At 52.2% G+C, this 58,795-nt stretch overlaps 1 protein-coding gene across 2 annotated transcripts; it reads left to right on the top strand.

Moving 5' to 3' along the window:
* Window positions 1-7,614: 7,614 nt before the first annotated feature.
* Micall2 (MICAL-like 2) lies at window positions 7,615-37,256 on the top strand. Of its 2 annotated transcripts, none has more exons than NM_174850.3 (17): window positions 7,615-7,930; window positions 21,952-22,000; window positions 24,563-24,704; window positions 25,535-25,725; window positions 26,394-26,509; window positions 27,103-28,242; window positions 30,551-30,807; window positions 31,568-31,661; window positions 32,237-32,394; window positions 33,216-33,365; window positions 33,482-33,546; window positions 33,622-33,745; window positions 34,167-34,257; window positions 34,359-34,432; window positions 34,948-35,062; window positions 36,840-36,886; window positions 37,039-37,255. In NM_174850.3, the coding sequence occupies exons 1-17, from the start codon at window positions 7,788-7,790 to the stop codon at window positions 37,110-37,112; spliced, it is 3,030 nt and encodes a 1,009-aa protein (NP_777275.2). In that variant the 5' UTR covers window positions 7,615-7,787; the 3' UTR covers window positions 37,113-37,255. The 2 variants fall into 2 exon arrangements, with proteins under 2 accessions (NP_777275.2, XP_011239276.1); XM_011240974.3 differs by lacking the exon at window positions 7,615-7,930 and adding an exon at window positions 13,107-13,186 and having other exon boundaries at window positions 37,039-37,256.
* The last annotated feature ends 21,539 nt before the right edge of the window (window positions 37,257-58,795 follow it).

The raw sequence follows: 58,795 nt of genomic DNA, 5'->3' as shown, positions 1-58,795 counted from the left end.
GAAAGCACAATGAGGCTGTGTTCCAGAGATAGCCAAGGTTGTACTCCTGCTGCAGTGGGACTTGGTAATGTGTAAGGATCACCCAGGTGGTACTGGGTTTGAAGGCATGAAGGGGTCACGCAGAGCAGCTGAGGCTCAGCACTGTGAGAGGCCATGGAAGGCCATTGGTGAAGGTGCAGCCTCAGTTGCAATTGACGGCCCAGGACTGAAGGGGTCATGCCGTGTTTTGGAGATACCAGTACCATGAGATGACCACCAAGAGCAGCAGCAGTGGAGTACAGGCATCTGGAGCTAGAGGATGACGCGTGTGCTACAAAGGGCATGGCTGGAGAAGTGACCCAAGCCCTTGGAGGAGCCCAGAAGATCATGAGTTGGATCCCAGACATTAGATGGTTGGAGATTGATTTTTGTTTTTGATTGTGACTGTGCCCTGATATTTTCCCACTTGAAGGAAGAAACTATTTTAGTGGCTCCCACAGTTAAGAGACTTTTAATTGTAAAAAGACTTTGGATTTTAAAAGAGATGGATATTTTAAAGAGATTGAAAATTTAAGAATATGTAAAGACTGTGGGACATTTAAAGTTATTTAGACCTTTGGGATGAATAAGAATGTAAGGGTTGAGGCTTACTAGTGATGTGTTTGTGTGTCAAGTTGACAAGGGGTCAATTGTACTGGCTAGTTTTGTGTCAACTTGACACAGCTGGAGTTATCACAGAGAAAGGAGCTTCAGTTGAGGAAATGCCTCCATGAGATACAACTGTAAGGCATTTTCTCAATCAAGGGGGAAAGGCCCCTTGTGGGTGGGACCATCTCTGGGCTGGTAGTCTTGGTTCTATAAGAGAGCAGGCTGAGCAAGCCAGGGGAAGCAAGCCAGTAAAGAACATCCCTCCATGGCCTCTGCATCAGCTCCTGCTTCTTGACCTGTTTGAGTTCCAGTTCTGACTTCCTTGGTGATAAACAGCAACGTGGAAGTATAAGCTGAATAAACCCTTTCCTCCCCAACTTGCTTCTTGGTCATGATGTTTGTGCAGGAATAGAAACCCTGACTAAGACATATGGGTAGTGGGGGGCTGTGGGGGGGGAAGCTCTCAGTAAGAAGTTGATATTTGGGCATACAGCCAACAGGAAGTGAGGAGCAAACCGAGCAAACATCCCAGGGCACAAGTCCTGAGGCAGTAATGCATCTCACACACAGCTGCAGAGGGGCTGTGGGGATGACTGAGACTGGAACTGGGATGGGACCAGAGATGGTGTCCGAAGAGACAGAGGGAGACAGCCTGCTCTGCTTAGCAGTTTCCATAGAAACTGATATCCCAGATATGGACTCAGGGAGCCCTGGGAGTGGTTTGCAGGAGGTAGATTAGGCCAGTGCTGAGGACCAAACTCAAGGTGTAGAGAGGAGAAGGGGCCAAAAGTCAGCCTGCCTGTCATTCAAGCAGCTGCCTGGAGCAGTGGCCCCAACTATGTAGGGCTGGGATCGGTGTTTCTGGGCCAGAGAATCAGGCCTTCAGTTTGAGCAACACTAAACTTGAGGTTGCCTGGAGCCATCTAGGACGCTGGGCTCAGGCCAGAGGCCTAAACCTGAGATTCATCAGCAGGAACGTGAGTTTAGGGCTGGAGAGAATGCTTGGCGGCTAGGAACACGTGCTGCTCTCACAGAGAACTGGAGTTAGTGTCCCCAACACCAAGTCAGGTGGCTCACAACCACCGTTCATGACTCCAGCTCTGGGGCTTCAATGCCCTTAGCATCTGTGGGCTCTGCACCAACTGTACAAACTCACACACGGAAATACACATAATTTAAGCATAAATAATTTTTTGTTTTTATGTTTGTTTGTTTGTTTGGCTTTGAAACAGGGTCTAACTATATAAATCTGACTATCCTGGAACTCACCACATAGGCCAGGCTGGCCTCAAAACTCACAGAGATCTGCTGCCTCTGCCTCCTAAGTGCTGGAATTAAAGGTGTGTGCCACTATGCCCAGCTTTAAAAATTAGTGTTAAGGACTGGAGAGATGGCTCAGTGGTTAAGAGCACTAACTCCCAGAGGTCCTGAGTTCAATTCCCAGCAACCACATGGTGACTCACAAACATCTGTAATGGGATGCGATGCCCTCTTCTGGTGTGTGTATGAAGACAACTACAGTGTGCTCATATATATAAAATAAATAAATCTTTTTTAAAATAAGTGTTTAATTAATAATAAAAACAAACAAACAGCAGCAGCAACAACAACAACAACAAAACCAGAATGTTCACCTAGAGCTGGTGGTGGGTTTGCACCTGTCATTCCAGGACTCAGAAGGCTAAGCCTGGAGTTTGAGGCTAGCATGGGCTACACAGCAAGACCTTGACTCAAATATACAAAAAAGCAACAGAAGGACGCATCTGAATCCACAGAGGGCAGGCAACCAGAGTTGGGATAAAGAGGACTCACGGGTTGGGCCAACAGCCCCAGGATCTGGCTGTAGCCTGTCATCTCAGCAGCATGGCCACACCTGAGTGGCTGTGGAAGCCATAGGATGGCACCCTCCAGCAGCAGGTTTCTGGACACACGGAGAAGGGACAGACATAATATGGTCTGCTGCTCTGTCTTGCTATGGAGGGAGCAGGAAGGGGAGGGAACGTATCTACTCTGTGGAGCTGGGAGAAGCCACAGATCTGTGAGACTGAAGGGTGTAAGCTATTTGGAAGGGCCTCTTAGCCCAGGATGGTCCCAGGACACAAGTAGAGGTCATAGATTCATGCTGGGACAAGGGACAAAGGGGGCAAGGAGGACAAGGTAGGAGTCCCCTGAGTGTTCCTTCAGAGACTCCCAATTTCTGAGTACAATGGCACCTACAAATACAGTGGGATGAAAGCCTGTGTTCAGCCTTCCTGTGCACACACGTGCCCGTGCACACACAGTCTGGGCAGCTGTAGCACAGTGGACAGTGGTATAGGTTGTACACTGCACATTCCCAGAGGTAGCCATGTGGCTGATCCCATGTGCTCTCCAGGCTCAGCCTACATCCCTCACAGGTGTGCCTACCGCTTCTCCTAACCCTTTAGAACTCAGCCACCCGAGACATAAATCCTGCAAAAACAGTACAGTGATCACAGGGTCCACGAGTCCCTGATGGCGTGGTAAGATCACACTTTTATCTCTCTTTTTAATTTTTTATTTATTTAAATTTTTTTAAAAGCATTTTTAAAAAGATTTATATTTTATCTGAGTACACTGTTGCTGTCTTCAGACACCCCAGGAAAAGGGCATCAGATCCCATTGCAGATGGTTTATCAGCCACCATGTGGTTGCTGGGATTTGAACTCAGGACTTTTGGAAGAGCAGCCAGTGCTCTTAACCACTGAGCCATCTTACCAGTCCCTTTTATCTCTTTTTAAAAAGTGTCTGTGTGTTTTCCTGCATACACAGGTGTGTACCTTGTGTATACAGTGTTGTGTAGAGGTTTCCTCTAGACTGAAACATCCCATTCTGAAGGGATGCTCCTTAAGACAGAAGGTGAACAACTCCATGTAGCTTCCTGAAGTCCCTGAAACTGATCAGATTCACTAGGCCAGCCCCTCCCATCATTCGGAGACAAGCCAAACTTCGAAGAAGACTCCCAGACTGGACCAGCTGCCTCGGAAGTGGTGTAGACTGAGTCACTTGGAAAGGACACTCTTCAGCCTGTTGAGCTGCCTGCAGGCTGTGTGGCGACGTGCTGCAGGTCCTCAGCCCTCGTGGCCCATCCCCCATGCTTTGGTTCATTTGAGTCTTTGAGTCATTTCTGCTCCTGTAACCCCTCACCCATATTTCTGTAAGTAACCCCAATAAAGCTCATGGGGTCACCGAGTTGGACTTTGGTGGTGTTCATGCTTTGGTCTGTAGTGGGTTCCCTATCAGAGGTAAGTAGACACATGTGTCTCTCCAGGAAGTCATGTCAGATGACAAGTGCACACTGATGTCCAAAGAGGACATCGGCTCCCCTGGGTCTGGGATACAGTTAGACAATCGTGAGCCACCATGTGGGTGCTGAGAATCAAACCCAAGTCCTCTGGAAGAGTAGCTGGTGCTCTTAACCACTCACTGAGCCATTTCTCCAGCTCCTATTATTTTACATACTTAAAAAAATGTCGCTGGGCAGTGGTGGCACAGGCCTTTAGTTCCAGCACTTGGGAGGCAGAGGCAGATAGATTTCTGAGTTCAAGGCCAGCCTGGTCTACAGAGTGAGGTCCAGGACAGCCAGGGCTATGCAGAGAAACCCTGTCTCAAAAACAAAAACAAAAACAAAAACAAAACAAAAGTCTCCTGTAACTGGAGTTACAGACAGTTGGGAATCACCGCTTGGTTGCTGCACACATAACCTGGGGTCCTCTGCAGGAACGGAAGTTGATCACTCTTCTGCACATTGTCTCCCTAGTCTCTGTTTCTTTCTCTCCTGTGTGTCTGCTTCTCGGGCTCCCTGTGTCTTTGTCTCTCTGTCTTTGCCTTTCTCTCTGTGTGTCCCTCTCACGGTGTCTCTGCCACTCTTAGACTGTAATTAGCAAATGTCCTAAAGGGTCCAATACACTCTACCACCACCCAGGAGATCATTGTGAGGAATAAAGACTCAATTGTAAGCACATGAATTCATTGAGTGCCTACTGTGTGCACTCTCCCCTGTGAGAGACAGCTATGCTTTCCTTTGCAGCACAAGACACTAAGACTGAAGGTTTTTTCTTTTAAAGATTTATTTATTTTATGCATATGATTACACCACCATTGCTCTCTTCAGAAACACCAGAAGAGGGCATCAATCCTATTATAGATTGTTGTGAGCCACCACGTGGTTGCTGGGAATTGAACTCAGGACCTCTGGAAGAGCAGTCGGTGCTCTTAACCACTGAGCCATCTCTCCAGCCCAAGCAGTAGGTTTGATGCCCATTTTCCTGGCCTCCCGGGGCAGGTCTATGGTTTGTTACCCAGACAATGGCTGTCACTGAGAAAAGCTGACTTAGTGAAAGCTGGGGCTAGGTGCCACCAGGGCAGAGGTGACAGCATGAGAAAAGGTTTCTCAGACTGGGGCCAAAGGCTTCTGGTTGGATGGGGGAGCACCAGCTATATGAGGGCTGGAGGGGAGGTGGGAGGAGCCGAGAAGAGCGCCCAAATGACTTCAGTGGCCTGGTGGAGTTGCACAGTGGGCTCTTGGAGTCAGCTGGAGAACCAAGGCCCAGAGGGAACATGGTAGGGTGTGGCCTGCAGAGTCACGATAAGCGGGGCTGGCAGGTTCTGGTGGCTGATAAGGTTCCTGGACTTTATTCAGAGGAGAGTTGGCAAGAGGGGCTCTTGGAACATTTAAGGAGGTCTGCAAGGTGGACTATGGTGGACTAAGCCCCCGGGGGAGCATGTGGGAAGGCTCACAGTGGTGGGCAGATTGAGGTGTTCCCGTTTGGGGGACTCTAGAAAGGCAGGCTCTATGAGGTGCTGGTGGTGACATGATTAGTGGCCCCAGGGGACTGTCACGAATACTGTCCTCAAGCTCCCGAGGTGGCAGGAGCTAAGGGTGGGGAGTCTGAAGAGGCTGGTCACATGATGACCCTGGAGCTGACATTAGAACTCAGACCCTGGCATGGCCCTCCCTCCGTTTGCACACCCTTTCTCCCCACGTCTTGGCAGTTACCTTCCTTACCAGCTTTTCCGGTTCTTGTAATTGCTGCCCAGAGGGTCAGGAAAACCTGGTTCCGGGACCAGGCTCTAGCTGAATGGGGTGTGATACTGCACTTTGTCCTCCTGGCGAGAACCCTCGGGCAGGTCAGCTGCTTCCACTGGGCAAGGGTTGGGGCTATAATCCCAGGGGCAGTCTTGTGCCCTCCAGAGTTGGGATGAGGATCTTGCTGCCCACCTACCAGCCCCACACCTGCTGCCTGTACCCAGGTGCCTCCTTGATGCCAGCCCACAGCTTGGGCACGGAAAACCTGTTTTCACTCCTGGTAGAGACGGCACCTGGCTCCAAGCCAGATGCCATTTTGGGGAAAACACCTACCTTCCTAAAGATCCTGCCTAGACAAGCTCTGGGGCCCAGCTGGGAAGGGCCGGTTCACACTGTTGCTGTCATAGTCCGGTCCATCTGATGACATATAGATTCCTGAGGGTGCGGAGAAACAAAGCTGGGCAGAGGTGGCGCACACCTTTAATTCCAGCACTTGAGGAAGAAGCAGGTGGTTCTCTGTGAGTTCGAGGCCAGCCTGGTCTACAGAGTGAGTTCCAGGATAGCCAGGGCTACACAGAGAAATTCTGTCTCAGAAACAAAACAAAACAACAAAAGAACATTCAGGGCAGCCCCTGGCTCTAACTGAGGACCTGGGAGAGGTACTTTCCTTAATCACCCCTGGCATCCTCAGAGACTTGAAAGAGGCTAAGAGTCTCCTGTCTCAAGACCCCTGGAGCGTGCCCCCTCAGCCTTCCTTTCCTCCTCTGTGAATGTAGAGCGGTTATTCTGGCTGGCTTGGCACCCTTGAGGGTGAAGGGAAAGCAGACAGTATTTTAAAGTTTGAGACAGGGTCTCAGGTCGCCCATGTCAGCCTTGCACCCCATATGTATCCTGGGATAAGCTTGGATTTCTGATCTTCCAGCTTCTCCCCGCTGAGGGCTGGGATTCCAGGTGTGTGCCATCACGACCAGTATCTGTCTGATGGGAAAGCACACTACTCAGCAAGGTCCACCCCAGCTTCCAACCAGACAGCTTTGTAGACCCTGAAAAGGGACACTCCTCAGAGGTTGCATCTACCCTAGCCTCTGTTTTCCCATTTGTCAACAGGCTGCCAACTCTAGAGGCTGAGGCAGGAGGATGAGTTAGGCAGACTAGGCAGCTTGGCCTCAACTTTAAAAAATAAAATAAAATAAAAGAACGCTGTTGCGGGTTTGGACTGGAGAGATGGGTCAGTCGTTAAGAGCATTTGCTGCTCTTCCAGAAGTCCTGGGGTTTAGTTTCCAGCACCCACATGGCAGCACAACCCGCTCCAACTCCGATTCTAGAAGAGCAGGGGCCTTCTTCAGGTCTCCCGGGCTACCAGACACACAAGGGGTGCAGATACACTTTCAGACCAAAGCCCATATGCATAAGATAGAATTAAAAGTAAGAAAGAAAACCGTAGCTGGGAGTGTAGCTCAGCTGGTGGTATGCTTGCCTGGCATGCAGGAAGCCTCAGGGTCCATACCCAGCACTGCACAAACCAGGCATGGTGTGGGGCACAAGCCTGTAATCCGAGAGCAGTAAAGGAGGTGGAGGCTGGGGAATCTGAAACACAAGGTCATCTTTGCTTTTATAATAAGCTAGAGGCCAATGCGAGCTACATTGGTCCCGGTCTCAAGGAAAACAAAAAAAGAAAACCCCGACGCCTCTGCTGGGAGTTATGGCTAAAGGCCAAGGCGGGAGCCAACGCCCAGAGTACCGGGCCCCTATTCTTCAAGTCCCAGGAAAGAGGGGGCGTGGTCTTATGTGGGCGTGCCCTTTGTGGGGCGTGGGTGTGGCCTGACCAAACTGGGGCGGTGCGGCCGGAACAAGGAGCCTGTGTGGAGCTTGGAGCTGGTGAGCCAGGCCTTCAAGAGGCGTGATCTTGTGGGGGCGGGTCTGAAGAGGCGGGGCCTCTAGGGGGCGGGGCCGGCGGCCTCGCAGGCGTCAAGAGTGTGTGGGGCGCCGGTCTCCCGGTGTTCTCTTCTTCCAGCCCGGCTGGTGGTCGGCGGGTCCGGGCCTCCTGCGCGTCTCGGGCCCAAGAGGGGCCTGTAGCCAGCTCCTCGAGCCGCCAGCCCGTCCTGCCGCCCATATGGCCGCCATAAAGGCCCTGCAAGAATGGTGCCGGCAGCAGTGCGAGGGCTACCGGGACGTGAGCATCACCAACATGACCACCTCGTTCCGCGATGGCCTGGCCTTCTGCGCTATCTTGCACCGACACCGGCCTGACCTTATGTGAGTGCTCTTTAACCCCTCTGTCGGGCTCTGATGTGCCGCTGCAAACGGGAAACTGAGGCCACGCCTGCCTTGGGATCCGGGTCGGAGGTTTCAGACACACCCCTCTCAGATGGGCCACCCGGGGTAGAGCAGAGACCTGCAGGTACAGCCTATTTGGTGGTCTCCAAGGCTGTGGCAGTCAAGTAGCCTCTGTGCAGGCCACCAAGTGCAGCTGGGCCAGGGGCCAGGACATGGGCTGTCCAGCCGGCTTAGTCAGTGGTGACTCAGGGCAGCGTCCGCCTTCCCCGAGCTCCCTGAGAAAGGGCAAAGGAACAGCTCCTGGGGGTCTGAGGTCTGGCCCCAAGATCAGGGCCATTTGAGGCTTCTAGTGGGATTACTGCCCCTCCTCTAATTTGTCTAGGCATCTTTGGGAAAGCAATCAAAGAGGGAAGCGCAAGCCTTTTAGCACCTTAGAATGACAGGAGACAATGGAGTCTGGGCCATCATCCTTGGAAGTTGTAGGAGAGGACAGGGATTGGGTCTAAAGCCTTCTATAGAAGAAGAGTCTTGGCATAGGAAGTTGGGAAGCAAGCCAGCTCTGTCTTGTTGAAGGACCTTGGCCCACAACTCAAACTGTTCTATCAGTTATTCACTTAGCAAACACTTAGGCAGACTCTGTTACAGGGACCTAAGTTAGTCTGGTGACCAGAGTCCTGAAATGGGACAAGATCACCTACAGCCCATGCCCTTCAGAGGAAAGCATTCTCCTGTACATGGTACATAAATGCAGAGTTGGCTGGTCTGGGAGTGTTTCCCAGGGAGGTCTTAGGGCTGAGTGAGGCTCCAGGCAGCACCTGTGGAGCCCACCTCAGCCAGCCTTCTTGCTGTGCAGATGGGGAAACTGAGGCTCCGAAAAGGAAAAACAAACAAATATTGTTCGTGTTACACAATGTGTCAGGAAGAGCCAGGCCTGGTGCTATCAGACTCCCTTGTGCCAAGCTTTGCTCTGCTCAGGAAGCCGGAATCTTGAGCAAGAAGTAGGCTTCTGCCCTGTGGTTATGAATTCCCCACCCCAACCCCCGAGCTGCTTGGGAGGGCCCCATGGCATGAGCCTCAGTCACTCTCAGGGAGATGGATGGTGTGAGCTCAGTGGGGCATCAGTCATGTGGAAACCAGGAAGCTGAGCTTCGATGGATGCTGGGCCAAGGATGTAGACCTTGGAAAATGGACTTGGGATGAGAACGTGGGTAGTCAGGTTTCTTCCGGTGGTGCAGGGGGAGTCTGGATGATGATGCAGAGTGGGGAGCTCAGATGAGAACTATGTGACGAGTTCTCAAGTGGAGGAGACGATGATGTTGGATTTTGGCTGGATTAGCCTCAGCTGGTAATTGGACAGGGACAGGGCCTTTGCAGACATGGGGTTTCCTCTGCTCCGAAGCAGGGACTATGTGTGCTCATGGCCTGACATGTAGTCCCCACAGAGGAGGAGAGGTGTACACGAAGAGATATATGTTTATTTATACTTGTATGTTTACTTGTGTGTGCATGTATATGCTGGCACAGGCAAGTGTTAAAGATTTGCTCACTTATCTAATGAGTGCCTACTGTATACAGCATAAGGTCATCTAGTGCAGGGAGCAACTTCTGGTCTCAGAGACAGAAGTTCAAGGTAATGACAGGGAACAGGGAACCAAGAGTTGGTGACAGGAAGGAGGCTGGACGAAGAGGTGCCTGCTCAGTTCACTCTGGGAGGGTTATCTCACACTGCTGACTTCCTTGCGGTCTCCCCAGCTGGACTGATAGCTCAAGTCTCTTAGTTAACCCGGTATGGCAACCTGGAGGTGGTTACAATGTAGCTGGAGCCCTACAGATAAGGGCCTGCCTTGTGGGCTCAGTAGATGTAGAAGTTTGGTAGGAGCTTGTGTGCATTTGGAAGGAGTTTGAAGGTGACAGAAGTAGGAAGTCCAGAGGTGGAGACAAGGGACACCCTGGGGCTTTCAGAAGCTGGGAGGGATAAGACCCTCTGTCCTGTAGCAAGTATGTCACTGCTACACCTTCACACTGGATCCCTGGCCTTTGGGAATCTGAGGACAGGTAGCCCTGGGTGTGGATTGTGTAATAGCAGTGGTGGAAAGAGCGTAGGGATTTTGGCAAGAATCACACTGATGAGATTGTAAAGCAGTGGTTCTCACTCAGCCTGTGGGTTGCAATCTTCTTGGTGGGGGTTAGGGTGTGTGTCAAATGACCCTTTTACAGGGGTTGTCTGAGACCATTGGAAAACACAGATAAGATTCATTAACAGTAGCAAAACTATAGTTATGAAGTAGCAACAAAATAATTCTATGGTTGTGGGTCACCACAACAGCAGCAACTGTATTAAAGGGCCACTGTGTTAGGAAGGGTTAGAAGCACTGGTGTAAATCGTGCCTGAGTACAGGAGGATCAACTTAGACCATGTGAATCCAAGTATTAAAAGCCCCCAGCATGGACTGGTGAGATGGCTCAGTGGGTAAAGGGGCTTGCCTCCAAATCCGATGACCTGCTTTGGATCTGCAGGACTCACCCACATGATGGGAGGAGAGAGATTGACTCCCCAAAGCTGGGATTTTACCTGCACATGTGCACAGTGTTTTATGTGTCTCCTCCTCCAAATGTGTGTGAGTGTGTATGTGTGTGTGTGAGTGTGTGAGTGTGTGTGTGTGTGTGTGTGTTTAAAAGCTCCCAGCCTGTGTCCTGCCATGCTCTGGCCCAGGTTGGGTGTTGGGGTGGGGGAATGTCTCACCGCAAAGTTGTGTAACTACCAAGAGGAGTGGAAAAATGTGATGGACCACAGGTAGAGAGGGTAGAGAGGGGCTGTCCTCTCTGAGGAGCCCCTCGGTCAGATCTTGGCAGGGTTGGGGGGCACTCTAGCCCACTTCTTTCCCTGAAGACCCTCTGGCAGCAGGAAGGTGGACATCCTGTCTCCTTGTCCTTAGCTTTGCCACCAGGAAGTCCTTCCCTTTGCCTGACCTCAGAGGTTCCTCCTGCTGCTGAGTGTGCTTCCTGTGGCCCTCGGTGGAGCACAGCTGCGAGGGAGCAGGCCTGGGCATGGAGCCAGCCAGGTGGGGCCAGGCTGCAGGCTCTGAGCTCACGGGTGCTGTCTCTGTCCGTCCCACATCGATAGGCCCACGGGTCTGAGGAAATAGGTTTACCAGTGACGCCACCTGGGCCAGCTCCCTGCCTCATGCCACACGCTCCTGCTCCACCTCCGAGCCTGGGTTTTCCACAGAGTTTAAGTAGGTGCCTGCCCACAAGGACCATTTCCGCAATGAAGCCACCCTGCGGCTGCCAGGTGAGAGCTGGGGAGCCACCCAGTGCAGCCCAGCCCAGCCCAGCCCAGCCCAGCCTAGCCCTGCCCCAAGTGGAGAGACACAATGTGGCTGGTTGTCCTTTCGGCCCATGGAGGCTCTAGTTGGGCCATGGGGTCAGGGGCATAGGATCCTGTGGCTCTGAGCCAAGAGGTGGAGGAGGTCGCTTCAGGGAAGCCCCCACCTCTGGTAAGAGAGCCTTATGGGTCCCTGGGCTTGGACTTAGGCTGTCAGAGCCTTTGCCTGATGTTGTTCTCTCACTACATCTTTGTTGTTGTTGTTGTTGTTGTCGTCGTCGTCGTTGTTTCAGACAGGATTTCTCTGTGTTGCCCTAGCTGTCCTGGAACTCTCTCTGTAGACCAACTGGCCTCAAATTCAGAAATCTGCCTGCCTATCTGTGCCTCCCAAGTACTAAGATTAAAGGTATAGACCACACCATGCCTGTCCCTCCCCCACCCCCCCTCCCCCCCCAGACACAGTCTCAGGTGTTCCTGAGGGCCAGGAACTCACTATGCAGATCAGGCTGGCCTTAAACTTCTACTTTTGTCTCCCAATGCTGGGACTGAGGTGTGTATTACCTTCTTTTTCTTTTGTTGAACTGGTCTTACCTAGTCCAGGCTGGCCTTGAACTTACTCTGTTGCCAAAAATGACCTTGAACTCCTGATCATCCCGTCTCCATCTCCTAAGTGGTGGGGGGATGACCCGTGTGCACCACTATGCACAATTTATGTGGTGCTGGGGATGGACTGAACCCAGGCCTTCATGTATTCTGCACCACACCCTGAATCCCAAGGTTGGGGGTTGTTTATATGGAGACAGGGTATTCATATATATATATATATATATATATATATATATATATATATATATATATATATATATCCCAGGCTGCTCTAGAGCTCACTGCATAGCCTAGAGTAGCTCAAACTTGGGACAATCCTCCTGCCTTAGACAAAGGGTGTTTGGGATTGTAGGTATGTGCTACCATGCCTGCTGGAAAGCCAGAGTTCTGTGGACCCTTCTGGCTCTTGGCCATTGGTGGGGTGACCTGAAGGTTCCCAAGGTCCTTCAGGACCTAGAAGCAGCAGGTGGATGAAGTAGCCTTTGTAGGGATGCCTTGGTAGGTGCCTCTGACTCTGTGGAGACTATAGACTCTCCTGGTCAGGGCTTTCACAGGCTCTGCTCTATCCTGAAGCTTCCCTGGCCAGAGCTGAAGTGGACCAGGCAAGGCCTGCTGACCTTCCCTCCCACACAGGCTTTGGCCAGCAGGAAGCTGCTTGGGCACAGAGGCCTTCTGTTCTCCAGCCTGAGGCTGGCTGCCCATACCCCTGCCCCTGCCTTCCAGCTAAAACTGTCCAGGACGGTGGGAGGGGGCTGCTATCCCCGCTTCCAGGAGACAACCCAGTCTGGAGCTGTTCCCTGTGCCTGGTCCCCAGTTCTCCCTGCTGGTTTTCCGGCTAGTCTCCTGGCTGGTCTCCAGACCAGTCTCCCCATTATCACTGGGCTTGCTCCTCTTGGTCTCACACTTACCCTGAGCCTCTCTCTCCACTTTGGAGCTGCAGGCCTCTCTCTAAGCTGTCTCTTCTCTCTGCCTTCTTACCAGTGGGATTAACTCCAGATGTGCTGGTTTTGCCTAGAGATAGCATCGAGCTGGGAATTCCCCTCCTAGCCTGGTGCCTACCCCTGCATAGTTGAGTTTTCCTCCAGGAAATAAATGAACATGCAATCAGCTATTTAGGGAATTTAGAAAGAGCAGGGGGTGGGCGGGGACAATTCCCAATGGGTCCCCTAAGGTCCTTGGGGGGGGGGGGCTGGCTGGAGGCTGGCTTCCTCCACAGCCAAAGCTCACAGGGTTGGAAGTGATTGTGTTTGATGGGTGGCAGTCTGGTTGTTCATGCCTCGGGCTATGCGGCCATCTGTACACTGGTAAGTGGCTCTATACTCCACGGTTTAGTTTATTATGTTTATGATGAAATGGAATACAATAGGGGCTGGGGGAGGGGCATAGTCACTAAAATGCTTGCTTTGTAAACTCAGGGACCCAGTTCAGCCCCCAGCACCCATGTACAGAAGCCAGGGATAGCAGTGTCCACTTGTAATCCATTGCTGGGGAAGCAGAGACAAGAGGCTCCCAGGACTTGCTGGTTAGCCAGCCTGTTCTAATTGGCAAGCTCCAGGCCCCAGTGAGAGATCCTGTCTCCAAAAGTGGGATCGACAGCTCCTGAGAAATGACACCCAAGATTGACCTTTGGCCTCCACGTGTATGCACGAGCTCGCTTGTGTTCTCACACAAAGGAATCTAACAAACATGTTACTTTGTGCCTGTGGTCCCAGCACTAAGAGAGTCCCAGGTTGGTTTGGGTAGTGTAGTAAGTTCCAAGCCAGGCTGCCCTGTGTGTTCAGAGAGACCCAGTCTCAGTGGATGTGAGGCTGACAGCTGGGGGCTGTAACTCTGTGGAGGAGACTAGCGATGGGGGAGGCCCTAGGTTCAATCACCAGTACTGGAAAAACTTAGTGCAGTTGGAGGTTTAAGCTGGGCAAATGAGCCCAGAGGCTCTGGGAGAAGCTGCATTTATGTCTCTGCTGATTTGTGTACAGCCTGCTGTGGTCTCTCATGTTCTCACATCTTCCTGCCTCTGTGTGTGCCTCTATCCAAGTCCAACCCTCCTGCCTTGGTCTCTGTCTAAGTCCTTCAGTGTAGGGACACAGGCACCTACGCTGTCAGGCTACCCCAATGACCCCATGTTCACTTGATCACATCTGGAATGACCCTGTCTCCAAGTCCAGGTATACTGGAAGGTACTAGGGGACTGTGAGCGTGTGTGTGTGTGTGTGTGTGTGTGTGTGTGTGTGTATGTATGTATGTGTGCACGAGCGCGCACGCGTGCCTCCACACATGCTCCTACACATGCCCCTGCACATGCATGCGTGTGCATGTGTTATATGGTTGTATAAGCATCGCATGTACAGGGCATTGCTCCTTGGGCACTGTGCACTTTGTTTTTATTTTAAATTTTTTAAAAGATTGATTTTATGTGTATGAGTGTTTTGGATGCATGTATGTCTGTCCACCATGTTGCATGTCTGGTGTCTGTGGAGGTCAGAAAAACTCATTGGATCTTCTGGAGGTGGAGTTATGGATGGTTGTGAGTCACCATGTGGGTGCTGGGAACGGAATAGGTCCTTTGTGAGAGCAACAAGTACTCTCAACCACTGAAGTAATCTCTCTGGCCTCGACTTGTTCTTGAGACAGAGTCTCTCACTGGCCTGGCACTTACCAAGTAAGTTCGACTGGTTGACCAGAAAGCCCTAGAAATCCTTCTGTCCCCACTGCCTGGCACTGGAGTTACAAGTTCACACCGCCACACCTGGCTTTTTTTTTTTTTTTTTTTTTTTCTGTGACAGGGTTTCTCTGTGTAGCCCTGGCTGTTCTGGAACTCACTTTGTAGACCAGGCTGGCCTCGAATTAAAAAATCTGCCTGTCTCTGCCTCCTAAGTGCTGGGATTAAAGGCGTGCGCCACCACTGCCACCCGGCCCACGCCTGGCTTTTTTACAGGGTTTCTGCGGCTTGAACTTAGGTCCTTGTGTTTTTTCAGCTGAGCCGTCTTCAGAGCCCCCCCAGGGTAACTTTTCAGAGAGTGACATTGGCGTTTTAGAGCCCTGCTTCAGGAGCCCTGCTGCACAAGGCTTCACTGCCTGTCTCAGTAGGTAGAGATCGATGACAGTGACCAGCAGAGAAAGGATTTGATCAGTTTGTCTTCCATATGCTGATGAGAGCTTGGGGTTTAAATAGAGGAAAGAAGCGGGGTAGGGGTGAGAGGTCTGTAGCTAAGCAGACCTGGCTGAGGTGGGGTCTGGTTAGTCATCTCAGCTCCGGCTCTGCAGGACGGTCTGTAGAAGTCCTCATGGCTCTGGGGCTGCACTGGTTCTCAGGACGTGTGTGTGTGTGTGTGTGTGTGTGTGCACTGCAGGGCGCAGCTTAGCCATAATCATCATGGGTACTATCCTCATGAGGGATGTGTCTGTCCTATGACACTCTCTGTTCTCACAATGCAAGAGAACTGCAGGTTTCGGGCAGTGACTGTATGCTGTCCTGTGTCCTCCTTTCTTCTTCAGGGTAGCCAGGCTCTGGATGGGAGGGAAGGAAGCTTAACCATTAAGGGTGGGTGCAGGGAGGATCCTGATTGGCAGTGAGTGTGCAGGTAATGAACACACATACCCGGGAACAGCTTCAGAGAACTGGTTCGTTTATTGAGGGGAACAAAAGGCTAGTTAAACCTTTGGGGGATGAGCAGGGGCTATTGGGGTGAGTGTACATCATTGGCCAGGGCCAGGGTGCTAGGGTTGCCTCATTTGCATGAGAAGGAATTCTAGGTGCTGCTGGATGTGACCTTACAGAGGATATGTGACCGCCTCTAGTAAGACATGGGGGGGGGGGAATACATGGCTACGTGCACCAGGTCACACACGCCCGGGCAAGGGTGAGCAATCCTACTCCTGCCGATCTCAGGATGAGATTTCTGGGGGTTTGGACATGCCTTGACCCTAATCTTGCTCCAGGCCTACTGCTTGCAGTCCCAGGACTCTCTCGCTCCACAACGGTAGCGGAGCGATTCCCAACCTTCCTAATGCTGCGACCCTTTAATACAGTTCCTCATGTTGTGGTGACCCTCCAAATGTAAAATTATTTTTGTTGCTACTTCATTAGCTGTCATTTTGTTACTGTTATAATGTAAAGATCTGATATGCAGGATATCTGACACTTGATCCCCCAAAGGAGTCATGACCCACAGGTTGAGGACCACTGATGTAGAACCTCAGGTGACTTTGGGGTCTAGAACATGACTGTAAGAGTCAGCAGCAGATGCATTGGTTTTCTGTCTTCAGATGCCGTATATGGAGAGGAGAGAGTCAGCCTCAGATTTTAGACAGACCCTTCGTGGGTGGAGGTCAGCAGATGATTGGACCAAAGTAAAGGAGACGGTAATGACAAGGAGGGAAGGCAGAGGTGCCGGGCCTCCTGCTTGTAGTCACTGCACGGGCCTGTGTGAGGAAGCGGTGCTTTTTTAGCAAGGGCGGCTTCCAGAATGTAGCACAGTGGCACCTGCTGGTAATCCCAGCACTCAGGAGGTAGGGGGAGGAGGATCAGAAGTTCAAGGCCATCCTTGGCTACTGTCTTAACTCGGGTTTCCGTTGTTGTGATAAAACACCGTGACCACAAGCAATCTGGGGGAGCTATCTCAGTCAGTGTTCTATTGCTATGAAGAGACACCATAACGATGCATCGCTTTTAAAGGAAAGCATTGAATTGGGGCTGGTTTACAGTTCAGGGGTTTAGTCCATTGTCAGCATGGGGAAAGGACATGCAGGCAGACGTGGTGCTAGAGGAGCTGAGAGATCGACATCTGAAGCCGTAGCAGCAGGAAGAGAGCCAGAGCTGAGATGATTAAGCAACACTGGGCGTTTGAAAGCCCAAAGCCCAGTGACACACCTATTCCAACAAGGCCACACCTCCTAATCCCCGTCAAGTAAGCCCACTCCGCAAGGACCAAGCGTTCAAATATATGGGCCGATTGGAGGCATTCCTATTTAAACCATTACAGGAGGAAAGGGCTTATTTTTGGCTTATTCTCTCAGTTTACACGGTCACTGAGGGAAGTCAACGCAGGAACCTGGAGGCAGGAACCGAAGGAGAAGCCATGGAGGAATGCAGCTGACTGGCTTGTTCAGATGACTTTCATTTTTAGTCTGCTTTCTTGTAGCACCTAGGACAACCTACTCAGGGTGTGTGTGTGTGTGTGTGTGTGTGTGTGTGTGTGTGTATGTGGTATGGGGGACACAGTCCACAATGGGCTATGACCTACCACATAGTCATTAATCAAGGAGATGTCCCATAGGCCTGCCTCTAGGCAATCTGATGGAGGCATTTTGTCAACTGAGTTCCTCTTCCCAGATGACTCTTGCCTCTGTCATCAAAACTATCTAGCACAGTTAGGGAACCTAGCCTGGGCTAGCTAAGTCCTGTCTCAAACAAGAGCTTTGAAGTAACTGCTGTAGGTACTCAGTTTGGAGTTGGGTGCTGTACCCATACCGGACCCTTGATGCTTACCAGGAAGCTGGCCATGAAGGACTTCCTGCAGGGGTGGTCAGCCCCAACTTGTAGTCTCAGTCAGGGAGGTAGACGCAGCAGGATCAGGAGCTCAGGGTCATTCTTGTCCACTCAGGGAGTTTGAGGTCATTCCTGGCTGTGTGAAATCCCATGTCAAAATGAATGAACAGGAACTAGAGATGACTCATCGGTTAAAACATCATTGACTGCTCAACTGGAGGTTCAATGCCCAGCACCCACATGGTGGCTAACAACTGTCTGTATTTCCGGTTCTAGAGGATCCAATGCCCTCTTCTGACCTCTGAGAACACTGCACACATGTGGTACAAAGACATAGGTGCAGCTGAAGTACCCATACACAGAAAATAAAAATAAGGCCAGAGGGCTGGAGAGATGGCTCAGCGGTTGAGCACTGACTGCTCTTCTGGAGGTCCTGAGTTCAATTCCCAGCAACCACATGGTGGCTCACAACCATCAGTAATAAGATCTGATGTCCTCTTCTGGTGTGTATGAAGACAGCTACAGTGTACTTGTATAAAATAAATAAATCTTAAAAAAAAAATAAGGCCAGACCCCTTTAATCCCAGTGCAGAAGCAGGAGGATCTCAGAGCTTGAGGCTAGCCTGGTCTAGCCTCCCAGAGTGAGTTCCAGGACAGCCAGGACTACACAGAGAAGCCATGTCTTGAGAAAACAAAACAAGCGAGCAAGATAAATAAGTCTTTAAATCATAAATAAATAAAGCCACACAGGAACTCCAGGGCCAGAGAGCTGGTTTAGTGGGTAAAGGTGGTTTCTGCACAGACCTGGTGACCTGGGTTTGATCCTCAGAATCCATATACAAGTGGAAGAAGGGAACCAGTTCCACAAAGCTGGCCTCTGATGTCTACACCAGGGCTGAAACAGGCATGCCACTCTCCACGTCATGTGTAATAATAATAATAATGATAATAATAATAATAATAATAATAATAACAACGAGAAAGTAATTCTGATGAACGACTGTATTGGGACACTTAGACCTCAGCAATCAGGGACAGAAATGGTGTGGTCCGTAGCCCATGCCAAGGGAGACATGAGCTCAGGGCACGAGAAAGCAAAGGCATACACATGTCCACTTGGAAACCTGGGTGTCCTCAGGGGACCCTGGCAAGTGTGTTAGGCGGAGACAGGGAACAACTTGGTTTGAGGCTGGGCTTGATGTTAGTGGTCACTGGGGGGACTGGCCAGGGTGGTTCCGTGTAGTCATGGAAACCTCTCAAGCCCAGGGAAGCAGTTTACACTTGGTCCTGAGAGTTAGCTGGAAACATATGCATGCACTGTCTTAATCTGGGTACCATGCCCCTTCTTCAAGGGTGGCCGCACTGTCAGGGCCTGCAAGGCTCTGGTGTGCCTGAAACTGTGGGCTTGAGGACAAAATGGAGCCACAGGGAGGTGCGGACTGCCTGGGTGGACAGGGGTGGAAGCAGGAGGCCGGCAGCTGCCTCTTCCTCCTCTGTTTGGAAACAAAACACAGCTTGTTGTCCAGCCTCCTAGCAGTAGCCATTTAGGTCAGTGACCCTGGGCTCCGGGGAAGGGCTCATGCTTTCCAAGTGGGTGGGGGATGGGAGGGACCAGTGTGGCTGGAGGACTCTTGGGTGCAGGCTGGACAGTCAGATGCCTGTCCTTGGACAGTCTAGGGACACCCGGCATCTGGGGACAGACTCAGGTGGATGGAGCCCATGTAGGTGCACGGTGTGGCTGCCTTGTCATTCGTCGGCTCACCTTTCACTGTGCGGGTGGTCTTGGCATCTGGGATGCGTTATTGGAGGTGGTCCTGGCCGGAAGTGCAGAGAGTTTCCTGAAGGGCTGGGCAGCTGGCTGGCTGGCTGGGCTGAGAGCTGAAGGGAAGGTTTTTGTAAGGAGGGAGGGGCCCACTATAACCCTCCACCCCACCATGTGGCAGGATTAACCAGTCTCATTTTAGTTGGTCTATAAAATGGGCTTACAGCCCGGGCTTCTGAGAGTCCTCATGACAGAGAACTGGGCAAGGCCTGACTTGTGCTGGCAGACTGGCTTTGGAGCCAGGCCATCCCAAGTCAGGTGGCCATAGGCACCCAGAGCCTTCCCTCTTTGTTGTTTAAGGCATGCCTGTGTACTGGGAACATGGCTGTCCCATCTGGCCAAGCAGTGTCCTGAACAAGACTTAAATGTGGGGCTGGGATGGAGCCCACTGGTAAGAGGTGTTTTTAGTGTGAGTGAGGACCTAAGCTCTGTCCCCAGAACCTCAGGGAAGGAGGGAGGGGGAGAAGGAAGGGAAGAAGGGAGGGGGGACCGAAGAGAGAGCTTAGTTGGTAAAGCATTTGCTACGTATGCGTGAGGACCTGAGTTCAGGGCCCAGAACCCGTGGACAAGGGCAGGTGTAGAGGCGTGCCTCTGTCATCTCCGTGCTGGGGTGGTGGTGGTTGGAGACGGGGTTCTCTGGGGTTCCCTGGAGAAAGGTTGAAAAAGACACTGGAATCCCGGGCGTGGTGGCGCACGCCTTTAATCCCAGCACTTGGGAGGCAGTGGCAGGCAGATTTCTGAGTTCGAGGCCAGCCTGGTCTACAGAGTGAGTTCCAGGACAGCCAGGGCTACACAGAGAAACCCTGTCTCAAAAAACCAAAAAAAAAAAAAAAAAAAAAAAGAAAAACCAAAAAACAAACAAACAAACAATGGAAAAAGACACTGGATACTTATTGACCTCTGACCTCCACACAAATAAACTTTGCACACACACATACAGAAGGCAGAGAATATAGCACAGTAATAACATGTGTAGCCACCAAAAAAGGGGAGGGGTGGGCTGGCTCAATGGGCACAGGAGCTTGCTGCCAAGCCTGGTGGCCTTTAGGACCCACATGGTGGTAGATGAGAACCTACACCTCCCCTAACCTCCACACACATGCATGGTACACCAATGCCTGTTCACTCACAAGCACACCGGCTAAGTACACACAACGCGACAAACATTAAAAATAGAAAGATAAAACCAAGGAAAAGAAAAAGAATTCAGTCTTAGAAGCAGTGCTGTCCTCACCGCCAGGGAAACTCGGGTCCCAAGGGAAGTGGCCTGCCAGAGGCAGATGCTAAGAAACAGGTCACAGTGTCCGGTCAGAGACCCTTCCTCTGTGCCAGGAAGCTTCCCCATCAATTTAGGTCACTCAAGTGGCGGCAGCTGTCTCCTGGGACCCGCAGACCGCAAGTGGATGGACAGACAGTCACTCTTTAACCAGCTTCCCCTGGGATGCCAGCAGGCTCTGGCTGACCTCTCTTGTCAACACGGGGCTAGGCAAAGCAGCTTTCAGGTGGGCCGTGTTGTGTCATGTTGGGGCATGTCAGGGCTTGTTATGGCATGATCGTGGAGTCTGGAGCCCATTGGGTACCGGGTGGGTGCCTTCTACTGTCCAGGCTGCTTGGGGCCCTACCTTGGGTACTTCCTAGGACCTTGTGGTCGCATGTGGACTCGTTTCTGAAGCCCTCCAGAGGACTAGTGAGGGCTTCTGGTGAGCACCAAGTCATACCTTTCCACGAATGAAAGATGGAATGGTTGGCCCTGCCTCCTTGCTGAGTGTCCTTCCTGTGACCTGAAGCCTCTCTGCAGTCACAGTGTCTAGCCCACAGTGCCTGTGAGCATCTAGGAAGTATGTGTTTATCAGCTGCTCAGAACAGCTCCCTCTGAAGGAGGTGCTGTGAAAACATAAGCGCTGAGCAGTTGAAATATGGGCGGAGTCACTGTGGCACTCCATCCCTCTGCGGGTCAGCTTTAGTCCCTGCATCAGGGCCTCATGCTCACCCCACATTGTCCTCTCTCCATTGAAAGGGGTCTATTCTGAGCTGTGTCTTGGCTGGACCACCCTTGCCCGGTGGCTGGACCTCTCTGGATTTGTCTCCTTCTACTTCTGTTGGGAGTAGGGATGGCAATCAAGGGATCAGCCTTCTAAGGAGCTGGAGGTGAGGGCTGAGCCGGGGACCCACTGTGAGTCACCAGTGTCCAGGGGACCCACTGTGGGTCACCAGTGCCCAGGCGGTGGTATCATTATGGTCGTAGTCGGCCATGGGCTGATACCTGCCCACCTTATATTTGCTCAAGACCTGTTGAATTCACAGCCACACTCCTAGCCTCAGTTTCCCCATTTGGGCAACATGACCCTGAGGCCCCACTTCCTTCTTAGAGTTGAGTGGCTTTGGATATAAGTGTTTTGTTTTGTTGAGACTAGGTCTTCCTATATAGACTTGCCTGTACTGATACTTGGTAGACCAGGTTGACCTTGGACTCACAGAGAACCTCCTGCCTCTGCCTTCTGAGTGCTGGGATTAATGGCATGCACCAGCATACCTGGCTTGACGCTAGGGTTTTTTTGTTTTTGTTTTTGTTTTTTGGTATGATTGTTTGTTTGTTGTTTATTTGTTTGATTTGAGACAGGGCTTCTCCTGGAAGTCACTCTGTAGAGCAGGCTGGTTTCAAACTCAGAGATCTGCCTGCTTCTGCCTCCTGAGTGCCACCACCACCAGGCTTTTTATTGTTGTTGTTGTGGTTGTGACACAGTGTTTTCATCTTCCAGAAACTTCAGTGCCCTCCGGAAGGAAAACATTTACGAGAACAACAAGTTGGTGAGTTGGGCGGCTGGTGCTCACTGCCCCGTCCTCTAAGCCCTCTGCCTCCAACCCTCTTCATGTCTGAAGGACCACCGCACCTCAGTGGAGTGTGCCTCCACTGGGCTATCCAGGGGTCCCATTCTGGGGATTTGGCCTCCCCCCATAGCTCCTCAGCCAGTCCCAAGCTGGGCAACCTAAGTTCTGAGAGCATCTTCCGACCTTGATCCTACTAGACTCCATGGACCTCTCCCTCTCTTCCTCGCTGGGGTGGCAGCTGACCTCCTCGCCTGTGGGTGGCCTAGCTGATCCATCCAGGAGCAAGGCCCCAGGAGGCTGTGGGAGAGTGGGTCTTGGTGGTCATGGGGGTGGACAAGAGCATTCCCTGGTCCCCTGGGAGACCACCTTCTTTGGCCCCTTGGTTTCAGACCTAGTCTGTACTTCCATGGCCAGTACCTTCTCTGTGCCAACCCAACTCTCCCTACTACCAAATATGCACCACTGTCCCTTGAACTGACGTATATATGTCCTTACTCTACTCCAAGCGGGGTCTGCGTGGGCCCCTGACACAGGCATCTCTGAGGAGAACTGAATCAGTAGACATGAGATGGTTCAGTCCAGGCAGGGTAGCCTCTGCTACTTAATTATCGTGAAATACAGTTAAAGACTCAGTTCTGGGCCAAGCATGGTAGCTTTAGTCCTGGCACCGAGGACTGGGGGTATACGCTGCTGATGGAGCAAGCATGAAGACCTACGTTTCAATCTCCAGCACCCGTGTAGCTCCCAGATGAGTGGGGCAGCTGTCCCGTAATGCCAGTGCATGGCAGTTGGAGACAGGGGACCTCAAGAGCAAGCTGGCTAGCCAGACTAGCTGGTTGGCTAACTTTGAATTCAAGCTAGAGATCCGAATCAATGCATAAGGTGGAAAATGATCAAGAGGTGGAGGCCAAGTTAGCTGGTTAACTGCTCTGCTAGCGCTGGGCATGAGAGGGGAATTTGTGTTTAAGGAGATGAGGCTGGGGTGTGTGGAGATAGTGTTGTCAGGTCTGAGGATGCTCTAAGGAAGTCATCCTGGATGGAGTGACTGCATGGGCAAAGGCCCTGGGGCTACAGAGTGCTGGGTAGGACGCATGGTTGAGGGCCCTGGGTGGGTGGGGCAGTGTCTTGAGGCAGGTGCAGAGCATTGGTGGAGAAAGGACTTTGGTCTTTCCTTCCAAGCCAGTGAAACTGGACTTCTGGAAGTGTGGACCAGAGGCTTTCCTGCCCAGACTTGTCAGGAGAAAGGAGTGTCTGGTGAGGAGGTCACACCGAGGGCACACATGGCCCTCAGTGGGAGTGGCCAGGGCCTGGACCTTCTCCGTGGGTCAGAGGAGATCTGAGGTTTGGTCTGAGTGTGGTTAGGGGGCTGCGTATGTGGGATCAGTGTTGGAACCCTGACTTGGGATCTACATGAGGCCACACAGGTGTCTGGAGGATGAGCCCCAGTGAAGGGAACTACAGGAGTCACCAGGATGTGGCTAGTCACCATGGGTCAGGGCCGTGATGTCAGTGCCTCTGCCCTGAGCTAAAGGGAGCTGGCGGGGCTCTACATTGTTTTTTAAAAAGATTTTTATGTATTTTGTTTTCCAGTACTGAGACTTGAACTCTGGGCCTCACACATTCTAGGCAGGGGCTCTACCAGTGAGCCACGCCCCCCAGCCCCTCACTGGGGGATTCTAGGCAGGGCCTCTACCACTGAGCCACGCCCCCAGCCCCTCACTGGGGGATTCTAGGCAGGGGCTCTACCACTGAGCCACACCCCCAGCCCCTCACTGGGAGATTCTAGGCAGGGGCTCTACCACTGAGCCACACCCCCAGCCCCTCCCTGGGGGATTCTAGGCAGGTGCTCTACCACTGAGCCACGCCCCCAGCCCCTCCCTGGGAAGTCTAGGCAGGGGCTCTACCACTGAGCCACGCCCCTAGCCTCTCACTGAGGGATTCTAGGCAGGGGCTCTAAGGCTGAATCACATCTCCAGTTCCACTTTTACTTTTATTTTGGGTTAATATTACTAAGTAGGCCTGGTGGATCTTGAACTCATCTGTAGCCCAGCATATGCTTGACCTTATAATCATCCCATCTCAGCCTCCCAAGTAGCTGAGTTGATAGGCCTGCAGCCACATTTGGCGTTTGACAAGGGTTGGGTGGAAGGCATCAGCAGCCACAGGTAGAGCTCCTGCCTAGAATTCTCCAGTGAGGGGCTAGGACGTGGCTCAGTGGTAGAGCCCCTGCCTAGAATCCCCCAATGTGTTGCTGGGGGTGCAGGTCAGTAGCAAAGCACTTGCCTAGCATGTTGGAGGCCCTGGGTTCAATTTTCAGCACCTGCCCCCAACATGCAACTAGTCCCCTGGGCCTGGTCTCTTGAGGAACACCAGTTGGGACTTTGAACTTTTAAACAAATGTGACAAGCTTAGCCTGGAAGGTCACTGAGTTAGGAGTCCTTGGACTTGAAGTGCAGGCTTTATTGCCCCCCTCTTTTAGGGGGGTACTGATGGCCCAGCAGTAGTTCTTTCTACTATCCGCTGATTTTCACCCCTATCCAGGCCTTCCAAGTGGCTGAGGAACAGCTGGGCATCCCAGCCCTGCTAGACGCTGAGGACATGGTGGCCTTGAAGGTTCCAGACCGGCTGAGCATTCTCACCTATGTGTCACAATACTACAACTACTTCCATGGCCGGTCCCCAAGTGAGTCCCCATCCAGACGGGCCCTCCCTTGCCAAGGGGCATGACCAAGTCTCCTGACACTGTCCGGGCCACCAGCCCACGCTGCAGGAGCCTTTCCCATCCTCTGTCCTCATGGCTGAGCACTGAGCCTAGGGTGGGCAGTGATGCAGGGAGGTCCCTTTCTGAGACTACACATGTGGGTTCCTGGAGATGTGTCTGTTACCAAGGAGACCAAGGGCCTTTGTGCAAGTGTAGAATGAGATTCCCCTCCTCTCCCCCCCCCCCCGCTCCCTTATTCCCCCACCTAGAATTCCCCCTCCCTGTGCGCCTAGATGCACAGATGCATTCTTGTCCCAGTTTTTCTACCCTCTTTGCCCATCTCGACTCCCAAGGGCTTAGACAGCTGAGGCTGTACAATGAATGCCTGGTTGACTGTGGCAAAAGAAGCTGTGTGGCCCAGGCAGGGATGGCCAGGCAGGGCAGGGAGGGCAAACTGGGTCTTCAGTCAGTCCTGTGAGTGGGGAGCCTCTTGGCTTCCTGTACAACATTCCTCTTACAGCTTTAGAACTCTCCGGAATCCCCCTGGGCGGAGGGCCAGCTCCAAATGGTGGTTTGGAGACAGAAAAGTCCCTTTCTGTGACCCTAGATGGGGTTGTCGGCTAGGAGAGGGGGTGAGGGCCAGACCACGGTTTTCTGGGAAGCATGTGCCCTGGGGTTGTCCTTCTCCAACTCTGCATCTCACCAGCTGTCCCAGGACGCCCGTGCCTTTCACTGTGAGCACAGGGACCTCTTAGAGAGCACAGGCTCTGAGTGGGACCCGCCTGACCCCTGTTTCCTGTGTCTCATGCCAGTTGGGGGCATGGCTGGCATAAAGAGACCCTCATCCGATTCGACCGAAGAACTTTCTGGAAAGAAGGGCCTGTCCCAGCCTGCCAAGTTGCCCTCGCCGGCTCAAACCCAGAGGTCACCACTGTCCCCAGCTCGGACAAACCCTGTGGTTCAGAGGAATGAAGGTGGCTCACAAAGACCATCCCCAAAGGCTGTAAGCATGTCTTGATTGAGTGGGCATTAGAGGCCTATGTATATCACAAAATGTATGACTGTGTGGGATTCTCCCTTAGTACAGCAAGCACCCCTTCCCTTGCTTTGTATCCAGCGCACCCACTGAGGTGACCAGCGTGGCAAGAATTGTGATTCCCATAATACAGATAGGTAAACTGAGGCATAGGAGGTCCTCCAGGTGGAATGGAGCTGTAACCCTAGACCTTTCCTGGTTGATTTAGATTGTTGTCCTCTTTCCTGGTTGGGAAGGGACACTGGATTGGACCTTTCTTCCTAGGCCAGCTCTGCAATGCTGACCTTGAGTGCCCCCTGCTGTCCCTTAGAGCTTACTACAGGTTCCATGAAGCCAGAGCAAGGCAGGCCAGGATGCAGAGGGAATTGGTCTGATCCCAGAGGCTGGTGGGGTGTTATAAGGTATAAGGTTTGTCTCTAGCCCCACCATGAGTTGCCAGCATCTCTGGAATCCAGTCTCCTTCTTTCCAACGAGGCCACTGTGAAGGTCCTGAGTGTGTAGCCACACCCATGCCCTGGCTAGTCACTCTCCAGGGCCTCAGTTCTCCAGCCTGTAGAGTGGGATCGTCACCTCTGGGCTGAGGGGGGAGGCTGGAGACATCGGCTGCCTCTCAGTGACCCCGACACCCCCTGCAGGCTCCGGGGACCGCGGGAAGCTCTGTCAGCAGTATCTGTGGGGTCTGTGGCAAACATGTTCACCTTGTGCAGCGGCACCTGGCTGACGGGCGCCTCTACCACCGAAGCTGCTTCAGGTACGGTTGCTGCTGCATGCTGGGGTGTACCTTTCCTTCTCACACACTTCCCTGGCTCCCGTGGCCCTCCCATCCGTCTTCCATTGGTGACAGTATAGCTGAACCCCAATATCCTCTTTTAATGTCCCCTGGGGGATGTCCCTCTAGATTCACTGACTTAATTCTGTTCTCAGCCCTTTGTGTTTTTTTTTTTTTTTTTAAACTTTGTGACCCTTAATAATCTCCTTCGTGTTTCCCAGAATCTTCTAGATTTGGGGACAAGGAGTGAATCCTATGTCCATTTTTTATGAGCTTGGTGGCAGTTGGACCCCTGAAAGTGGGTTACACTGTGTGGTCTTCATATATGCAAGCAGGAGGTGACATGTTTTCTGTGGTGTGCACCCCCCCCCGACAAGCATACGGGTGGAGGCTGTAACCCACAATGATGATTAAAATCACTAAGGAGCATTTGCTGGAAGGGTCAGCCACTGGAGGAGTGGGTACAGGAGTGTGGCCCTGTGTGCCTTTGGCAGAGTGGAATGGATGAACCCGGGGGGTGAACGAATGATTGATCAAGAGCTCGGGCTCTGAGTTTTGGTGGCTTATTCTCACAGGTGTAAACAGTGCTCCAGCACGCTGCACTCGGGGGCCTACCGTGCCACGGGAGAGCCCGGAGTCTTCGTCTGTACCCACCACAGCTCAGAAGTCACCTCTGTGAGCCCCAAGTCATCAAACCTGGCCTCCAGGAAACCAGGGGGTGTCACTGCAGACACCAGGCCATTCGGCGTCTCATGGACGGTTCAGGAGGCAAATGGAGAGGGGACACCACTGAGGGTCAGGACAGCAGCATGGGAACACGCTGGAGGAAACACAACCGCCAAAGGTTTTGTCCAGACGGAACTTAAGCCACCATCTACCTCCCAAGTCCACGTGGGGAGCTCTGCGGGGCCCAAGCTACCCACGATCACAGTGACTACTACTTCTGTGACTAGCAAAGCTCTCACCCATGTGACGAATAGCTCCCCAATAGGATGGTCATCGCCTGCCCAGAGCAGCCCAGCGAACTTCAACTCCCGCCCAGTTGTATCCCCAAGTGCTCGGAACACTCACCTACCTGGGTCCCAAGGGCAGACAGCCTCAAAAGGTGTTAAGACTCAGCTCAACTTGAACTCAGAGTCTTCAAACACAGCGGTCACCCCAGCCTGGACTTCCTCAGCCTCTAAGACCCAGCAGGCCCGAGAGAAATTTTTCCAGACCCCTCCCTCGGCCCCAGCCCCAGCCTCAGCCCCAGCCCCAGCCCCCACCAGCAAGGTCCCCACTGTAGTGACTGTCCCCACCAGCAAGGTCCCCAATGTGGTGACTGCCCCCACCAGCAAGGTCCCCACTGTAGTGACTGTCCCCACCAGCAAGGTCCCCACTGTGGTGTCTGCCCCCACCAGCAAGGTCCCTACTGTGGTGTCTGCCCCCACCAGCAAGGTCCCCACTGTGGTGAATTCCACTAATAGCAGGGTCACCACGGTAGTAAATGCCCCCACCAGCAAGGTCCCCACTGTAGTGAGTGCCACAAATGGCAGGGTGCCCACTGTGGTGACTGCCCACACTGGTAGGGTCCCTGCTGTGATGAATACCTCTGCCAGCAAAGTCTCTCCTGTTGTGGATGCCCCTGCCCAGGAGAGCAGCCGGGAGCAAGCATTAAGTGTCCTTAGGAAGGCCCTTCCGGCGCTGACAGGATCTGGTACCCAGGCTCCAAACAGGTAGGTGGGAGGGATGTGGATGTAGCTGCGACCTGCCCCCCAGGTCTGTCTCTCTGTGAGGCCTTCATCTCCTTATCTGGGAATTGGAGGTGGGGAGCAGGAGAGAGGCAGGAATGCAGGGCATGGTGGTCTTACAGACATTGGTGGCTGCAGGTGGTCCACACTAGACTGGTGCTCCTGAGCCCTTTTGCCTGTCTTGTGGACAGGAAAAGAGCAGGGAGGCACACGGCCTGGCTCCGTGCCTTGGATGACTTGTGTGAATGGAGCTGGGTCCTGAGGGTCCTTTGTGCCTGGCACACTGACCATACGGTGCAGATAGAAGGGGAACAGTCATCCCTCACAGGAACATGTCCTGTGGCAGGCCACATGCTCCACCTGGCCTCCAAGGGAGAGTCCTTTCGCTCCCTCAACATCTGGAGTTTCCTGGCATCCCTTGGTTGGTGGCCACCTCTCTCCATCTCTGACTCCATTATTGCATGGAGTCTACCGTCTCTCTCTTCTGTCTTTTTTTCTTTTGTAGAGAGTTGGAGATGGAACTGAGGGCATCTCACATGCTAGGCAAGGGCTCTACCACTGAGCCACACCCCAGCCCCTCACTGGGGGATTCTAGGCAGGGGCTCTACCACTGAGCTACACTCCAGCCCCTCACTGGGGGATTCTAGGCAGGGGCTCTACCACTGAGCCATACCCCAGCCCCTCACTGGGGATTCTAGGCAGGGGCTCTACCACTGAGCCACGCCTCCAGCCCCTCACTGGGGGATTCTAGGCAGGGGCTCTACCACTGAGCCACACCTCAGCCCATCACTGGGGGATTCTATGAAGGAGCTCTACACTGAGCCACACCCAGGACTTTTTAAAAGTTCTGTATGATGTGTGTGATGGGAGAACATGTCACAATGTCTGTATGGAGTTAGAGAACAATTTTATGGAGTTGGTTTTTCCTTTCACCTTTGTGTGGGTTCTGGGGATTGAATTCAGGTTGTCGGGCTCTCAGGACAAGCGCTTCTATCCATTGAGCCATCTTGCCAGTCCAGTCCTGGTGTTTTGAGACGAGATCTTGTGTATCCCAGCCCTCTAATTTACATGATGACCATCCACTCCAAATACTCCTGCCTCACCTTCCCCATTGCTGGGATTATAGGTACATCTCCACATCTGCGTTGTTGGCCTCTTAGGACATTAGTGTTTTGAATGTTGACCACTGTACGCATTATAATGTGGTCACATTGACTGATCCTCACCATCCACTTTTGGTTTTTCTCAGACAAGGCTTTTATATATGTGTAGCCCTGGCCATCCTGGAACTCACTCTGTAGACCAGGCTAGCCCTGAATTTAGAGATCTGCCTGCCTCTGCTTCCTGAGTGCTGCTGGGATTACAGGCATGCACCACCACTTTTTTTTTTTTTTTTTTTAAAGATTTATTTATTATTTATTATATGTAAGTACACTGTAGCTGTCTTCAGACACACCAGAAGAGGGCATCAGATCTCATTATGGATGGTTGTGAGCCACCATGTGGTTGCTGGGATTTGAACTCTGGACCTTTGGAAGAGCAGTCAGTGCTCTTAACCACTGAGCCATCTCTCCAGCCCTCACCACCACTTTTTAAAAATAATATCACACCCCAAGATCTCCAGCGACTCCCCAGCGGATGTGAGTTTTTGGGTATCCCATTTAGCCCAGTACAGCTGTTAGTGAGCTGGGTTGGTCCTTGATTTCTAGGTAGGACATTCCTGGTTTGTAACTGCCTAAACCCACTCCCGTTTGGTGCCCAGGGGCTCCTGAGCTGGCCCTAGGGTCAGGAGGAGATTGACTGTGCTGCCGTTCCTGGGCTGTGGTAAAAGGCTCTGCAGAGTGGGCTTGTCAGAGCTTGGAGCGGTGCCGAATGTTGCCTAGGCTCTGTGTAACCTGCATGTGTGTGTTACCTCAGGGAATTCAGGTAGCCCAGAGCCGTGCATCCCAGGCAGGGGCTGGTGCCTGGCTAGACTGCTCAGCCTATGAGTATCTTAGTACTGAGATGGGCAAGTGTAGAGCAGCCTTTGGCTCGAGCCATGGCTGCCCATAGTGCTTCAGCGCTGGCACCCCACGTTGAATATATTTGGGGGATACTTTATTCCCAATGGACACCAGATTTGATACTATAAAACAGCTAGTAGTGCCTGCGAGTGCTACAAGCAGATGCTTTGGGCCATCTATCTGAGGGTAGATTGTCCACCGTTCTTTGAGCTCACTCTGGAAACTGGCTTCTTGTCGGGAGGGTGACCCCTGGGTTTGCCCGTACCTGATGCCCATTCTCTTCCCCACAGGTCCTTCCCAGCCACTTCCTCTGTCCTGGTAACCCTTCCCAAGAATGAAGTGCCACAAAAAGTTCCCTCAGACAAGCTCTCAGCTTTAACCACCCAGACTCCTAATTTCACTATAAAGCTAGAGCCTTCAGCCCCAGTGAATGTGGGCAATACCGCTGTATTTCTCCAGGCTGGCAAAAAGAGCCCGAGTATTTCTCCAAGGGTTGGTAAGACCAGCGTTGGCTCCAGGCCACAAGCAGAGGTGGCAGGAGTAAAGGGTAAGGGTCCCTGCTATGGGATGGGGTCCCTGGGGTCTGCTGCTCCACAAGTGTTGCTGCTATATATATGTCCTGACTGTGTTTCTTTCTGAACGGTGTTTGGGGTGTCTGCCGTTTGGTGGCTTAGCTCTCAGGATCCATAGTCCTCTATGGGTCTTCATCTACTGCCCCTATGTGGCTGTGGCTATGGCCAGTGTTGCCAGGGTCACACCATGACCCTTGTCCCAGGTTCATATCTTAGCCTAGGCCACTATGCTTTCTGCCCTTAGCGGTATCCCCAGGGAGCAGAACGAGGCCCCGGGTTCCTCTTGCACCCCCAGTAACTCTTCTCAGACACCTCGCTCTGTTTGCATGCCTCTGGCTATTCTGTGGGTGTCTGGGGAAGCAGGGCTCAGGATGCACCACAAAGGTATCTTTTTGCATCTTTCCCTTGATGGAGTTCCCTGTTGAATGTACTGTTAGGTGTGAGCTAAGCGTGACTACTGATAGGGAGCCACACCTAGTTGTTCCTCATTACACTACACATCAGAGAGCTGGTCCACAGGGCTTCCCTTCTGTGTCAACACCCATCTGACAGATTGGAAATTGAGTACAGGAAGGGGCAGTGACTCTCTCAGGGGAACACAATACAGTAGCCAGGCTAGGAGCCCCACTTCGGTCCTGTGTGGTGGGCTGGCTCTGGTGGGTGTCAAAGGATGCAGTTGGCTAGAAAGAGATGTCTCAAGCTGTCTTACCTACTTGATCTGTTTTCTACCCTCAGGTCCAGGTCCCATCTCTCAGGAAGGCCAAGAGGAGGGACCAGAAGGATGGAGGGCCCGGCTGAAGCCTGTGGATAAGAAAACCCCTGCTGGGAGGTGAGCAGGGGCTGGGCTCAGAAGCAGAGCTTCACCTGTGTCCTTGGGTCTGCAGGATGAGCTGAGCCAGCATACAGCAGGTGCCTAATTAAGAGTGTGTGGGCACATGGCAGTGTACATGTGGGAATTGACACAGCTCTGGCTGAAAGGCATACACGCACTTGGACCTTTCAGTATCCATAGAAAAAGTTGGGTCACACTAGCTTGTGTATGCTGGGACCCTTCACCTTTCAGGTAACAGGGACATCTCATCTCAGTGGGATGACTTAAGAGATATGGTGAATGCTGGGCAGGTGTCACTCCAGGGAGCTCCCATGAGCCTGGCTTGGGATGAGTGTCAGTGTAGCTGGTCCCTGCAAGCCTGAGGTACCCTGGCCCCACAAGGAGTATGTGGAGACCCACAGCCCTGTGCCCTAGAGGTGGAAGCAGGGAGGTCCTGGAATTAGAGGCCAGGATGACGCAGGACTGGCCACGTGGCTTCCTTCAGACCATGAGGACCTTGGACATAGGCATATGGCTTTGAGACTCCTGGCCATCCCCATCTGGGCTGGGACTTAACTTTATCTTCCACCCAGGTCTCTGGAGCAAAAAGAGCCAGTCCTGGCAGAGCCAAGGATAGGTGACACTTCCAGGAAAGCCTCTAGTAGCTCTGACTCCAGCGTCCATATCACCTTGACTTCTATTCAGCACAAGAGGAAACCATGCCCTGCTGGTTCCGGGCCCAGTCCTGCAGGTAACGCTTGTGGGAACTCAGACATGTTCTTGTATATACTCCAACTGGGGTCAGGCAGAGGCCCTGCTCAGCTAGAGGGCGTGTATGCAGGGTATGGATGTGTATGAATGTGTGTTCCTGGAGGGGTTTAATGTGCATTCATGTATGGTCATGTGTGAGACATGTCTATGGGCATGTGTGTACATGTATATTCAGACACAAGATTTATGTATGCACACCTATTTGGATATGGGATGTCGACATGTACATGCATGTGTAGATGTAATAAGGTATGTGTGAATGTGTGTCATCACTCGCTGGATAAATGGGCACACGTGTATTCATGGGATGTATGTATATGAGGCATGTTCCAGTATGATCTGTACGTATGCACATGTGTTTTCAGACACAGAATGTACGTGTGCAAGGCATGTTCTTTATGTGTGTACGTGTGTGTTCATGCATGGGATATATGTGTGTGAGGCATGTTCAGGAACAGGCTGAAAATATGTGTATGTATGTGTCAGGCATGGATGCATGTATGTGCATTCATGTTTAGATGTGTCTGTAAACACATACATACTGGGTCATGTGCCACCTATGGGCACCTTCCAAGGTCACACTATGTAATGTCAGCAGCACTGGCCTTGTGGATCTGTTGGATGCTGCCTCCCTGGGAGGACATGGCCAGTCTGGGCAGGACAGGGGGCTACCTTGGGAGGTACATGGCACTGTGATGCTGGCTGTCCTGTGACAGAGTAGAGCTCTGGCTACACTCAGTGTCAGGGCTCTGGCCAGCAGGCTTGACACACGTCGTCACTCCCACCCTCTTGTGCTGGCAGCCCTCTCTCCTTCTCCATCACACCGCAAGAAACTAGCTGTCCCTCCCAGCCTTGATGTTTCAGCTGATTGGCTCCAGCCAGAGCCCAAGAAGCAGGAAGATGGGACCAGGAGCTGTAAGGAGGAGAAGTCACCCACCAGGTGGTCAAGAGGTCAGTTCCAGGGATGCTTGGAGGGGGGCAATGCCTGCCAGGGCTCACAGCCTAGACTAGAGGGGTCAGTTTATGTCCAAGGCATGTCCAGGTCACATCCAGATTCTGTTCTCCAGAGAGGTCTGCAGTCCTGGACAGTGGCCTTGCTCCACCTGGTGAAGCTGTCACTTCCCCAGTCAGGGTGAGTAAGCTGGGCTTCAGGGGGCAGCTGGGCCTTGGTCCTTACCTTTTGCTCACTGTTCATTGGTTCCCCCAGCTCCACCCCGACTATATCCCCCAGGAGGAGCTGCAGAGGCAGCTGCAGGACATTGAGAGCCAACTGGACGCCCTGGAGCTCAGGGGTGTTGAGTTGGAGAAGCGGCTGCGGGCAGCTGAGGGAGGTGAGCAGCTTGGCCCTACCCAGGGCCGTGCCCTGTTGCTGACCATGGCCACACTCTGTCAGCTTTCCACGCCCCTAGATGACTGGCCACACCTCCATGGGCTGACTATACCCAATAGTTGGCCACGCCCATAAGTTGGCCATCCCCTTATTGGCAGGCCATATTCCTATAAGTCTTACCTGCACTGAATGACCATGGCCACATTAGTTGGCCATCCCTTGGTGGTTGTTGACTAATCATGCATCTTACTGGTACAGGCTGGCTCCATCCCATACTAGCTGCAGACTGGCTTGCCCAGGCTGGCTGCAGGCTCTCCTGGGTACCCCCAGCTAGCTTTCATACTATTCCAAGCCTGCCCTTCCGTACCAGTGTAGGTCCCAGGGTCTCTGTGGCCTTCCCTACCCCAGCCGTGTCTCTACAGATGCTTCTGAGGATAGCCTCATGGTGGACTGGTTCCGGCTTATTCATGAGAAGCAGCTACTGTTGAGGCTGGAATCGGAACTCATGTACAAGTGAGGACCCCCCAGCCTTGTGCTACCCTGCCTGGACCACCCAGTGGATGGGGTTGGGAACATCCTGGTCAGGCTGAGCCTCAGACCTGTGCATCCTGCAGGTCCAAGGACCAGCGCCTGGAGGAGCAGCAGCTGGACCTCCAGGGTGAGCTGCGCAGGCTGATGGACAAGCCAGGTGGGTGCCTGTCCCAGGAAACCTGGCTCGGGAGCCGTCAACCCATGTGCCAGCTTCCCCACTTGCTCTGCCTTGACCCATGAGAGTCCAATGGTGATAGGGTCATGACTGAGCCATGAGGCTTATGGCTTTTGTTCTTGTGCTTCTGGCTGTGTGACCTCAGACAAACGCCTTAGCTGTCCTATGCCTGAGTTTGATGCTCTTCAAAGTAAGGGCCTCACAGTGTCTTCTTTTAGCCCCCAACAGCTAGTGTGAGATTGTCCAAGGGGATGACATGGGAGGGACACTTTAAGTAATAGGAACAGCCTTCCACCACATCCTCCTGGCTGTAGGACCCCTGCCCCAGCCTTTCATAGTGAAGACAGAGACCACAGGCCCCACACTCGGGGGACTGTCCCTGGATCTGGTCCACTCTGTAAGCCATCCCCACCAATGGAGGAGAGCAACACAGGCGTTGGGGCTCTTCTGTCCCTGAACAGAATGGAGCTTCTACTAACAGCAGGCTGTGTCCACAGAGGGTCTGAAGTCCCCCCAGGACCGCCAGCGGGAGCAGGAGCTGCTGAGCCAATACGTGAACACCGTGAATGACCGAAGTGACATCGTTGACTTCCTGGATGAGGATCGGCTCCGGTGAGGGACAAGGGGCCCCGGGGAGGGTAGCCTGGGGTGAGAGCTGCTCCTAGCTGGCAGGCTGTCTTTTACTTAGTGAAACCTAGGGTGCATTGCACAAGAGGACTTGGGGATGGGGAGGCTAGTCCTCCCATGTGGCTTCTTCTTACAGCACTGCCCAGCATAGCTCATGAAGGAAATGGCCCATCATTCAGTGTGACAGCCATGAGTGGCTGATAGACCGCAGTCTTTAGCCTGGGAAACTGAACTGTGAGCCTAACATGTCTTTTTAAAATAAAAGATGTGTTTATTGACTATTTTTATATATTTTAATTACGTTTCTGCAAGAATTTATGTGCACCACGTGTATGCAACCACCTGTGAAGCCAGAAGGGGGCATCAGATTTCCTTGGAACTATAATTACAGGTGTTTGTGAGCTGCCGTGTGGGACTGAACATGGGTCCTCTCCAAGAGGAGTGAGCACCCTTAACTGCTGAGCCATCTTTGTGGCCCCTAAAACTGCTTTTATATATAATCCTCCTTTCTGGAATGAGGACAGTGGCTGGGCTTCTGGGCTTATGTCCCCTTCTGCTGAGTGTTTTCTGCTCTGTGCATAAACAGTTCTGTAGTGGTGGTTGTAGTGACAAATTATCTTGTGTGTGTGTTGCTGGGAATTAAACTTACCCTCATGAATACTACGCAAAAGCTCTGCCACTGCTCCCAGCCCCTCATGGGGGATTCTAGGCAGGGGCTCTTACCACTGAGCCACGCCCCCAGCCCCTCACTGAGGGATTCTAGGCAGGGGCTCTACCACTGAGCCATGCCCCAGCCCCTCACTGGGGGATTCTAGGCAGGGGCTCTACCACTGAGCCACACCCCCAGCCCCTCACTGAGGGATTCTAGGCAGGGGCTCTACCACTGAGCCACACCCCCAGCCTCTCACTGGGGGATTCTAGGCAGGGGCTCTACCACTTAGCCACGCCCCCAGCCCCTCACTGTGGGATTCTAGGCAGGGGCTCTACCACTGAGCCACACCCCCAGCCTCTCACTGGGGGATTCTAGGCAGGAGCTCTACCACTGAGCCACGCCCCCAGCCCCTCACTGGGGGATTCCAGGCAGGGGCTCTACCACTGAGCTACACCCCCAGCCTCTCACTGGGGGATTCTGTTGTTGTATTATGGCTCCAGCACTGTTCATACTTTATTTTGAGACATGGTCTTACTAAATTGCCTAGGCCTTCAACTCACTCTTTGGCCCAGGTTGGCTTTGAACTCAATAGTCCTGCTCCAGTCTTCCAAGTAGTTGGTATGACAGGCCTGCACCATCAAGCCCAGTTTAGTACTTAATTTTAATCACATGTGTCTAGCTGAGTATTTTCTGGTGGTTTCAGATCTTCTCCATGCTCCCGGCTGTGGCAGGAGCCTGAGCCAGTTAGTGGTGTCACATCTAAGAGGGAAATGAGTGTGTGCATGCTTATGCTTGCCTTCTCGGCTCTCTCTCTGTGAACTGAGGCCCAATGTCCAGGCCACACAGGGTCATCCCAAGGCTGCCCTCAAACCAAACTCTGTGTGACCCTAAGAGGGTCAGACCAGGTTATCTGGTCGCCTGTTATCCCCAGATCACTGTTGATTGGCAAGGCTGGGGAGGACCTGGACCTGCCTGGTGATGGAGGAAGGAGTGGAGCCTCATGTGAGGGCAAGTCAGCAAGTGGGGCTGACTCTGCTGTTAGAGAGAGCACATGATCCCTGTAGCTCTCCAGGGCCCACATCCCTTACAGTCGCCCTGTCCCCATTCCAGGGAACAGGAAGAGGACCAAATGCTGGAGAATATGATCCAGAACCTGGGTAATTATGGGGCACAATCGGGGGTGAGCAGGATGGTCTCCCCCAGCTTGGGGGGGTGGGCCTCCTGTGGGAGGGGCAGCCCCGCAGGCGGCGGGGAAGGAAACCCTCACAGGAGCCTCACGGGGGGCTGCATGGCTTTGTTCTCCCCTCAGGCCTCCAGAGAAAGAAGTCCAAGTCCTTCTTGTCCAAGATCTGGTCCTCGAAGAGCAAAAGCGGGCAGGCCTGAGCTGCACGTGGCTGGCACTGGGCCCTGGACCTCCTCAGGAAGAGACTGGTGCTGCGGTCCCCGAAAGGGATACTGGGGGTGCCAGGGCCTGGGCCTCCCACTCTGGGTCCTCGTCACCTCAATAAAGACACTGACCTTCCCACAGTTGCCTGTGTGTGTCACCGTGCCAGGGGCTGGGCGCCTGTGTGCCAGCCCTGGGCATGTGCCAGGTGCTCTGGGTGGGCACTCGTTTTCTGTGCTAGATGTTTTTCGGTCACCATCATAAAATATCCCAACAGGGCAGCTAAAGGGGGAAGAGTTTGTTTCAGCTCCCAGTTCTAAGTTACAGTGTGTCACTGAGGGAAGTCACAGTGGCCAGGCTTTGAGTAGCTGGCCACATCTCATCCCCAGTGAAAAACAGAGAGAAATGAATGCGTGCATACTTGTTGCTCAGTTTTCCTTTTATTGGGGGAGGGGCTGTTCAAGACAGAGTCTCTCTGTGTAGGTAGCCCTGACTGTCCTGGAACTCACTCTGTAGACCAGGCTGGCCTTGAATTCAGAGATCCTCCTGCCTCTGCCTCCTAAGTGCTGGGATCAAAGGTGTGCGCCACCACTGCTTGGCTCAGTTTCCTTTTTTTAGTTTTAGATAATTCAGGTCCCAACCCAGGGATGGCGTTGCTTACTCTCAGGCTGGGTCTTCCCACTTCCATTGAGACAATCAAGACATGCCTGCAGACCAACCTAATCTACAGCAGTTCCTTGTTGAAACACTGTGTCCAGTTGACAGTTGAAGCTAATCACAATCCTCTCTGGACATGTTATTGCTTCCTGGCTGTGCCTACAGAAAGGAGGACAGAGTGGACATTATAGTTACTATGCCTCCATGGCCTGGGTCTGTACCCTGGACACGGGTGACCTGTGAGCCTGGGATAGAAGATGCCTAGGGTTTATAGTTTGATAGAGCCCCTGGGTGTCTTCTCATTGCTGGGCTGTGCCTCGCAACCTCGAAAGACCAATTGGGTAAGAGAGGCTTGGGGGAGCCATGCCACAGATAGGCAGGGCTAGGCCAATAGCAAAGTGGCTGGGTGTGGCAGTGGGCTGGCCAGGCTTCTGTCAACTTGACACAAGCTGAAGTCATCTGAGAATTAAGGAAAAGCCTCCCTAAGATGGCAGGTAGGCAAGCCTGTAAGGCATTTCCTCTTTCTTTCTTTTTGTTGTTGTTTTTGTTTTTTGAGACAAGGTTTCTCTGGGCAGCCCTGACTGTCCTGGAACTTACCCTGTAGACCGGGCTGGTCTGAAACTCAGGACTCCTGCCTTTGCCTCTGAGTGCTCAAAGGTGTGCACCACCACTCAGCTCTGAGGCATTTTCTTGATTAGTGAGTGACTAATGGGATCCACAGCCTTCTGTGGGTGGAGCCATTCCTGGGCTGGTGGTCCTGGGTCCTGAGCAAGCCAGTAAGCAGCACCCCTTCATGGCCTCTGCATCAGCTCCTGCCTCCAGGTTCCTGCCCTGACTTCCTCCAATGATAAACAAAGCTGTGGAAATAGAAGCCAAATAAGCCCTTTGTTCCCCAAGTTGCTTTGGTCATGGTGTTTCATCACAACTGTAACCCTAACTAGGACAGCAATTAGTACCAGTTGTGTTTTGACTGATCAGACCATGTATTTGGGAGAGGATTAATTAAGGATTTGGAACCTTGGGCTAGAAAAGCCATTGAGTGTTGTTGAGATCTCAGTGAGCTGTTCTATGGGATCTTGGAAGAGAAGAACGTTAAGAACAGAGCAGGCAACGTGTGACTGGCTTGTGAAATCTCAGAGGAAGTCTGGGAGTCCCTTAAGGACTCTATCAGAGGCAGTAGCTATCTTGGGTAAAGAATCCTGGTTCTAGCCGGGCGTGGTGGCGCACGCCTTTAATCCCAGCACTTGGGAGGCAGAGGCAGGCAGATTTCTGAGTTCGAGGCCAGCCTGGTCTACAAAGTGAGTTCCAGGACAGCCAGAGCTACACAGAGAAACCCTGTCTCGAAAAACCAAAAAAAAAAAAAAAAAAAAAAGAAAAAGAATCCTGGTTCTGGTCAGCTGGGGTTGAAAACTCAGCTGTGATTCACAAGCTAACAGAAACACTGTAGTAACACCTTCGCTTTACTGGGGTGATGGACGCTGATCATCTGGGGCTGAAGAATCAGCTCGGATCAAAAAGGCCAGCAGCTCTGAGGTGAAATCTGTGAAGTGTTTCCTCAGAGTCAACACATAGAAGCTAGTTGTGTTCCAGAAGCAGTCAAGATTGTACCTGGTGCTAAACTTGGTCACATTTAAGAGTCACCCAGGTGGTACTGGTTTTAAAGACATGAAGGGGTCATGGAGAACAGCTGAGGCTTGGTGCTGTGAGTCACCAAGAGAGGCCATTGGTGAAGCTGCAGCCGTGGTGGCAGTTGATGGCCCAGGACTGAAAGGGTCATGCAAAGAAGTTGAGGCTTGGCACTGTGAAAAGAGCCTATGAGAGGCTATTGGTGAAAGTGGGGCCCAGTTGCAGCAGAAGACCCTAGCACTTTGGGACAACCACCAAGAACACCAGCAGCCATGGAGTGGAGCTGGTCAGAGCCTAGAGGGCAAGCTTGTGTGGGCTGCAGGGGGTGGAGCCGGAGAAGTGACCCAAACCCTTAGAGGAGCCCAGAAGATAGTGAGTGAGTTCCAGATATGATATCAGACACCGAGTTATTTACACGGCTGGAGTTTGGTTTTACTTTGATCTGAGTGGGACTGTTCTTTCCTTTTGAAATAAGAAAGCACTTAACTTATTTTTTTTTAATTTTATTTTATAGGGTCCCACAAGTTGAGAGACTTTGGACTTATAAAAGAGACTGGAACTTTTTTTTTTAAAAAGAGATTGATTTTTTTTTAAAAAAAAAAGGGTTTGAATTTGTAAGACTGTGGGCCCTTTTTCATTTGTAAAGTGATTATATTGTGATGTTTCTATCAGTGTGTGATCTTGGGGATGAACAAGAGAGAGAAGGGTGTGGCTTTACAGTGATGTGTTTGTGTGACAAGTTGGTCAGTTGTGCTGGATGGTTTTATGGCCCAAGCTTGACCTAAGCTAAAGTCACCTGAGAGGAGGGAACCTCAACTGAGAAAATGTCCCCACGCGTGCATGGTGGGGCACACCTTTAATCCCAGCACTTGGGAAGCAAGTTGCCTGGCCTACAAAGTAAGTTCCAGGGTAGCCAAATATAGTCCTGGCTGTCCCTGAAATTTACTCTGTAGACCAGACTGGCTTCAAACTCTGATTTCTCTGCCTCTGCCTCCCAAGTGCTAAAATTAAAGATGCGTGCCACCACCACCTGGCTGTAGGCTTTTTTTAGTGATTGATTGGGGGTGGGGCAGCCAACTGTGGGTGGTCCCATCCCTAGGCTTGTGGTCCTGGGTTCTATAGGAAAGCAGGCTGAGCAAGCCAGGGGAAGCAAGCCGGTAAATAGCACCCCTCCATGGCCTCTGCATCAGCTCCTGCCCCCAGGTCCCTGCTCTTCTTGTGCTCCTGTCTTAACAGCAGTGATGGACTATGGGTGTGGAAATGTAAGCCAAGCCTTTCCTCCTCATGTTGCTTTGATCATGGTGTTTCATCACAGTGGTAGTAACCTGAAGCAGTGTGGCCTTGGCACTCTAGGACCTCTCATGTATTAAGGACACAAAAGTTAGAGGGGCTTGGGCCAATCTAGATGCCCCTCCCCCTTCCCCAGTCTTAACCAACCATTGCAGTTCAGCACCTTGACCACCAGGGGCAGGCAGACTGGCACACACCAGGGCTAGGGCTGCTCGGAGGTGCCAGGAACCATTCTGCTATATAGATATGGTGATCTTAGAGGCTCAGAGAGGCTCCGCAGTTCTTGGAAGCCACACAGCAGGTCAGCTGCAGGTTGGAGGCTGGAACCCAGGGATGGATGGCTCTTTGAGCTCCTGGGCTGTGTCGTGGTGGTGGTGGCTGCTTCATTCCCATAGATGGTTACCTAGCAGGTTATGTATATGGAAGAGGGGCCAGGACACTGGTCCTCCACCTGTTATTTGGGCTGCTCTCCATAGACCCCAGATGTAGCTGTGGGATTGCCAGCAGTGCTTGGTGTTTGATAACCTATAGATGGCCCCGGATCAGACCCAGGCCTGTGTAGCATTCTTCCTCTTCTTGAATGGGGTTAAATATGGGAGTTCTTAGGGGAGGAGCCGTGCTCCCAACACTCATGTCCACACTAGTCTTCAGCCTTGAGCACTGAGAGACGCTCTGGGCTTTGGGGAGCAGCTGGGAAGGACTGGCTGTGGGCTCTAGTGTCTGTAGTAGAAAGAAGGGGGCGGGAGGGGATGAAGCTGAGATATGGAGTGACACACTCTTTCCGGGCACAGGGGCATGACCCTGTCTTCACCCAGGCTTTATCTTCCTGCAGTACTTCTCACTTCCTCTCCGACTCCCAGGCTCCTGGGACTGGGACTGGGGCGGCGGTGTGTGTGTGTGTGTGTGTGTGTGTGTGTGTGTGTGTGTGCATCACACGTGCTTGCTTGCTGCCTTCCTCACAACTGGCTCCCTACTTCCGGGCCTCCGGGTAATTCTGCCTTTGTGTTCTCGCAGTGGGTCCTGAGAAGTGTTTGGATGGAGCTCTGTCTCCTGATATCTAAGGTGGAGGACCTTGAGGTCTTGGGGGTAGGGGAGGATCATTTCTCTCCCACTGTGGATCCAATGTGCCTGAAGAGTGTTTCACACACCATAGGGGCTCCTCTGGTATTTTCTTTTCTTTTTACTTAAGCAGTCTACAATGAAAGCTGCCTATGGAGTGTGTCTGCTCCTGCACCTTCTTGTTTCATCCTCGATTTGCCCTTCTTTGTCCTCCTTGTCAGGACTTGGCTTTCCTCTCCACGATCTTGCGGTCCATGTCCAGCGTTAGCCTGGTGATCCCTAGCTTACCGGGGTGGATGCCCACAGGGAGAGTTGTGCCGTTAGCCTTTCCCCACTGCACTCGTTCTATGTGGGTGGCGTGCTTCCTGTACACTTGGACCACCTTGCCATCCGCCGGCCTTTGTAGTGTCCCCGGACAACCTGAACTTCGTCATCCTTCCGTCTCAGCTCTTTGGAAAGAGGGGAAGGTATGATCTTCCTCCGAATTGAGATGGTGCGTTGAAGTGCGTTTGTGGTTCTTGCTTCAGTCAAAAGTCACGAAGGGATTGAATTTCATTCTGGCGGCGGCAATCCAGCAATGGCCGCCAAAGGTCCTCTGGTATTTTCTTTACGAATAAATGAAAGAATGAGGAAGACCTGTGTCTTGAGCCATAGCTGCTTTTCAAGCATCAGGGGACATCAGTGCAGCCAGTGTCCACTGGTACAGCGACAGACTTTGGCCGAGCTCTACCATGCACCATCTTGCATGAAGTAGGGACCTTGAAGTTGCACCCTGGTTCCAAAATGGGGTTAGTGGAGAGTAAGAGAAGTGACACAGGGTTCCCTGAGGACTCCCTGAGAGCATCTCAGAACTGGGGACCATACCTGGAGCCCAGGGCTGGTGTGTGTGTGCTCAATTACCTGTTTCCCTTTCTAGAGTGACTCCGTCCTGACTGCATGGGGTGCACTTAGGACCTCAGAGCCCCGATACATTCCATCTGCACTGGGAGGTGAACAAGAACTCTGTGTTCACTTCCCATCTCCCTGGAGACTCTTCTCCCTTCCAGGACTTGGGTAGCCAAGGGACAGGAGTCCAGTCCTGCCACTTGCCAGTCAGATCCTTCAGTGCTCTGCATTTTGCATCCCATCCCCCGACCCCCAGTGATGGGTTTAGGTCCCACTTGGCCCACTCACTTGGAGCCTAGTTCACCTGGCCTGCCTTGGGTATTTCTTTCCTGCCAGCCATACCAGAGATCTCTGGCCAGGTGCCTGTGGCTTGTGCCACGAGCCTGCTGCTGGTCTACTGAGGTATCTTCTCCTCGGGATGGGTTTCATCGAGGAAGCGCGGTCCTCCGTTCTCAGGTTGGAGTTTGGGGCTCTGCTTTAATCTCCCGGGTGATTGAAGCTGCCGATAGAGATGGATAGTCTGAGTGTGGCCCATTAAACGTCCAATAAAGAAAATCCCCATACTTCATTTGAGGCCGCCAGCACTTTATAAAACACTCCGACGTAATCCAATTGAAGGCGCAGCCTGGAGGACACCTTTTATCTTATCTCAAATTGAAATGACATCACATTCTCTTAAATTAAAAAGCAAGAATCTTTATGTTTGCTTTCACACGGTCATGTAAAACGTAAATCAATGTTTTTCAAACATTAGATACTAAATATGGACCATCTCTGGCCTTGCTATTCGTGGGGAAGAACTTTCCAGAAAGGAGCAGTGGGCCTGTAGATGGAGGTGCCGGGGGGGGGGGGCTGGGCTGATGCCAGATGTAATGGAGGTGCCCATGCCAGGTGCCCGAGGCCAAGGAACCACATGGGATTGATGTGTTGATATTTTAATAATTGCCTGGCATGTTGGGGCTTGTGGTACAGGCCTTTCATCCTGGCCGAGGAAGCACCACCAAGATCTTAAAGCTTACTTGGGTGAGCCCGTGAGACGCTGTGTCAGAATCAAAAACTGGTGAGGTGGCTCAGTGAGTCAAGGGGCTCGCCTGCAAGCCAGAAGACCTGTGTTCAAAACCCAGGATCCACATGATGGAAGGAGAGAACCAACTCCTCCAGGTTGTTTTCTGACATCCACACATGCGCCATGGCATACAGACTGGGATTCATACAAACTTTCATAAATATATAAATGGAATTAACTCTGCATAAAAATGTAAAAGAAGCACAAGCTTGGGTGTATGTAGGTCAGTGGTAGAGCCCTTGCCTAGAATCCCCCAGGGAGGGGCTGGGGCGTGGCTCAGTGGTAGAGCACCTGCCTAGAATCCCCCAGGGAGGGGCTGGGGGCGTGGCTCAGTGGTAGAGCCCCTGCCTAGAATCCCCCAGGGAGGGGCTGGGGGCGTGGCTCAGTGGTAGAGCCCCTGCCTAGAATCCCCCAGGGAGAGGCTGGGGGAGTGGCTCAGTGGTAGAGCCCCTGCCTAGAATCCCCCAGTGAGGGGCTGGGAGAATGGCTTGGTGGTACTGCTTTGGTCTTTCATGTCTTTCTGTATTCCAATGACATCATCAAAAATACAAAATTGCTTTAGCTTCTAGTTTTCCCAAACCCCAGTCCTGGCAGCTGAGGGTACTTGGCTATCTTTTGACATGTGACAGATGACAAGGGACATGCAGGTTAACTACTGCTGATAGAGAAACAGAATTCTCAGTGCCCAGTGGCATGCTACAATGGCCACTGACTACAGGTGGCTGTTGAGAGCTGAATTGTGGCCAGAGGAATAGAGGCGTGCCAGGAGCTTTAAATGTGAGAAACTGTCTCCTTTTCTGTGATGCTGGGGATTGTACCCAAAGTCTCTGATATACTGGGCAGGGGCTCTACCATGGAGCCACTCCCCAGTCTCTCACTGGGGGATTCTAGACAGAGGCTCTACCACGGAGCCACACTGCCAGTCCTATTTGTGGGATTTTGAGAACACTCAGTGGAAAACATGCAGCATCTGGGCATAGTGGTCCACTTGGCACAGACCTTTCATCTTAGCACTCGGAAGCAAGAGGCAGGTAGAGAGCTGCAAGTTTGAGGCCAGCCTGGTTCACAAAGTGAATTCTAGGACAGCCAGGGCTACACAGTGAGACCCTGTCTTAAAAACAAAAAACAAAACAAAACAAACAAACAAACAAACAAAAAACTATCATTGGTGTGTAGTTTGCATCAGAATTATTCAAATGGTAATATTTTAGGTAGATTTGGCTAAATAAACGTGATTTTATAATTACAGCTATTTAGTGTGGTGTGTGTGCACGTGCATGCAGATGTGAGGTCAGAGGACAACTTGGGAAATCTGTTCTTCCCTTCCACCACCTTGGTCCCAAGGATCACGCGTCTGCAGCCTTGGTGGCAAGCCTTTACTGGCTGCTTCATCTTGCCAACTACTTTACTGGTGTTGTTTTGGTTTGCTTTTAATTTTGAGACAAGGTTTCTCTGTGTAGCCCTGGCTGTCCTGAAACTCACTTTATAGACCAGGCTGGCCTTGAACTCATAGAGATCTGCCTGCCTCTGTCTTCTGAGTGTTGTGATTAAAGGTGTGTAGCACCCCTGCCCCTGCCCCTGCCCCTGCCTTTGCCCCTGCCCCTGTCCCTGCCCCGTTCACTCATTGGTTTTTAAGGTGTGGCTCTTCGAGAATTTCAGGTCCTGCACATGGCCCTTCCCCTTGTGGCTGGTGTTATTTATATATCTGTAAGACTTGTGACTTCACTGAGTCCATGGAAAAGATCTTTTCTGGGGGTGGTACCTGCCTGGTGTCCCGTCAAATGCCCTTAGGTGTGGGCTCAGTTCCCTACTTGGTGCCTCTGTTTGCTAAGCATTCCTGTGTGCCTATCCTGCCTCCTATGACCAGGGCTGGGCTTCTGGATGTCTCCTGACCCTTACTTGTGTTAAGGGGGTTACATGGAACATTACAGCTGCTTGTCCCTCCAGGCTATTATGTCACCTAGGAGATTGTCACAGGGGGGAGTGTGTCTTGTATCTGCCAATCCATTGATGTCACTGAAAGCCAGTGGCCTCCGTCCCTTTCAGGTCCTTCTACCATTCATTGGCTGTCCATTCAGCAGGTCTTTTCATCTTGTGTTTTTGTTTCTGAGGTACGGTGAAGCACAAGCTGGCCCCAAACTCACGAGTCTCCCGCTTCAGTCTTCCAAATGCAAGAATAACAGATCCATGCCATGCGTGACTCCAAGGGGTTTATTTGTGGCTGCTGGCTAGTACAAGTTGGATGGTGAATGGTAGACCCCTCAGGACCAGTCATCAAGGATAGACGAGGGATACAAGGGGATGCTCAGGGGCTCTATGAGGAAATCGTGGGGGCAGTGGAGCCCTGAGAAGGCAAATAGATGTGCTGGCAAGGCCCCAGGACACGCAGAGGCCAGCACCTCCACATTGGTGTCACAGAAGCAGCGATAAGAGAGCTCCAGCCCAGTCCAGATTGTGTCTGAACGATCTTCTCACCTCACAGTGGCCCTGCCTGCCCTGCTGAGGGAACAGAAGTCCGCTGGTGTCAATCACATGACCCCAGTACCCACCTAAGTAGACTGCTCGCTTTTCATTGGCCAGACCTTAGTCACGTGGCCCTCTGTTACCCTGCTTGATGATGGTGGTTCCCCTGTGGCCCTCACTACAGGCCTGGGATAGGAAGACACGATATAGACCCTGGGGACAAACATGTGCCCCACAGCTGAAGAAAAGTATTGTTTTGGGGTTTAAAATAGCAAAAGCTTGATGTTCAGGATGGAGAGTTCTAGAAGCCAGATGTCTGGAATGTGGGAGTCAGGGACAGATGCTCTGGGAAGGTGCTACGGAAGGATGCTACCTCTGCCAGTGTGGGTAGCTGTTAGAATTCTTGGCTGTGGACGTACCTCCCCAGCTTTCTTTCCACATGTCCCCCTGGGAATCCTTCCCTGCACTGGTGTGTCCGTGTCTCCCTCTTGTGTGGAAGCCAGCCATGGCCCTGGGGCCCCCTGACACCCAGGACAGCCCCTGCGGGCCGGCCTTGTTGGGGGTGGAATGTGAAATGTCCCCCTGAGGCTCCTAGTTGGGAGCCTGGCCCCCAGTAGGTGGCACTGTTTTTGAAGGTGTCGAAGCCTGGCTGTAGGAAGTAGATCACTGGGGGCGGGTCTTGGAAAGTTAAGCCCGTCCCTGCTTCTGTCTTTCTCTGCTTCCTGGTCCAACACTATGCCAACAGTGTCTGCCCCTCACTCCCTCCACCATGGTAGATAGGAACTGTCTGAAGTTATATTGAGCTTAAATGCATACATTATTTGTTTGGTGTTTTGGTCATAAAGATACAGCGGCATGAAGTTAATAATACTCTTACTTAATTACACCTGCAAAAAAACTGTTTCCAAAGAAGAGCTTTGAGGTACAACTTTCTCTACCTCATGTGGGATTGCAGCAGCCCCTGCTTAAACTTACAGTGCTTTTCCTCATGGCTGGGGACACCAGAAAATATTCCCATGCTGGGCTGCATTGTTGCCTCTTGTGGCTTTAGGAAAGGCCAAAGGAGGGAGGGAGGGAGGGAGGGAGGGAGGGAGGGAGGGAGGGAGGGAGGGAGGGAGAGAGGAAAGAACGGGAAAGAAAGAGAGCGTGCGTGAACAAGCGCAGGAACGAAAGCAAGAGCCAGCAGGTCAATGGCAGCCACACTGAGCACAAGAGGAATTAGGCTCCGGCAGGCAGATGAGAACACTCTCTGACCAAAGACTCCGTGAATTGGCACAAAAGCTGATGCCAGTGGAGCTTGGAAGTCAAAGGCAGAAAGGGAAGAAGCCTGCAGTTCTAGTTTTCTAGAAACCTCCTGTTACCTTAGCTGGAGGCCACCTGGGATACGGAATGCCATTATGGGATGTGGGACTCAAGGAGCCTCAGCAGCCAGATTGGTACCACGAGGAATGAGAGGGTCATTAAGCAGAGACTGGCAGGGAAGGCCCTTAGTTGATACCCCTGTTCATGTCCCTGAGCCATGAACGAGGTAATCTGGAACTTTCTGCCATACACGGATGTCTGGTTTGGAGAGGGAAATGAGTCCAGAATTCTTTGAAATACTTGACAGGAGAATTCTGATGGTTTGGTGAGGCTCCTGCTAGATCTATCCACATTGTACCATTCTGTCTTCATAGACTGTGTGGTAGTTCGAATATGCTTGACCCAGGGAGGTGTGGCCTTGTAGGAGTAGGTGTGTCACTGTGGGTGTGGGCTTTAACACCCTCATCCTAGCTGCCTGGAAGTCATTTCTTCTCCTAGCAGCCTTCAGATGAAGATGTAGATCTCTCAGCTCCTCCTGCACCATGCCTGCCTGGATGCTGCCATGTTCCTGTCTTGATGATAATGGACTGAACCTCTGAACCTGTAAGCCAGTCCAAATTGAATATTGTCCTTATAAGAGTTACCTTGGTTATGGTGTCTGTTCAGTAGCAGTAAAACCCTAACTAAGACAGACTGTGAGCTTCCCAGAGAAGTATCTCTGACCCAGGCTGCGCAATCCCATGGCCACTTGGGCTGTCTCTGTTCTCTTTACACCATCCAGGAGTCAGGTAGACCCACAATGTCCCTTCAAGCAGGGAGGCTGCAGTTTGAGACACACTGTGGCCATCCCCATACTCTCCAGGACAGAATGTCTAGGCTCAGCATGTCTCTTTCTCTTACAATCTCTGTGTCATTCTTCTTATTCATTATGGCTTCTGGAAGGATGAGAAAGGCTCAGGAAGTTCTACCTCTTATCTGACCAGTACAGAAGATTGAGGTATTGCTGTTAGGGTGTTGCTTTTAGACTTGAATGCTGGGTTGTGGTAAATGGTGAGGGGGGGTGGGTGGAGGTATGGGGGGTGTTCCCTCTCTTAGCTTTCTCTGCTAGCCTTTATGTAACACCCCCAACCCCCCCCCCAAGTGGGTGAGCTGCCAGGCAGGGACCTTGCACTCTGAGGCCACTGGGGGAGGGGACAGTGCCAACTTTGCCCTGAGGCCTCCATCGACTTGGCAAGGCTCCAGGTAACAGCCAGGTAGCTGGCTGTGAGCTCCCTCCCCTGGAAGTCAGGCGGGGTGTGGGGGTGTGGGGGGGTTGTCCCAGGGGGAGGCCCCCGGCATCACGTGACCCTGTCAGCTGACAGAATAGGATGACTCAGCCGGCAGCTGTCGGCCCCCTAGAAATAATGACAGAAACAATTAGCAACTCAAGCAGTAGCCTTTCCTTAATTATCTCCTCCGAGTTTAATTAACTAGCTAAATTATCAGCAGTAATGTAGGCATTAATTATGTCAAATTACAGCGTAAAACTCACAAAGTGTGGAAAACGTCAACTCAGCTAGCCTCACCTGCCAAGCGCAGTGGCGGGCGCCCCGTACCTGAGTGCTGCGACTGGGGGGCTGCTGAGTAGGGGCCCTGCCGGTGTCCTGGGGGCCTGAGCGAGGGGCTGAAGCCTGGGGAACAGGGCGGCCAGGTCCCTGAGAGCTCATGGGGCGGAGGCAAAGTCTTGGCTCGGGCAGGGGAGAGGGACAGTCTCCTGCTCCTTGGCCAGATGGCCAGGATATTGAATTATTAAATTATGAATATTAACACAAATCAGACACAAAAGAGGTAATAATTTTGGTGCCTTAAAGAAATAATTAACATAATTTTGATAAATTACATGATAAAGGAATCTCAGAATGGAAGGAGATTTATCTTAATTAATATCTTGGACTGGCTTTGCAAGGTAGCTGGCTCCTGTGGGGCTGGGGCAGGTGAGGCCAGGTGGCGATCTGGCCCGGCGGCCTAGGACACACATTTCCCACTGTCGTAGGGTTGCTGGAGGGAAGAGATGGGCCCTCAGGTGGATGAGATTCACAGGAACTACTCAACTCTGTGCCTTAGTTTCCCTTTCTTAAAGTCTGGCCAGCTTTCCCAATGTCTTCAGCTCTTGGCTATGTAAGATTATAAGACTTCTCTGTTCTGGCTTCCAGGACACATAGTAAGTCCTACTCCTTGTCCAACCACTGCAAAAGGTGCGTGTGCCTCGGTCAGGGTGGCCTGGCTTTGGTCAGTCCCTCTCTGTGAGTGTTCTGGTTGGGGCAGCAGGGTCCCCAGTAAATTGTCTCAGCACTTCATCCGTGAAGGGGCTGAGCTGGGGTTCTCCAGTCTGGGTGCTTCAGTCTGGCTTCCTTCAGATGCAATAAACTTGGACTGCTTGGACTTTGAAAATTTTTGGCCGCCCCTCCCCCACCTCCCCATAGGTGCCAGACAATTCTGTGGGGACATTCCCAACCATAGGCACCTCAAAGCCAGACACTTGCAGTGGGGTTTCCAGGTACCCCAGTCCTGGCTAGTGCCCCCTGTCTTCATTAGGGGTTTATTGCTACGAAGAGATACCATGACCATGGCAACTCTAAAAAGGAAGACATTTAACTGGGGCTGGCTTACTGTTCAGAGGTTCAGTCCATTATCATCATGGCGGGAAGCATGGCAGCATGCAGGCAGACATGGTGCTGGAGGAGCTGAGAGTTCTACATCTTGATCCGCAGGCAGCGGGAAGAGAGAGTGACTCTGGGCCTGGCTTGAGATCTGAGACCTCAAAGCTCACATCCCAGTGACACACTTCCTCCAACAAGGCCTCATTTCCTTATAGGGCTGCTCCCTGTGGCATGTGATTCTGGGGGTGGGGGCATTCCTAGTTGCACTAGTCTAGAAGCATGGCTTCTCAAGACCTGGGACCATGGGTGTCTGACTGGGGAACTTGCTACCCAGAGGTGCAGGTTGAGTCAGGGCGTGTAGAGCCACGAGGGTCCAGAAGCTTGCTCTCCTTGCCCTTTCTTGATCCACCAACAAAGGTGTCAAATAGGCCAGTGGATTCCTGCCCCAGGGCCTTTGCACTGGTTGGTTGTACTGCCTGGGACTGTAAATTGCTCCCTGATCACTCTTACTGTCAGCTGGCCCTGCTCAGTCCTGGAGTCTTGTCCTGTCTCTTGATTGCCTCCCTCAGTCACCTTACACATTTGGTCATTGGTTGCTGTTAACCTTCTCAGGAAGACAGAGGTCCATTCCCTCTAATTGCTGCTGAGTGTTGGAGCCTGATACTCAGTAGGTCTCAGAAAACTCATAGGTTAACATGATGTGTTCATGTTCTCAGACTGGTGGATCTGCCACAGGCCTGGTCTCTAGGCTCATCAATCCACATCTCCACAGCCACACACGGGCATGCCCTGCCACCATGCCCCATGTGGCAAAGGGCATGTCACCTCTGTATATTACAGTGCATTTTCTGTGACAGAGTATGTATGTGTTCACACATGCTACATATTCTTTTATGTGGGCTTTATGGGTGAGAACATATGTGTGTGTGTGTGTTTGTGTGTGCTTTCAAAAGAAACTGAGAGCTATATTGTTTCTGAGTCCCTGCAAAAGACCCATCCTTCTTGCTGGACCTCAGTTTCCCTGCCTCAGGGTTACAGTTGTCCTGGACTGTCAAGCAGGGGTGGCAATGTTTCTGAGCCTGTCCCCACCAGTCTGATAGTGATGGAATTAGAGCACACACACACACACACACACACACACACACACACACACACACTCATGAGTGTACCCACACCAGGACTGGAGAGTCCCAGGCTCCCAATGGGCCTCTGTTGCTTGTGACACACAGGCTGGGTGCACGGACAGCTATAGGGATTATGGGAAGGCATGGGGGCGTAAGTGAGTACCTAGGAGGGGTCACCAGTCTAGACCTTGCTGTATACTGGACAGAACCTCAGATCCCCACAGAGGCTCCTGGGCCTTAACTCACGGTGGGGACAGCATTCAGAATGTGGGACTGACCTCCAGCTTCATAGTGGGGAGCCACACTAGGAGAAGAAACAGATATGGTGTCCAGCCACCCCTGCCTGTAGCCAGATGTGCTCTCTTTTCCTAGCCGGCTCTGCCAACCCAGACCAGAAACGGAAGGTTTCCTTGTCCCCTTCACATCTTCTACACACCCCACAACTCCAGACTACAACCCATGAGATGTAATACCTGCACCTTCCATCTGTTCCTCTCTAGCCCTTGGATCACCTCCTGCCTCAGCAGGCCTTCCCCACCACCCCATGCCTCTCCCCAAATGTGCCCATCCCTCCTGCCCCATCCCCCACCTGTTGTCCCACAGTCACCGCTCTGGATGACCAGGTTCATCTCACAGCCCCAGTGAGGCCACAGGGAACTTTCATCTCTTGGGTCCCCTCCTCTAGACCCTCAGTCTAATCAGGCCAGTGGTCTCGACCTTCCTAATGCTATGACCCTATAATACTGTGCCTCATGTGGTGACCCCCCAACCATGAAATCATTTCATTGCTACTTCATAACTGCAATCTTACTACTGTTATGAATGGTAATATAAATATCTGATAACCAGTGCCTTAGAAGCATTGATCGAGTCAGGGCATCTTACAAAAACTCTGGACCTGGATTCTGCAAGTCTGCCAGAGTGAAGCTGAGGAGGTTGGCTCAGTGGGTAAAGTGCTTGTTGTGCAAGCATGACGACCGGAGTTCAAATCCCCAGCCCTAATGTAAAGAGCAGAGCCTGGTGATGCACTTCTGTACAGGAGGATGCCCAGCTGGCCTGTGCGACTTGGCAAGATCCGGGTCAGTGAGAGTCCCTGTCTCAAATACAAGGTGGACAGCTCCTAAGGAGTGACACTTGGATTGACCGCTGGTTTGCATTCACGCACGCATGCATGCATGCACACATGCGCGCGTGCACGCGCGCGCACACACACACACACACACACACACACACAAAACATACGCACACACGCATGTGCTCATTGTGTACTTCCATGTCAATCCCCCTTCCAAAGATTACCAAGGTGACTCAATGCAAGGAAATCCACAGGCAGGCTGTGGCTCAATAGGCAGAGATCTTGCAAAGTCTTGGATTCCAGCCTCATGCCACAAACATGGAACAGAGCGTCAGCCAGCTGTGAGTCCAGAATTTGGGAGGTGGAGGTAGGAAAATTAGGATTTCAAGGCCAGACTGGGCTAAGTAGCAAGACCCGGTCTCGCTTTTCATCTTGGCATCTGCGGCAGTGTCTCCTCACTTCTCTGGGTTTAAAAAGTTTCAGATTGCTCAGAGCAAGTAGGGTAGGGCCCTGGGTTTCGATTCTATCTGGCACCTTTCAGCCTCAATTTTTCGTGTTTAGTCCACAATCCTTCCAGCTATTACACCACTTCTCTGACATCAAGCGGAGCCTGGCCAATCTGTGAGAAGTTGCTTCCTGTAGCTCCTCCTCCTGTGACGTCACCAGAAACAGGCCAATCCTGATGACTTGTATTCTACAGTCCTGCCTTTTGTCCCATTACCCGGGGCCTGGTCACGAAGTCATCAGGCCTCATGCTGGAACATCGAAGGAGTCCCTTGTTTAATGACAAAGTTCTCCAAGTCTGAAATCATAATGCTCCACGCGCAAGTCTCTGGCACTGCAGAGTAGAGAGGGATTGAAGTAGATTGGGTAGAACACGTGGCTCTCAAAGATGCTGGAGGACAGTGATGGAGGGCTGAAGGGCGACAAAGAGATGAATAGGCTTAGGGATAAACAGGGCCCTAAAAGCCTTCTCTGTGGGGTTCCTGCTTGTACATCTGAAGTCCAAGGTCTGTATGGGCAGACCATCGATCTGGTCCAGGCAGATAACTCTCTGAGGGCAGAGTCCTGGGACCCTCTAGAGGCTCAACACCAGCTTCCTTCCTCCCGTCTGTTTCCCCATCTACATGATGGAGCTCAGTAAGAATAAGAGGAATCCATTTTCACTAGCAAACAATGGCCATAAGTGAAGCCATGTAGCTTCAAGGGTTCGATTTCATTATCCTCTTACCCAGATGTCAACCATCCATCCATGAACCCATCTGTGTATCCACTCATCCATCTATTCACTTGCTCCTCTTTCTACCACCCTTCCACCTGCCCATCCACCTACCTACCCATCTACCCTCCCACCCACTCATCCATCCATCTATTTATCTATGCACTTACTCAGCTACCATCCATTCACCCATCTATGCATCCATCCACCACCCACCATCTATCCACTATCCATCCATGCATCAATCATTTTTTATCTATCTGACCACCTATCCAAAATCCACCCACCCACCCATCCACCCATCTATCCATCCACTCACCCATGTATCCACCCATCCACCCACCCATCTACCCATCCATTCACTTACCCACCCATCCACCCACCCACCTATCCATCCATCCATCCATCCATCCATCCATCCATCCATCCATCCATCCTCCCACTCATCCACCTACCTACCCATCCATCCATTTATCTATGCACTTACTCAGCTACCATCCATTCACCCATCTATGCATCCATCTACCACCCACCATCTATCCACTATCCATCCATGCATCAATCATTTTTTATCTATCTGATCACCTATGCAAACATCCACCCACCCACCCACCCATCCATCCATCCATTCACTCACCCACCCATCCACCACCATCCACCCACCCATCCATCCACTTACCCACCCACTCACCCACACATCCACCTAGCCACTTGCTCATCTTCTCACTATCCGTCCACCCATCTACCTATACATCTATTCATCAATACTCATCCATACTCTGGTCCTCCATCCTTCGTCCTCCTCCCACCCTCATCTCCCTACCCACTCATCAGCAGCTCTGTATAGGTCACCTGGCATCTGAACATACAGTGCAGGTGTGTGACTAAACTCAGGCAGCAGGCAAACCTGCACCCAGCAGAGCAAAGGTGGGTGAGTGTGAGCCCACACACCTCTGTGTGTGTCAGGCAAATGGTCACAGCCTGCAGAGACATCACACTCAGTTGTAGACAGAGCTGACCATACCCACCCAGAGCTGGGGAAGAGCAGGCCCCACTCTGATTCTGCTGTGACATATGCCCAGCACATCCGTCTGATGTTGGGGTGGGACTAGTGTTGATGTGTTGGTGTCCGTCTACCATGGTGTATACAGCCTGCTGCTTTGGGGTGCACAGGACTCTTCCAAATTCATCGCAGCCTCAGCTGCTGACGCACATACAAATGTACTGAAGAGTCCCGCTGACCTGCTCGCTCAGGGGTAGCCCAGCCAAGTGTTAAGCGTCTGTGGTGTGTGTGCTCTGTCTCCTTCCCCAGTGTGTGACCAGGGTCCTGGACCTGACGATAAGGTATGGCTGGTCCATGTTTAAAGCTCTGCTGACTCGTGTTGGAAGTCACTTCCCAACTGTCATCATAGAAGCCTCCATTTTTCTGTCTTTAAAATGGGTAGGTGATGGCTGGCTCTGGGCATGGAATGTCACAGCAAGATGAACACTGTACCAGCAATACCATGGGCCTCTGAGGCTTGCTGGAAACAAGCCAGAAGGCTACTCCTCCTCTGTCCTCGTCCCCAGGCTAGGTTTCCCAGATGAAGATCAGAGAGGTTAAGCAACTACCAAAGATCACAGAGTCTGTTGCTGAGAAGGGAGCCGTGTGTAACGGGGTCCTTAGATGATGTGGTGGAAGGTGAATGGGAGAGCCATGAAAGCAGAGACCTGGGCGGGGGGCGCTGGACAAGGACATGGGGAGGCCTGTTCAAGGTCATGCTTATCAGCTACAGTGCCAAGCTGGGTCCACCCCGACCCCCAGGTGCAGCCGGAGTCCCGTCCAGCCACAGTTCTTGGCAGTTGCTCTCAACAACAGCAGGCGTTGCCCGGATCCAGCTGGGTTGGCACACGGGCCAGCACCATCTGTCCCTTACCCTCCATCTGAGATGCCCGCCCTGAGTGAGGCCACAGGCGTATAGGAGGGCTGTGGTCGGCGTTAGATGGGAGCATTAAACTTCCTGCCAGTGACAGCCATAGGTGCTGTGGGATCCCATGAGGGACAGGGCCACCTCAGACCCAGCCCTGCCACAGCCTGCCCTGTAAAGACTTCTGCTAACACATCCAGGGTGTGGGAAGAACATGGGACATAGACATTGTAGCTTCTATCCCATACACAGCATGGGTGGGGAAACTGAGGCACATGTATCTAGAACTTCTAGAATGCCACGCAGAAAAGTTGAAACCACAAGCTGGGACCATCCACCGCATTCATTGACTCCCGACTGAAGATTCTTACAGCCCTCCCCTAAGTGCCCCGACTTGGAATATTATTTAACCGGTGGGTGACAGGTCGGATTGCTGCTGGGTGGCAGGGTGAGCTCATTTGGTTGCTTTCAACTGAGGTCATCTTAAGCTACCTATTTTCGCCTCAGTTTCCTGATCAGTAAAATGGAATCAACGAATAAATGGTCAAATGACACACTGAGAAGCCTCATGTTGGCTTTACGTTTTGGGCAATAGCCCCCAAGTCCAGTCAGTTGAGCAGCACCGAGTGCGGCCTGCAGGTGGCGCTGCGGCGTTTCTAAGAGCGCGGATTTCTACGGGGTGGTGGCCCTGCGGGTGTCCCAGAAGTAGTGCAAGGGGCATGCTTACCTAAGCCACACACCCAGGGATGCCTGCATGACGGTCCAGGGCACCTGGCTGAACCACCTTGAAGACCTGCTTTAGGCTGTTGTGCCCTGGGCCTGCCATGCCTCATCTGGGACCACATTGGGGATCTGGTGTCCTGGGCTCCAGAGGCATCAGCAGAAAACTGTGTGCTTGCTCGGAGGCCTGACAGGAGGGTACTGGCTGGCTTGCCACAGATGAGGCCCACAGGGCTGTGAGATCGCTGGCTCAAGTGGTGACTTCAAGAGGTGCACAGTGCCATCACTTCTGTGACTAGAAGTGGTGGGGGCTCCCCTGGACAGCTAGTGGCCTCGGGTAGAAGGATTCTGGATCCCCGTCCTCCTTAGACCCTTTGGTAATAAGTAATTGCTTCCTAAGGAGTACAGCATGGTGTCTGGAGGGCCAGGGAAGAACCCAGAACTGCAAGCATCTCTCAGCCTCATTGTCTCTATCTGTGCTTTGGGGTGGGAGATTATCTTGGCTTCCCCTCCCCACCCCCATTCCCCATCCCAGGACAGATGGCAAGCTCTGTCCCTGTATCGCTATCTGCCTGCACTGAGTCCAGCCTAGTCCTTCTTACCTCACAGGCAGGCTTCACACAACCCTACTAAAGGGGAGGACCCTCCCACAGCACAGGACTGCCCCGCCCTTTACAGGACTGTCCCACCCACTGCATAGTATCGCTCCACCCATTGTACAGGACTGCTCCGCCCACAGCACAGGACAAATCCCTCCCCGTACTCTGAGGAAGCCTGGACTTGCAAGGCCCACAGGCACTGGCCTGGGCTTGCAGAGTGTGCAGCCTGAGCGCACCCTAAGTGCGCAGAGGGGACACAGGCCGGGAAAAGAGCCGCGTGTGCACGCAGCATCTGGGTGTGTGCAGGGAACTGTTGGAGCACCCGGCTCTGCAGCGACGTTCCTTAATTAGATTCTGGGAACCAGACACACAAACAAAAGATATTAATATCAAGCGGCGCCGCATCAATCGCAGTTTACACAGATCAGAGAGTGGTTTGGGTGCAAAGAGGTTGTAGCGTGACAGGTTGTTACTTTACAAGTTGGGGGTGGAGGACACGTGGTAGGCCCGACTGCATCTACTCTGAGAGGAAGTTGGCTGGGGCTGAGGTTGGGGAGGAGGGTGGCATTCAAGGCTGTGCCAGGGCCTAGCTGCCACAGAGACCTGGGTAGCTCAGGGAGGGGTTAGATATCCATTTAGCCAATTCACAGCAACTGTAGTAAGCCCTGGTATCCAGCGACTAGGACCTCATTTTCAATTTATTTATTTGCTTTTTTTCCTTTTTGAGAAAGGGCCTCATACAGCCCAGAATGGCCTCAAACTAGTGATGGAGCCAATGATGACCTTAAACCCCTGATCCTGCCACCCTCTCCTCCTAAATGCTGAGGTTCTAGTGTGCACCGCCATGCCTGGTTTAAACCATGCTGGGCAAGGAACCCAGGGCCCCTGCCTTTGCATCCCAAATGCCGGATGACAGGCAGGCCTGCAACACCACACCTGGCTTCAATTTTTAAAAAGTTACTTACAGAATATGATGCCAGACATCTTTAATTCCAGCACTCAGGAGGTAGAGGCAGAAGGATCTCTCTGAGTTCAAGGCCAGCCTGGTCTACATACTGAGTTCCAGGCCAGCCAAGGCTACATAGTGATACCTGGTCTCAAAAATGAGGGCGGAGGCTAAACTAAAAAGTCTATTTCCTTCAGGTTGGATGTAAGCAGCTATCAGTCTGGGGGCTGTGGCTATTCATGGGGGGAGGGCAAGTGGTGACATGAGCCCTGGGGGTCCCCTCTCAGGGTCCCTCCACAGTGACCCTGGCTGCATTAGCCTCAGAACCTGCAGGCCTGCAGAGGGACTCTGGTTATGACCAGCCTCCAGGATCCCCACACCCCCATTACAAGCTAGCACCCCAGACTGGGGAAGGTCTGCATTTCCTGGCTCCTAGTGTTTGCAGAAGGCTTTGGACATAAACTTGAGGGTATAGATGGAAAATGTGCCCTCCAAACAAAGTTACTAGGCTACCCCCTTCAAGTACAGAGAGGGAAACTGAGGCCAGGGGAGGCCCTGGAGTTTGTAGAAACTCTACAACTAGTCCACTGATTCCTTCTTTTGTCCTCTGATCCAGGTCTTGCCATAGGTGGCCTGTCTACTGGTCCCATCCTACTTCCTGTGTGACCTCAGGCATGTGGTCTCCATCTCTGAACCTAGTTTTCCTCTTCTCTCATTTCCCAGGTTCCAACGCTCATCTTGACCCCATGGGGTGATTGGTAGGTAGAAGTCAATGCCCACAGAGCCAGTTGCAGGTACCCGCTGGGCTCTGGGCACACCAGCTGTTTCGTGTCTGACACTAGAAATTGACCTGACTGGATCCTGGAGCCAAAGACTCCCTTGGAGAGTCTTTTTTCATGTGTAAGGATCCAACACAGCTAGCATCTTGCACATTGTCCCTAGCAGGCATGGGACAGCTTGAAACCCTTAAGGCTGAGAGGGCTGATCAGGATATCTGAGAGAGGGGCTATAACAGATGAGACAACTGAAGCTCAGAGAGGTTATGCAGCTTACTAGAGGTCACACAGCACAGCAGTAGCACCCATGATGAATTGTTCTCGAAGCA

The sequence above is a fragment of the Mus musculus genome, chromosome 5 (assembly GCF_000001635.26).
Source record: "Mus musculus strain C57BL/6J chromosome 5, GRCm38.p6 C57BL/6J".
Lineage (NCBI taxonomy): Eukaryota > Metazoa > Chordata > Mammalia > Rodentia > Muridae > Mus > Mus musculus.
This window is presented reverse-complemented; position numbering and strand designations above follow the sequence as displayed.

What these genes read in the sequence shown, in the direction of transcription:
- Micall2 (NM_174850.3), top strand. Translation starts at nt 7,788, where the DNA reads ATGGCCGCCATAAAGGCCCTGCAAGAATGGTGCCGGCAGCAGTGCGAG. An exon ending in TACCACCGAAGCTGCTTCAG is followed by an intron (nt 26,510 to 27,102) that starts GTACGGTTGCTG and finishes TTATTCTCACAG; the next exon opens with GTGTAAACAGTGCTCCAGCA. An exon ending in TTCCGGGCCCAGTCCTGCAG is followed by an intron (nt 32,395 to 33,215) that starts GTAACGCTTGTG and finishes TTGTGCTGGCAG; the next exon opens with CCCTCTCTCCTTCTCCATCA.